This window comes from Schistocerca nitens, chromosome 5 (genome assembly GCF_023898315.1).
Source record: "Schistocerca nitens isolate TAMUIC-IGC-003100 chromosome 5, iqSchNite1.1, whole genome shotgun sequence".
In the NCBI taxonomy this organism is placed as follows: Eukaryota; Metazoa; Arthropoda; class Insecta; order Orthoptera; family Acrididae; genus Schistocerca; species Schistocerca nitens.
Window position 1 is genome coordinate 659,510,038 of NC_064618.1, and position 72,089 is coordinate 659,582,126.

At 42.5% G+C, this 72,089-nt stretch overlaps 1 protein-coding gene and 1 pseudogene across 1 annotated transcript; one reads left to right on the forward strand and one right to left on the reverse strand.

The window, feature by feature from the left end:
* Positions 1 to 21,268: 21,268 nt before the first annotated feature.
* LOC126260645 (G-protein coupled receptor 83-like) lies at positions 21,269 to 27,520 on the reverse strand. The gene is made up of 2 exons (XM_049957982.1): positions 27,052 to 27,520; positions 21,269 to 21,279 (listed from the first exon to the last, which is right to left on the reverse strand). The coding sequence occupies exons 1-2, from the start codon at positions 27,518 to 27,520 to the stop codon at positions 21,269 to 21,271; spliced, it is 480 nt and encodes a 159-aa protein (XP_049813939.1).
* On the forward strand, positions 26,754 to 26,871 carry LOC126261013 (5S ribosomal RNA; annotated as a pseudogene).
* Positions 27,521 to 72,089: the final 44,569 nt, after the last annotated feature.

Sequence of the window (72,089 nt, forward strand, 5' to 3'; positions counted from 1 at the left end):
GCGCGGACTGCTGTGATTGTCATACATAAAAGCAGCCGATTGACCAGTTCAACAGTCTTCGGACGGAAAGTACTAATTTGAGTATGGTTTAGACAATTGTCTATGCTTATTTGTGGCCAAGTTAGTTTAAGGAATAATGATATGAGGTCTATTGAAAAGCTATTGAACAAGTCGTAAGAACTAGTGTTATACAGGAAGAGAAGAGGGCAGTAGATATAAAAACGTTGGAGGTTCGACCACCAGCTACCAACATTACAGTAGAGACAGGCACATCAAAAGAAGAAAACACATTGGGAGAAATGAGTGCTAATCCCATGTTCAGTCAGCTGTATAATATAATGGATGAACTTCTCAGTCAGAGTCTTGGCACGTTAGAAACTAAAATACGGGTTGGGACCGGAAAAATGAAATAAAAGCAGTGTATATTAAGCCAGAAGAAGATGTTGCTCTTATAGAAACAAAGTTAACAGCAGAATTCAGATTAGTCGGATCAGAAGTCGATGAAAAGATCAAGGGCTTAAGGGATCATACGGGGAAGATAATCGAGGAGATGATTACAAATGTGTCTGAACGGATAGAGATCGAGATTACCGAAAGAATGCAAGCTAAGATTCTTGAACAAGGCTAACCCGTGAGCCAATATGCGTGAGATTGCCGTGAAATATGGAGAGACCAAAGATACAGAAGTAGCGGTACAGGTACTGGCTAATGCCATGGCACAGGAAGTAACACAGTTTTGAGTGTTCAAATAAGTGAGTAATCTTACGGGACTTAACTGCTAAGGTCATCAGTCCCTAAGCTTACACACTACTTAACCTAAATTATCCTAAGGACGAACACACATACCCACTCCCGAGGGAGGACTCGAACCTCCATCGGGACCAGCCGCACAGTCCATGAATGCAGTGCCTGAGACCGCTCGGCTAATCCCGCGCGGGAAATAACATAGATAGTTCAGCAATTGCTACAAGGTTCGAGAAATGTTGGCGTGTATGGTGTACTAGGAAAATGCTTTGAGCGCGAGATAGAGAAGGCGGAAGGCGAAGTTCAACAACTTAGAATTTAAAAGAGGAAGAGAATACATTCACAACAATCAGGGGCGATTCTAGAAGTCGGTCAAGGGGGGCGGGGGGTGCTAATGGGGGTAGAGAGGGTTTGTGGGATAGGAATATAGAGTTGGTGTCCTCCACTGACAAACTGGTAAAATTTGGTGTTGCTTAAAATAGTTTTTGGTAACTGTTTTGCAGTTCAGGGTAAAAAATGTGTATTAATAAATAATAAGACGTCCATCTTAAGCTGAATGATATTTATTGGTTTAGACAGTAAGCTATGTACCGCTCTTATTCTTTTGTTAAAATGTGTTTGAAATAAATTGTAGCCTATATTGCTACATAATCATATAAAAAAATGTTTGAATTTGCTGGAGTAATACATTCGCTGATTTATGAAGTCATTTTATGCAGTTTAATATGATACTCCATGGGGGGGGGGGGACTATAGCCCCCATAGCTTCCCCCCTCCCCCTTGCCACTGCCCCTGAAACAATCTGTAGATGGACTAATGTAGCCTAATAAAGGCTGATGCTTTGGGCTGCGCTTATGACGCCGGGAACCTGTGTCAAAGCTTGGAAGAATTTCTGCAGAAGATTACGAGAAGATTTTAGTCGACAGAATATCAGAGCAAGGCAGTGATGGAATTTCTATGTAGCCCAGGATATAGTGGAGAAATCGTGTACTCGTACTACGAAAAGACACTCCCACATCAGGTACCAGACAGGGTCTCTCTGTGCTGAGTACCACCACACTAGCTCGCATTACCTATTTCGATTGCAGTGAGAGGTAAATTATTGTTTGGAATGATTGACTTACCTTCACCTAGACCAGCTGATGAATTTTCTGCTGTTTGTTTATCATATAAGCATGTCTCGGGAGGAATTGCACGGAGAACCAACATTGTTGATTTATTTTTCTTCTATCTCGCCTCAATATACGATTATATCCTTTCACCATAATCTAACCATGGTTATCACTGTGACATATGGAACTGGGATAACTGAGAGTGCATGTGAGATCGTGGAATCTGTATAGCTTTCTTGGTTCTTGTTGTAGAAACTTAGAAAAGTCCATTGAATTTTAACTTTCCCGGCTCGTGGTGTGACCAGAACGGAGACAGTTCGACTCAGTCTTTCTAAAAGTACTTCCAAGATAAGGACTGTGGAATTTTCCACCAAAATCTCTTTCGAAATTTTGTTCCTTAAACTGCTGGGAGGATGTGGAACGGGGGTTGGCATTTTCTGGTTCCACTCCACTGGACAAATCGTTTGGCCATGCGGGGTCGCTTCCCACTCTGAGAGTTTCCGCCAGAGCGCAGCGTCTGGAGTGTTTTAGAAAGATTTTGGTAACAGTAAGTCCAGCTTTATCACTGTGGCCAGTAACACACTGGTTCCGATCACTTAGGATAAAACATGTTGACTGGGATTCCGACTAGACGTTTCGTTTCTAAGTGTAGATAATCCGTGCAGTCTATCAAGGTAGTTACGTAGATAAATTTCGTATGTAAATTTTTAGCCGTATTCAGTTTGGTTTTTGGCAAGACTACTTGCTTTTTTGTTAGCCACACCCATTAGGATTTAGTCGTTCTGTTCTACAGATTTTCTTGAGGAGAATGAATGGTCACAAGCGCGGTTTGGCTGCAGCCCCAAGCAGTTTGTAGGAATTATTTGTGTACTCGCTTCTAGGGTTATCCTCCTGCTGTAGAGAGAGCTTGAATTTTTAAAGTGTCCACAAAGAACACCGTATCCAATCTATTCGATGGCACTATCCTTTGCTAAAATTGTAATATGCACAGAAAGTTTTAAAAAATCAGTCCGCGTAAGGAGCCATAATGTCAATGTCAATCTCACTTCTTAAGTAAGTGCTAAACTTTGAAGAGAGAATTCCTCGTTTTAAGAACTGTCCTTTTTATGGAGCACGATTCGCTAGTCTTTTTCGTATACTTGCATCCCCTCCTTTTCATTGCCTTGCTTGAGCAATGTTGTTTCAAATCAACCTCGAAATTCATTCACTGATCAATCGTTTAGTCATTTCGTCAGATTCCGTTGCTTATCTTCGGACAAATGATAGGGTAACTTATAATTATGCTTTCTTGCAGATTTCAGAGGCCATTGCACTCTGTGGAAACTACCAACAGAGTGGCACTGGCTGCTCCTGATAGGAAGCACAAAGGCTCCACCAAGTCCATCTCGAGCGGTTCTACGAGCTACAGTGTGGAACTGCGCGACCGCTACGGTCGCAGGTTCGAATCCTGCCTCGGCGGGCATAAATGTGTGTGATGTCTTTAGGTTAGTTAGGTTTGAGTAGTTCTAAGTTCTAGGGGACTGATGACCTCAGAAGTTAAGTCCCATAGTGCTCAGAGCCATTTGAACCATTTTTGAAGTCCATTTGACACGGCGGAACGTGCATCCGACATTTATAATACCGCTGAAGTTTAGAGTTAACGTTAAATCCAATCAATTAATTAATTAAAAAACGCGAGTGGGCATCTTCTAGTACCATACATGTATATGCAAAGAATGCCTATCACACTATAAACAGATGAAACCGGGACAATGAATGAGGCAATGTTAATCAATATAACAACTAATGGTGCGAAAGTACAACATAAAGAGTTTCCTATCAGAGGACAGAATTTAGCCCAAACAAGCGCGTCAGGGAGGTCGTGAAAGGAGAGCGGCGTAGGCATAGAAGGCGTATTTCAACATTGCACTGCTAGAAGTGAAACTTAGAAAACAGAAAATTTTCTAAAGGGAAAGTTAAAAATTGTATTATGAATCATGCAGTGACATGAAGTGTGTACTGGAGAAATAAAAATCGTCGTTGATGGTTTCCTAGCAAAGTCTTTGTTATACAGCAGACTAAATGATTGTATAACAGAATCAGCGATATGGAGGAGTATGTACTGATATGTTTAATTTTCAATCGAGACGACTTTCTGATTGTTAAAAGAGAAATAAGAACTTCCGATCCTTTGACGGAAGGACAGTATGACAAAAAAATGGCAGAACGCACAATATTTTTCTTCCGGAATGGAACATAACAAGCGATGCTTCTATTTACCTCTGATCGTGCGTGCATTCCAACGCATGTTCCGAGAGACAATATACCGCCAAAGGTAATAGGGATCGTACGATATGAAAACGAGATGATTCCCCATCTCCTGTGTTCCTCATCCTACACTACTCCTTCTGCAGGTCGCCTTTTACAACAAGCGACGTTTCGGAACTTTTAGATACGTGACGTTTCGGATGTCACTCTTCAAGGAAATCCATTTTTGGTGTTGTCAGAACGTGATATGAAAGGGGCGGAAATTTCTAGAGACAATTTATTTACTTTCTGTCTAGCCTCTTCTAACTTTTCTAGGCAGTGAATGATAAAATTAACATCATCAGCATGCGTGTGGCATACAGATTCGACTCCATAAGTTTGCAAATATTTTAAACGCTGGTGCAGTTCCTTAATTACGGATCCTTAGTAATTGATGACGACGACAAGGGGCTTACCTGATCAGCGAGCTTTTACATGTAAATACTTTGTTAAGTAGTCTACTTACTATCTTCGACGTAATAAGGAAGAAGGGGTAGGGGTTAATAGCCCAGCAACGGCAAGGTCATTATAAACGGAGGGTATACTCTGGTTGAGGAAGAATAAGAAAGAAAAACGGTCGTATCTTACGGGTATTCACCTTAAGCGACTTAGGGAAACCATGGAAAACACAAATGTGGATGGCTGGAAGGGGATTTCCACTGTTCGTATCGCGAAAACGAGTGTAGTTTTTTACCACTGCGCCACTTTGCTCGGTTTTGGAAAAATCAACGTTAACTGTACTGAAAATAATGGTGGTGAGTTGTTTCTTACATCAAATTTTTACAAAATTTGTTTAAAAATGCGTGACTAATTCTATCGAACATTTTTATCGGAATCGATTAACAGCAGAACCTTACTCCTCTTGCAGGTCCAAGTTAGATGAAATCTATATCAATATTCCCAAAATCTATCGATTATCTTCCTTCCCGTCTGGCAACATAACTCGTATGGAACAATTATTTTTATCTCGTTAAAGTTTTGGTCAGAGTTATAAAATCAGTATTTATGTGAGTGATTGTGCTCATATGTATGGACTTTCGTTAAGCATTTGAGCGTCAATCAAATTTCATAGACAATCCATTTAGTCCAGTGGCCACCAAGGCACATTGTGGACGCCAGAAAACTTCTGCCATTAACCCATTAACCTTAACTGTGCTCCGGACCACGACTTGTACTCAGGACCTTCGCCTTTTCGGGGAAGTGCTTTACCGACTGAGCTATCCAAGCAAGACTCGCTAACCTTCCACACAATTTTACTTCTACCTTCACACCTGCTCTCCTGACAACTTGGAAGACTAGTACTCCTGGTAGAAAGGATACTGCGGAGACATGGCTCAGTCACAGCCTGGGGAATGTTTCTAGAACGAAACTTTCACTTTTGCAGTGGAGTGTGCGATGCAAGTGTGAGATATAAACTTTCTGGCTGACTAAAGCTGTGTGCTGGTTCGAGACTCTAACTTGGGATATCTGCCTCTTGCGGGCAAGTTATCTACCGACAGGCAAGCTTCTGTTAAATTTGGGATGTAGTAGACGAGTTATTGGTGGAAGTAAAGCTGTGAGGAGGGGTCGTGAGACGTCCTTGGGTAGTTCAGTCGGTAGAGCTCTTTCTCGCGAAAGGTAAAGATCTCATGTTAGAGTCTCGGTCCAGTACACAGTTTAAATCTGCCAGGAAATTTAATATGAGCGCACACTCCACTGCAGAGTAAAAAATTTATTGTGGGAACTTTTGTCGTACTGGTTAACTGCTGGACTACAAGTCCAGATGCCTGGAGTGTTGTTCTACAGTCGGTCCTAGGATTTCTTTCTCACTTATCGCTTACTTCACTTTCGTCAGTGTTTTGGTAGCGTGACAGATTCCAAATGCCATCGTGATTCGGATGCTATTTCAAATTGTAAGATTTCTATTACTTACGTTCATTTAATGTATTTCAGGTATTTCTACTGCAGAAAAATATTGTATTTATCTTACTCATATTTTTGTGACTGCTTTTGTTCATGTGAATTGCTCTGCACCAGACAAACTGATCCATAAAACTAAAAAATAACGAATAATGTTCAGTTATAATTATATTAACATATCGTCCATTGCCGTAGAGAACTTTATCCACCAATGAATGGAGTTGAAGCATAAGATCTCCATGATTTTGATTACGTGAATCACAACACACTTTTGCTACACTCAGAAACTGTGACATAGGTTTCTGCTCTTGCAACATCAGGATCATGAATAAATTTGCTGTTAACTAAAGGGAAACGCAGTCCGGAATTATTATTTTATCTGAATATCTAGCGATAAAGTTTATGAAAAAAAGACTGTCTAGTGAATTTTTTCGGTGTCAAACGTGGTATTAAACCAAACTTAGGCCCTCCATCTCATTATTCTTTATTTTTTGGCTTAATCGATCTTTTGAAAAAGTACATATGATGGCTATTATTTTATCCTGGTTTTAGCAGTTTGATTTTAGTGGATTGATGTTCTCCCTATAACCACAGTGTAGCCTTAGCATACTACTCCTGGAATTTATGTGGGTCATATGGCTGTGAGTTGTGTAATGTAGGTCTGCGTATATTCGTAATGTGTTTATGAACTAGAGATTGCTGAACTTTCCTACACTCGTGTGATAACACGCTTCATACCGATCCCTAGCTGGGCGCTGCACCAGACCCCCTATCATTAATTCACCGCGTGAATTTGTTCGGTATTTGGCTCACTCTCCTGTCTCTCAAACCACCGGTACACTAAAGGGTATTTCCGATTTACCTGTTATGTGAATAAACGAAAGAGCTCTTTTTTGCAAAGCAGTCACAATAGGTGTTCCGCATGATAGTGCACAGAATCGCTGAAAAGTTGCGTTGTATATGTAGCTGATTCGAAACATAGTTTGTTTTGACACGTATGTTTCTTGCGTCTGGGCTTATGTACTCTCCATCTTTACGACTTCAAAAATAAACTACGCTTTGCGTTTCTTTCGAATGCCTACAAGTAGCCACTGGCCACTGGCTGCCTTTCAGTAAACAGCAATGGTAAATGTGACCAACGTCTGCTTCTGTTGCTCTAAATGTCACTGGAACGAGACATTTACAAGCTGTTTGCGCTCGTACAGTCTTAGTTGTTAACTACTGACTAGTCGGACAACCGGCTACCGAAACAAATCGATGATAATTATCAGTTTTGTGTTCCTTTAAGATAATATCTGAAGCACGTTGCATGTCTTTGTGTCTACTCTGAGTGATCTACGTTTTCCTTCGTGATCGTTACGGAAACAGTATTTAGGCGAATCAATCTTTTTTCCAGATTCTTCGATGAAAATCGTTTCTTTAAATTTAGTATACAATTTTCCATAAGGTAACGGTTGGCATTTTCGGTAAATACGTTAAACCGATTTTTCGTCAATGATGCCACGTTTTTTTGTGATAACATTGATGCTCAGTGTTGTCCTTCTTCGCCCTCTTCAAATGTCTTTTCTCACGCTGAACAGATGCAACGCTGTTGTATATGTCACACACCTGTTATTCTAAAAGTAATATTTTCTGAAACGCAGTGGTTTTCACACTTTGTAGCTCTGTACACATTCCATACAGCTAGTGAATGTTACATTTCATGATAATTTGCTTAACAAGATTAAACTCCTTTGCAGTATCATTACCCACGATAGCGGTATTATATTTTACATTTACTGAGTGAAATGAAGGACGAAGCTTCCACGGATCACTATATGCGCACCGTTATGTGACAAAAAATGGTTCAAATGGCTCTGAGCACTATGGGACTCAACTGCTGAGGTTATTAGTCCCCTAGAACTCAGAACTAGTTAAACCTAACTAACCTAAGGACATCACAAACATCCATGCCCGAGGCAGGATTCGAACCTGCGACCGTAGCGGTCTTGCGGTTCCAGACTGCAGCGCCTTTAACCGCACGGCCACTTCGGCCGGCGTTATGTGACATTTACATGGTGGTGGTGCAACTGAACTCAGCACATAACCTTGGCGCTTGGTTACAGTGCGTTTCCTGATTACTTTCGCGAAACTTGTGTATTAATGTAATACAGGATGTTCAAAAATGATCCTTCAAACTTTGATTACGTTATGTTTCAGATATGGGGAGAATTAGAAACGTGGGGTTTGCTGCATAATACACTACTGGCCATTAAAATTGCCACACCACGAAGATGACGTGCTACAGACGCGCAATTTAACCGACAGGAAGAAGATGCTGTGTTATGCAAATGATTAGCTTTTCAGAGCATTCACACAAGGTTGGTGACGGTGACGACACCTACAACGTGCTGACATGAGGAAAGTTTCCAACCGATTTCCCATACACAAACAGCAGTTGACCGGCGTTCCCTGGTGAAAAGTTTTTGTGATGCCTCGTGTAAGGAGGAGAAATGTGTACCATCACGTTTCCGACTTTGATAAAAGTCGGATCGTAGCGTATCGCGATTGCGCATTATCGTATCGCGACACTGCTGCTCGCGTTGGCCGAGATCCAATGACTGTTAGCAGAATAAGGAATCGGAGGGTTCAGGAGGGTAATACGGAACGCCGTGCTGTTGAAGCTGCATGGGCAGCTGTGCCTTTACATTCTATCCAAGCTCTGTTTGACTCAATGCCCAGGCGTATTAGGGCCGTTATTACGGCCACAGGTGGTTTTTCTGGGTACTGATTTCTCAGGACCTATGCACCCAAACTGCGTGAAAATGTAATCACATATCAGATCTAGTATAATATATTTGTCCAATGAATACCCGTTTATCACCTGCATTTCTTCTTGGTGTAGCAATTTTATGTGCCAGTAGTGTAATACAATCCGACAGACACAAATCTCTCTCTCCGTCTGAACAGGCCTTGAAGGCCCAACTCTACCGTCCGACCGCCGTGTCATCCTCAACCGACAGGCGTCAATGATGCGGATATGGAGTGGCGTGTGGTCAGCATACCGCTCTCCCGGTAATCGTCAGTTTTCGTGACCGGAGCCGATACTTCTCAGTCAAGTAGCTCGACAAATTGCCTCAGAAGGGCTGAGTGCTCCCCACTTGCCATTAGCGCTCCGCAGACCGGACAGTCAGCCATCCAAGTGCCAGCCAAGCCCCACAGCACATAACTTCGGTGAACTGACGGAAACCGGTACTAATACCGCAGCAAGGTCGTTGGCGCCAGAGGCTAACAGACGCAAAAATTTGTAGTTTTTAAAGCATACTCGACGGCAAAAAAGAAAGAGAAGAACATAGGTCGTCGAATTAACTGTCGTCCTTTCGTACAACCCTGACTGAAGTGAAGTACAGTAATTTCAGCCTGCGGAGTTAGACTAGCAAAGTCCCAGCAAATCGTGGGCTTCCCGTGGACTTGAAATGAGTCACGGCGGGCTCATGAATTACATTTAGAGCTGCTGCTAATGAAATCAGCGAAAGATGGAAGGGCGCCTAACGAGCGGGGAGCGGCGGTAATCTCTCTGGTGCGCAGCTGTGCTGTGCGGCCGCGAGGCCTGGACCCGGGCCAGGATTAAAGGCGCGGCGGCCCCAGGGGACTGGCCTGCCCACTTCCTCTCCCTCTCCCCCCCCCCCTCCCCTTAGACGCATCCAACACGTCCCACCACAATTCACACTGACGTCATCCTCACAGTGCAGCACAGGGCAGTTTACATCGGTGGGTCAGATGTCATGGGATACCTCCTAATATCGTGTCGGAGCTCCTTTGGCCCGGCATAGTGCAGCAACACGACATGGCATTGACGCAACAAGTCGCTGTATCTTCCTTGCAGAAATATTGAGCAATGCTGTCTCTCTACCCACCCATGGTTATTTTGTAGTCATTCGGTCGATCTACTTACGTTAGCTCTGAATATAATTGCTCGATTTGTAATCTTTCTTTCTCATATCATTATACTAAATATAATGATTCCAACGATTGAAATTATTTACCCAGTGCTTGATACTAAATTTCATGATGTTAACTCCTAAATCTCATACAGGGAGCGAAAGGCTATTTACAGTTTGTACAGAAACCAGATGACAGTTATAAGAGTCTAGGGACATGAAAGGGAAGCAGTGGTTGGGAAAGGAGTGAGACAGGGTTGTAGCCTCTCCCCGATGTTATTCAATCTGTATATTGAGCAAGAAGTAAAGGAAACAAAAGAAAAATTCGGAGTAGGTATTAAAATCCATGGAGAAGAAATAAAAACGTAGAGGTTCGCCGATGACATTGTAATTCTGTCGGAGACAGCAAAGGACTTGGAAGAGCAGTTGAACGGAATGGGCAGTGTCTTGGAAGGAGGATATAAGATGAACATCAACTAAAGCAAAACGAGGATAATGGAACGTAGTCGAATTAAGTCGGTTGATGCTGAGGGAATTAGATTGGGAAATGAGACACTTAAAGCAGTAAAGGAGTTTTGCTATTTGGGGAGCAAAATAACTGATGATGGTCGAAGTAGAGAGGATATAATATGTAGACTGGCAATGGCAAGGAAAGCGTTTCTGAAGAAGAGAAATTTGTTAACATCGAGTATAGAGTTAAGTATCAGGAAGTCGGTTCTGAAAGTATTTGTATGGAGTGTAGCCATGTATGGAAGTGAAACATGGACGATAAATTGTTTGGACAAGAAGAGAATAGAAGCTATTGAAATGTGGTGCTACGGAAGACTGCTGAAGATTAGATGGGTAGATCACATAACTAATGGGGAGGTATGGAATAGAATTGGGGAGAAGAGAAATATGTGGCACAACTTGACTAAAAGAAGGGATCGGTTGGTAGGGCATGTTCTGGAGGGCAGCGTTGAGGGTAAAAATCGTAGAGGGAGACCAAGAGATGAATATAATAAGCAGATTCAGAAGGATATAGGTTGCAGTAGGTACTGGGAGATGAAGATCCTTCCGCGCGGTTCTGGCGCTGCAGTCTGGAACCGCGAGACCGCTACGGTCGCAGGTTCGAATCCTGCCTCGGGCATGGATGTGTGTGATGTCCTTAGGTTAGTTAGGTTTAACTAGTTCTAAGTTCTAGGGGACTAATGACCTCAGTAGTTGAGTCCCATAGTGCTCAGAGCCATTTGATGAAGATCCTTGCACGGGGTACAGCAGCATGGAGAGCTGCATCAAACCAGTCTCAGGACTGAAGACCACAACAACAACAACTCCTAAAGTGTCACAGATGCAGGATTTTGTATACTAACTGACCTCTCGACCATGTCTCATAAATGTTCGATATGATTCATGTCGGGCGATCTGGGTGGCCAAATCATTCTATCGAACTGTTCACAATGTTCTTCAAACCAATTGCGAACAATTGTGGGCCGTGTCAGGGCACATTGTAATCCATAAAAGTTCCATCTTTCTTTGGGAATACTAAATCTCGAACTAGCCGAACATAAACATTTTCAGTTAATGATTGGTTCAGTTGGAGCAGAAGATCCAATCCATTGCATGTAAACACATCCCACACCATTTTGAAGCCACCACTAACTTGAACAGTACGTAGTTGAAAACCTGTGTCCATGGCTTCATGGGGTCTGCGCCACGCTCGAATCCTACCACCAGCTCTTACCAACGGAAAGTGGGACTCATCCGACCACGCCATGGTTCTCCAGTCGTCTAGCATACAGCCGATATGGTGACGAACCAAGGAGAGGCATTGCAGGTGATGTCGTCCTGTTGCCATAGCCATTTAACGCCAGATTTCTCCACTCTCTCCTTATGGGTACGTTCGTCCTAACGGCCCACACTGATTTCTGCGTTTATTTCCCGCGGTGTTGCTTGTCTGTTATCACTGACAACTATATGCAAAATCCACTGCTCTCTGTTGCTATGTAAAGGCCGTAGGCCACTGAGTTGTCCATGGTGAGAGGTAATGCCTCAAATTTAGTATTCTTGGCTCACTCTTGAGACAATGGTCCTCGCAGTATTGAATTCCCTAACAATTTCCTAATTGGATTGTCCATGCATTTAACTCCAGATACCATTCCGTGTTCAGAATCTGTTAATTCCCGTCGTGTGGCCATAAGTACGCTTGCAACCTTTTCGCATAAATCACCTGAGTTCAAATGATAGCTCCGACAGTGCATTGCCCTATTATGCCTCATATACGCGATACTACTGTCATCAGTACATCTGCATATCGCGCGTAGTGGTTAGCACATCGGACTCTCATTCGGGAGGACTATGGTTCAAATCTGCGTCCGACCATCAAGATTTAGTTTTTCCTTGATTTCCGTAAATCGCTACAGGCAAATTCCGGGATGGTTCCTTTAAAAGGGCACTGCCGGTTTCCTTCCCCATCCTTGATACAATCCGAGCTTGTGCTCCGTCTCTAACGACCTCGAAGTCGATGGGAGTTAAACCCAGTCTTCCTTCCTTCTTTTTTGACCATATCGCTATCCCATGTCTTTTGTCTGATTTCTCTTATTTTGTTAGGATAATCATTTTTCCCTGTGTAGGTGGGCACCCACAAACTGTTTTCTTAATCTGAGAAGAAATTTGGTGATTGGAATTTCATAAGAAGTTCCTGCCACAGCGAAAAACGCCTTTGTTGTAATGACTGACAACCCAACTCACGTATCATATCTGTGACGCTCACTCCCCCATTTCGTGACAGAAAAAAACAAGCTGCCATCCTTTATACTTTTCCGACGTTCTCCGGCAACCCTATCTGATACGGATATCACACGGTGCATCAGTATTCCAGAAAAAGACGAACGGAAGTAGCTAGTATCCTTTGTAGACCTGTTGAATTTTCTAAGTGATCTTCCAATAAACCAAAGTATTTAGTTAGCTTTCCGCACAACATTATCTATGCGATCGTTCCGTTTTAGGTTACTCATAACGGTAATCACATAGATTTCGTTGAATTCACAGCCTTTAAATTTGTGTTATTTGTCATGAAGTTGGAATTTAGCGTTTTTCTTTTAGTGCTAATTTGAATGACTTCACACTTTTCATTGTTAGGGTCAACTGCCACTTTTCGCGTCACATAGATATCATGTCTAAATCATTTTGCAATTTGTTCTGATCACCTCGAGATGGCAAATCACAGTATCCTCTGCAAAGAATCTGAGCAGACCTCTTAGATTCTTTGCAGAGGATACTGTGATTTGCCATCTCGAGGTATATATATATATATATATATATATATATATATATATATATATATATATATATATATAAAGTGTCTAAAACCCTTCCTTGGGGAACGCCAGATATCACTTTTGATTTAATCGATGACTTTCAGTCACTTACTGCGATCAGTGACCTTTCAGACAGGAAATCATGAATCCAGTCGCACAGCTGAGACGGTACTCTGTAGGTTCACAGTTTTATTAGAAATCGCTTGTGAGGAAAAGTGTCAAAAGCTTTCTCGAAATCCAGAAATATGGAATCAGTTTGAGATCACTTACTGGTATTTCCTTTCTTGGATATTGCCGTGACCAGTGCAGCATTCCAGTCTTCTGCTACGGACCTTTCGTCGAGCGAGTGGTTGTGTATGATTGTTAAGTATGGAGCTATTGTATGAGGATACTCTGAAAGGAACCTAATTGGTACATAGTCTGGACCAGAGAACTGGCCTTTATTAACTGATTCAGGCTGATTTTCTACACCGAGGACATCTGTTTGTGAGTGACTCATGTTGACAGCAGTTCTTCATTCGAAATCTGGAACATTTACTTCGTCTTCTTTGGTGAAGAGATTTCGGAAATCTTAATCTTCATAAACCATTTAAGAGACAATGTCAGGAGTCCTATTCGATTGTTTGCTGATAGTGTCGTTTACCGCCTAGTTAATTCATCAGAAATCAAAACGAATGAGAAAATGATTTACTTAACGCATCTGCAATGTGCGAATAGTAGCAATAGCGAGTAAACAATAACAACTGTGTGATCCTGCACACCAGCATAGAAAAAGCTCTGTTAAATTTCGGTTACATGGTAAATCGCACAAGTTTAAACATTGTCGAGTCATCTTAATAGCTTCGGATTACAGTGACGAACAGCTTAAATCTGAACCACCACAGAGAGAATGTTGTGGGGAAGGCGAGCCAAAGACTGCTTTTTATTGGCAAAATACTTATATGAAGTAACAGAGCTATTAGAGTACCTGCCTACACTAAACTCATTGGCCCTATACTGGAGTATTTATGCGCGATATGGAATGCTTACCGGATAGGACTGACAGAGGACACCGAAAAAGTTCAAAGAAGAGCATTTTGTTTTGCAATATCGCAAAATAGGGGGAGAGTGTCACGGATATGATACGCGGGTTGGGATGGCAATCATTAAGACGAAGACGTTTTTTGTTCCAGAGAGATATTTTCGTAAAATTTCAATCTCCAACTTTCTCCTCCGACTGCGAAAATATTTTGTTGACTGCCACGTACAAAGGGAGAAATGAGTCTCGTAATAAAATGAAAGAAATCAGATTTAGCCGTTCACTTTTCCAATTTGCTATACAAGAGTGGAAGATCGAAAAACAGTCTGAAAGTGTTCCTATGAGCCCTCTACGAAGCACATAAATGTGAATTTCATGGAAACTATATAGCCGTAAATGTAGATATGACGAGAGAAATCCTTCGCTTCGTAACAATAGCGCTGCAAAACATATAGTTACGAAAACCATGTCTAATACCATAACATTTGAGCTTCTGTAACACAATACTGTGAACTACATAATCGACTGTTTTCACTGAGCCATAGAAAAAAGACAGCTGAGAAATTTTATCTTTTAAATTTTCTGTAATCTGACAAGTAAACTAAAAATTGACTTGTTCTGCGGAGTACTTCTTTCGAAACTCCAAGTACCTTATTTTAAGATAGGTATGTTATTGAATGAGTTGCTCTTCAAAGTGTACAACAGCGACGGTGTAGCAGTGTAGTAGTTCCAGTCTGATATTCTGCGTTGTCGAGTGGCTTAGCGGACAATTGGAAAGTACCTATGTATGTTCTCAAGTGCAACATACAATCTCGGCATTTACTTATTAAAGCCACTTTGAACGTCAATCAAAACATCAACGAGTTTAACGTCCGATGTACCGTCCTCCTTTCAGGCAGTTCAACACGTCGAACACCAACATGATGCCGATTTTTCTGTTACCTGGAGACGCTGATGTCGACGCCCCTCTTAGAGCTTATCGAGACGAGCAGTCGACATCGGCTTCCGGTTCCGATCATCTGACACTTATTCATGTACACAAGCAAATATGTGTTCTTTAAAAGTTGATCATTATACAATAACAGTACGAATCGGACGAGGAAGCAATATGGGGGTCATAGACGGTGGCTCAAGAGAGGAATTAACTGATCCGTCAGTTGCGTCGCCAACATAACGCGACCGGTGGTCGGGTTTAAAGGGCGGCCCGGCACTTCTCTTTTCAGATGGAAGCCACACTTCAGAACAGATCGAGCAAGTCATTGACTCTACAACTGACGTACACAACCAGCCATATGCACACATATGAAGCCACTATGCTTTTTACTACGCCACTGTCGGCCCAATAACTAAATAATATAGCTTCAGTCCTATTGTTCCGACCGAAGTTACCCTTGGTTGTGACGCAAATACCGGAACTCGAAATCCTACCCCAGTTATTTCCATTTGGGTAATCCTGTGTCACAATCCTAACTCCCTGCGATTTGGCTTAAAACACCATAGTTCAACAATGGGCCAGGTTCCCGAAGAGTCTGCTCTCACCACACCTTAAGCGGAAAGGAAAATACAGCTTCGTCGTACCTTGTGTATATTTCCATACTCTTGATGTCGTCTATTCGTGAGTTACAGTATTTTTCTGTTAGAACTGTGGTTTATGCTCAGGAAGCTATTGGGTTTATTTATAACTTGGTTATTGACTGACTTCGGCATTTTTGATAGTATCGAGTAGTTTGAGAGCGATTAGGAGTAATAAACAATAGATGATTTGACGGACTGTGTTTATTGCATTTAAAATTTCCGCGCAGGGAGGCCGTCGGCAATATATAAAACAAGTCCTTGACGATTCATTCCCATCTGTGGGAAACATCCTTAGACATAAATCGGCAACTGCCTCGAGAGCTTAAGCAAACCCCAATTTTTTGTCTTTTGGAGATGGGTACGAAATGTCAGCGAAGAGTTACATGCAACGACCATTGCTCCTCAGCCGCGAAGTTTGATCTGAAGCGATTGGAATTGTTCGGCAACTCACGAAAACATTCCCCCTTCGGAGTTCTCTAGTTGTTTTCTATTAAAACCCAGTGCGAGAGTGTTAGTAGATCTAATAAAATTAGTGTTATCAACGGTACTTAAGTCGAAAAGCTACAGTAATCAGCATTTTACTAGCTCATGGTGATGTTGGTTTGTGGGCGCTTAACATCGTTGTCAGCAGCGTCCGTCCAAGTTCCAGATCTTTCCATTTCCAGTCCCGCCACTTCTCGAATGATGATGAGACGATGGGGACAACACAAACACTCGGCGGTGAATCGAACCTGGGACCCTGTGATCCAGAGGAAGCAAAGATAGCCAGTAGACCACGAGCTGCGGACATTTACTAGTTGTTGGCTGTGATTTTAGACACCAAAAAAATTTTGTAAGGAGAAGCGTCATTAGCTGTTGTAATCTTTACCAGAGGAATTCGTGTTCCTGAGCACATGGATAGAGCAGTTTTCTTTACGCTACCAGAGTTAATGTGAAGCGGGTAGATGACTCCATTTACTTCTTGCTTCTGGTTGGTTATTCGTTTCTGACGACGTCTTGTACTATTTGCTCTGATAGTGTGAAGACTTTTTTTCAGGATGCCGTTTCCTCCTCAATGGGTATGCTGAATGAGGAAACCCATTTTCTGTTGCTTACATTGCAAATATTTGACTGACGTGGTTCGAGAAGAGTTTTCATTCGCTTGTCGTAATATAGAAATTCAATTAATTGTTAACAGAACATTGCTTGGGTTGCTGTTTCACGATTACCATGCACAGACTCAAGAAATCCGTACATCAATCTTCACTCTGTTTGGTATATGCAATGCCGAATAATGTTTCTCTTAAAACGATTTAAAATATTAACATACCTTTCTGTTTCATTCTGATGTCCATGTGATTGTTACCGACGATGCCTAAAAGAGGATCATCAACCTTCACTCAAAAACTAACAGAAATACTTTAACTATTTCTTCTGTGATATAGTATAACTTTAGACTGAAATATGATTTGATACTCTTTAACTTGTAATTCCACGTTCCCGTTTGACGACTGAAAACCTAAGGTGTACGATCTTTCTTGCTCACATTGCACAGTGGCGTGCTCTGAAGCATGCTCACACGCATTGCCGAATTGAGTGACTGTAATCGCGCTCGCACGTATTGCACCTTGCACCTTGGAACTCGCTTACCAGCGCTTCTGGTAAAAGCAGCGTGATCCATTTCAATTGAATTTACATTAAAGATGTTGTGGCAGAGCGTATCTCCGTTATCCTAGCTATGTATGTAAGGAGTAATATCTGGGCCACAACGGAAAAAAGGCCACAGGAATAGACAACATTCCATTATAGCTACTGATAGGCTTGGGAGGACCAGCCATGACAAAACTCTACCATCTGGTAAGCAGGATGTATAAAACAGGCGAAATAACCTCAGACTTCAAAGGGCACATAATAATTCCAATACAAAAGAAAGCAGGTGCTGACAGGTGTGAAAATTACCGAACTATCAGTCACGGCTGCAAAATACTAACAATAACTCTTTACTGACGAATGGAAAAACTGGTAGAAGCCGAACTTGGGGAAGATCAGTTTGGATTCCCTAGAAATGTTGGGACACGTGTCGCAATACTGACCCTAAGAATTATCTTAGAAGATAAATTAAGTAAAGACAAACCTACGTTTGCAGCATTTGTAGACTTGGAGAAAGCTTTTGATTGTGTTGACTGGAATACTCTCTTTAAAATTCTGAAGGTGGCAGAGGTAAAATACAGGGAGCGAAAGGCTATTTATAAGTTATACAGAGACCAGTTGGCAGTTGTAAGAGTAGAGGGGCACGAAAGGGAAGCAGTGGTTGGGAAGGGAGTGAGACAGGGTTGTAGTCTATCCCCGAAGTTATTCAATATGTATATTGAGCAAGCACCAAAGGAAACCAAAGAAACATTTGGTAACGGAATTAAAATTAATGGAGAAGAATTAGAAACGTTGGGGTTTGCCAATGACATTGTAATTATGTCAGAGACAGTAAAGAACCTGGAAGAGCAGTTGAACGGAATGGACAGTGTCTTGTAAGGAGGATATAAGATGAACAGCAATAAATGCAAAGAGGGGATAATGGTATGTGGTCGAATGAAGTCAGGTGATGCTGTGGGAATTAGATTAGGAAATGACGCACTTAAAGTAATAGATGAGTTCTGCTATTTCAGGAGAAAAATAACTGATGATGGTCGAAGTAGAGAGAATATAAAATGTAGACTGGCTATGGCAAGAAAAGCATTTCTGAAGAAGAGAAATTTGTTAATATCGAGTATAGATTTAAGTGTCAGGAAGCCATTTCTGAAAGTATTTGTTTGGAGTGTAGTCATGTATGGAAGTGAAACCTGGACGATAAATAGTTTACACAAGAAGAGAATAGAAGCTTTCGAAATGTGGTGATACGGAAGAATGCTGAAGATTAGATGGGTAGATCACGTAACTAATGAGAAGGTAATGAAGAGAATTGGGGATAAGAGGAAATTGTGGCACAAGCTGACTAAAAGAAGGGACATGTTGGTAGGACACGTTATGAGTCACCAAGGGACCACCAATTTCTTATTTGAGAAAATAGTGGAGGGTAAAAATCGTAGAGGTAGACGAAGAGATGAATACACTAAGCAAATTCAGAAGGATGCAGGTTGCGGTAGTTACTCGGAGATGAATAAGCTTGCACAGGATAGAGTAGCATGGAGAGCTGTATCAAACCAGTCTCTGGACTGAAGGCCACAACAACAACAACGAAAAAAGAACGTAGTGTGGTGATTTTAGGGGACAGTGAACATTTATCCATTTCTAGAGAGACTCAGAGTAGTATTACTAACTGATGTTGTTGTTCTACATCTAAATCAGTATCAAAGTCTTGATTTTGGAAAGGTTATCATCACCTCAGTGACCAGGTGTTCTGCGGTTTACCGAACTGTTCGGTATTTCTACCCCGTTTCCGATACCGAAGCATAAGTGGTTTGGTACTTTTAGAATTTCATTCATATAACAAATTTATTTATTTATTCACAAAATTCAGTAAAATTCAATAATTTTATGGTCACTTTAAAAGTGGATATTGAATCACGTAAGAATGGTTGTTTCTTTGGGGCTCAAGTCAACCAAGAAATGTTAAAACTAAATGAGGTTCAGCGAAATAAGTTCAAAAATAAAGCTCTCGTAGACTACCAGAGAGTCGAATATTATCTTAAGAATTGGTTTGACTACGAAAAATCTCCTTTGAAAATTGTCAGTTACATGGCTGCAGCAAAAATATCTCCTACATATAAAAATATGTACAGGCATCAAAGATGGTGGATACTGAAAAGTGCATACACTTTCGAACAATAAAAAAGTCAAGCTGCTATGTACACAAACTCACTTTCGTGGAAAACGTTTTTAAACGGAGAAGAAACGCCTAAGATAAGGAAACTCATAAAACATTTTATAGCGGTTCAGGGCAGCAATGCCTTTGTGGGAAGAGTCTTCAGTCACATGAATCATTCATGGTCCGATGTTAGAAACAAACGAAGTGTCGGTATGGTAAAAAAAAAGACCCTATGCCTTCGGTTTAAGCTGAAGTCGGCAAGCAACGTGCAACGTGTTTTACCAAAAACTGAAAGGAGACAAAAATTTTTGGAAGCTGTACTAGCAATTACAAATACAATATTTTACGTTTACTGTTCCATTGAGCTCAGAAAATCTTTCGCCAGTCAATGTTCGGTAATTTTGTGAATTAACCTGGCAACCGTATCAGTCATAAAGGCTAGGTCAGACTTCCTATTACGTTTAGAATATTGTATTGAGAATATTCTGTACCATTCTACATCCATAGTGCTGCATAGGCACATTCAATATTCACAAAATAGTACAGGCATTTCGCAAGAACATTAATACAGTTACGCACAGAAGTTATACGCCGAGAAAAACACACACACACAGACGTTGTACGTTAGAAGTTCAAAAACGAACTTAACACAATTATAAGTACAAACATAAAGGTTACAATTTATGAAGATTTATTTACTATCTGGGAAGCTGTAGCGTGACTGAGGCGTCGAAGCCTCCTAGTAAATGGTCACTCCAGACTCGTGAAAAGTCATAAAAGCTTGAAACAGGTTCCGCACACACCAAATCGACTTCTGGCTTTAAGAAAAATGGGATCAGCCTCTTTCTCACCCCTTCGTGTCTGCGAGTGCTCACTCCCGGGTAAGACACAGCATTTCCATTTACTTCCTTAATGGAAAACTGAACCTCTCAGCTACTCTCTGGAGCCGAGACCAAAGGGAGATGGCAGTCGACGACGTAATGAGTGGCATTTGTCGGTGTTTCACGTTTATTCACCTCAGATTTCCCTAAATGCGATAGGATGTATATAACTGAACAGTTCACGCTTCATCTTTTCCATTCTTATATCAGGCCAGCTTCTCGATTTGACAAAGAGAACTTAAAATTGAATTTGGTGAAACGTGTATGTTAACATTACATGTTGCACCTGGAAATCGACTGATTCTTAGATAATAAGGAAATCGGTCTTAGATCACATTCAAGAGGCCTCAGCATCTACGAAGAAACGACACATAGTGCCAGATGGTAATCATTTGTGTCGTCATGAAAATCAGTACCTTGCTTTTCTCAGTGGGCTGGAATCTCTAATAGTCCGTATGAAAGAGCTGCAAAGGATGGAATAATACGTGCGTCACTGAGTATTCAAGAATACAAACAAAACACACATGGGACAACACAACCGAGTAACTCAGAAATATTTTACTTATTAATGAAAGATCATTAAGGCGAGAGCACCCACACAACGCATTTGGGGCATAAATGAAGGTAAAGTTGTAGTGAATTTCCAAGTCATCCTGTACTAATATACGGCCTTGCCTGTATGTACACGGGGAACAATTTCGACATAAGGATTCGTTAATTGTTTTAATGCAAAAAAAGGCTCTTTCAATATGTTCAACCAACTTCTGCAACATTACATAACCGTTTAGAGCATTAAAAGAAAGAATACTCCTGTATAGTGCTTCCATTCTTTTGTCGGATAAATAAACGTGTGTTTTAGCCCACGTAGTTGGCCGTAAGTATCTTCTAACAGAGCCAAAAGCAAGAAACTGCTACGTGGAAGCAAGTAAAAATAATGTTCCTATAAATTCGTCAAAATTAGATTATGAAGCTCTCTTCTACTAAGGACTTTCTGAAGATTTAACAAGTTAAAGTTAAACTTAGTATGCAGCGGCATTGCAGTGGATGTGTCATTCTCCATCTTTTGAAAGCACGGCACCGTTAGTAGAAAACAAAAGATTTTCTACATGGTACCTGATGTTTTATGTGTAACAAGCTCCAGCATTGACAACGTACTAATTTCGGCCGTTTCACGGAGAGTCAAGGTAAAACTGCTGTTAATAACTGTATGGTCGAAACTATATCATTAGTCAAAACTATATGGAAGATGAACTACACAACACTCAAGAAATATACATGGAGCATATAATTTTGTTGCTTTTAATTTTAGTATTTGATGGAAAAATGATTACTACTTTTACGTAGGTTTAGTTCAAAAATGGTTCAAATGGCTCTGAGCACTATGGGACTCAACTGCTGTGGTCATAAGTCCCCTAGAACTTAGAACTAATTAAACCTAACTAACCTAACGACATCACACACATCCATGCCCGAGGCAGGATTCGAACCTGCGACCGTAGCAGTCGCACGGTTCCAGACTGCGCGCCTAGAACCGCGAGACCACCGCGGCCGGCCGTAGGTTTAGTATGGAGTAACTATATTCAATCTATTCTTGATCCAAAATGGATGTATTTTGCGGAAATGAGAGCAACTGCAATAAACTTAATTTACATTTCTGCAGTTACCACAAATGATTCGTATGATACTAAGTGAAAATGCCACACTGAAGTAAAACTTTATAGTTAATGATTATAATTAATATACACTGTGAATCACCTACAACTTTCTCGCCAGATACTGTGGAAATTTAAAGTTCTATTGATGTGCAGTTTTCACAATATGGACTGGCAGGAAGGGGCTCGTATTGTTAGCCAATAAACATAGTACTTAGAAAGAGCATTTTTGTGCAAATATATATTTTTAAAACAGTACTGTGCCTGATGACATTAACAAACTAAAAGTAGGGTAAATTAGAAAGTCATATGTTGCAGGATTCTAGTCCGGGTCTTTTACAAAATTTCTTATTTTGAAAAGTTTTCTCACCGACGCTCGTTTGTACCATTCAACCTGCGTAGTTGCTAGGTACTATGTAGTTACGTTTGCTTACAGTGTGCTTGTGTGTTCGCTGAGTGCATTGCGGCTTGCTAGTTAGTGTGTGGCAGTCCAAGCATTGGGTCGTGAGTGGACGATGTGATTTATCAATGCAGAAAAAGCCGTCATGCTCATGGCGTGTGAAGAGTGTAGGAGGAATGCTGTTCGTTCTTTTACGGTGTATGCGGCAAGATATCCCAATAGACATCAACCATCTCGTCAGTTATTTATGAGCCTCTTCAACAAGTTACGTGAAAGTGGTGGTGTAATACCTAGACGAAGTAACAAGAGGAAAAATGGCTCTGAGCACTATGGGACTTAACATCTGAGGTCATCAGTCCCCTAGAACTTAGAACTACTTAAACATAACTAACCTAAGGACATCACACACATCCATGCCGAAGCAGGATTCGAACCCGCGACCGTGGCGGTCGCGCAGTTCCAGACTGTAGCGCCTAGAACCTCTCGGCCATCCAGGCCGGCAACAGAAGGAAACAAGTGAGGACAGAAGAGGGGGAAATTAATGTTCCTGGTGCTGAAGCAGTTGATCCGCACATTGGCTCGCGCGCAATCTCACTAGGGAGTAGCGTGAGTCAGGCAAGTGTCCTGCGCATTCTCCATCGACATAGGTTACATCCCTATCAAATGCTTCTCTTTCAGGAGCTGCATGAGAACGATTATGAAAATTGTTTTAATTTCTGTATATGGGCACTAAAAACAGGATACTCCAGACATATCATGTATCTTGTTTAGTGATGAAACCACACTTGGCAATTATGGCCAGGTAAACCGCCGAAACATGCACTCTTGGACTGATGATAATCCCAGTTGGCTCCGTCACGTGTAACGTCAGCGTGTGAACGTCTGGTGTGGGATAGTGAACCGTCAGTTCATGGGCCCGTTATTCATAGACGGAACACTGAATGCCCACAACTATCGCAGTCTCCTAACAGACCATCTTCCACGAGTGCTAGAAGTCGTTCTGCTTCAGATTAGGAGCAACATGTGGTACCAACATGATGGCCGTCCAGCCCATAGTGCACGAAGTACTACAGCATGTCTTCACAAATTGTTTACAAATCGCTGGACTGGACGCAGAGCACCTCTACCTTGGCCGGCCCGTCCCCTAGAATTTGACGCCTGTAGACTTTTTTTCTGTGGGGAAAGCTGAAAGACGCTGTCTGAAAGGACATACCAACTACACTCGATGATATGCAATGACGTATTACTGCAACGTCCCCGGATATCTCCGCTGAAATGCTAGCACGTGTGCAGCAGTCGTTCCATGCCAGATTGCAAGCGGGTGTTGCCGCTGCAAATGGTAATTTGAACAAAACTAGTGATGGTCAATCGTCTCGTTACTGGTCAGAATCCACATAACTATTGTACGTAGTTGTGTTGTTCTTTAGTGTTTGCTACCATAGGTATTATGCAAGTGTCGGTGAGAGAACTTTTCGAAATACAATGTCTCGTAAACGACTCGCACTAAAATCAAACAACAAACATCACTTACATTCTGAATTACCTTAATTTTAGTTTGTTAATGCAATACCCAATCTTCCATTGAAAAGAAGTGTATGTTTGCACAAAAAGTACAGTTTCAAAGTTTTATTACAATATGTTGATTGGTTAACAAGACGGCTCGCACATCAACAGCGCTTTCAATTTCCGCAATATTTGTGGTACAGGTTTTAGGTGATTCACTGTGTAAATTAACATGGATAATAACAGACATAATAAATTCACACCCGCATAAATTAACTTCCAAACTGGGAGTAACGAAATACCCACTACCTAAAATAGCTGCCAATCGTAGGACATAACAAATCATGCTTAAAATAAAACAACTTCTATATGGAGCTATCAACTAAGAGTACTATAGGTTTATGAAGACAGTGCACAGGATCAGATTAATATAATAGCACAGAAGCTCAACTGCGCTGAAGGCAGAACCATGGTGGTCGTAGTGGGATTCGTGGAAAACATGAATCAGTATGGGTGAATTTAGAAATGAATTCTGCTACCCCGTATAACAGTTCATTTCCTCACCTACTGTGCCTCGCACTATCTCGCCGGAGTATGAAGCCAAGCGTTAGAGGAAAGTGCCCGACTAGTAGGCTGGTCACGGTCATTCATCCATCCGGAATGACTAGTACGAGGAACGTCACAGCCGGATAGTTGGGTTTACCAATCTCAGCTCAGTGTCCTTCACCACCAGCCGTTCCTCCCCGACAGATTCGTTCATGGAAGTGACAGTCTATCGGACGATGGCAAATTTTGACACTGCATGTTCCCAGCAGGCTTCCTTGGGTGCTACGTCTGCTTGTTCATTTCCCCATATTCCCAAGTGCGCAGCAAGAATGCTCCCCACTTACCCTCATGCTGAAGACAGAACAGGTGGTATTGTATTAAATTGGATAATTTTCTCCACTAGGTACTTTTACTACAATGGCCGGAGGACACTGAGGGAATAGGAGCAGATAATTCACTATTTGTCGTGAAGTCGCTTCGTCTACTACAGGGTGAAAAGTATTTAAACCGACAAGCTCTAGGAGGTTGCAGGGAACATCAAAACAAATATTTCTCCCTAATGTCATTTTTTCCTATGAGGACTATTTAACCGATGGAGGTCGTATTACGCTCGTCAGTTGTTAGACGCCGTATTACGATCCTCAGTTGTAGGCAACTCCTGTCCACCAGTGTAGTAGTGCATTGTCTCTGTTTACTAATGGAGAGATACACCTGGAGTGAGTACATTGATATGGTTGGTGCATACTACGTAGCGTACCACAACGGACGAGCCGCACAGCGGGTTTATCAACAACAATATCCTAATCGCCGTATCCTGCATCATACGACCTTTGTTGCTGTGTACCAACGTCTGCGTGAGACCGGGTAATTTAGCAGATTACCTGGACAGGAACGCCGTCGCACGGTAAGAACGCTGCAATTTGAGGAAGCTGTCTTGCAGCATGTGGAGCGGGAACCTTCAATCAGCATTCGTAAAATTGCACGTAACATGGGGACGAATCAGACGAATGTAAGAACAGTCCTTCGAGAGCAATTGTTACGTCCATTTCACTTACAGCGTGCCCACAACCTGGAAACAGTTGATCATCCACCCAGAACAGAGTTTTCGCTGTGGCACCTGGAACAGTGTGATATGCATCCTACATTTCCTTCCTCTGTGTTGTTTAGCGATGAAGCAACATTCGGGCGTGATGGAGTCTTCAACATTCACAATTCGCATGTTTGGACTGGGGATAACCCATATGCCACAGTTACTAGCGCTCATCAAGTGCGGTTCTTCGTTAATGTGTGGGTCGGTGTTTGTTGGGGACTGCTTAATTGGGCCGCATCTGCTACCTAGGCCACTAAATGGCAGGCACTATTACAATTTTCTCGCCAGAGCATTGCCAGAATTGCTGGAAGACGTCCCGCTCCATTCAAGACAACGGATGTGGTTCCAACATGACGGGGCGCCGGCACTTTTCGGTCGTCGTGTGCGTCGACTCCTGGACCGACGGTTCCCAGAAACGTGGATTGGCAGAGGTGGTCCTGTACCATGGCCTGCTCGATCCCCAGATATGTCGCCTCTGGACTTTTTTGTGTGGGGCTAGATGCGCAACCTTGTTTACGCAACTCCTGTTGCATCAGAAGAGGAACTAAAATTGGGTTGTGTTAATGTGTTGTCTCTTGGTCATAAAAAAAAAGTTCCGGCCGGTGTGGCCATGCGGTTCTAGGCGCTTCAGTCTGGAACCGTGTGGGTGACCGCTACGGTCGCAGGTCCGAATCCTGCCTCGAGAAATCTTCCTCTACCGGTTTAAATACTCCTCATAGGAAAAAAAATGGCTCTGAGCACTATGGGACTCAACATCTGTGGTCATCAGTCCCCTAGAACTTAGAACTACTTAAACCTAACTAACCTAAGGACATCACACACATCCATGCCCGAGGCAGGATTCGAACCTGCGACCGTAGCGGTCTCGCGGTTCGAGACTGCAGCGCCAGAACCGCGCGGCCACTTCGGCCGGCTCATAGGAAAAAAAAAAAAAAAAAAAAAAAAAAAAAAAAAAAAAAAGACATTAGGGAAAAACATTTGTTTTGATGTCCCCTACAAACTCCCAGAGTTTGTCGGTTTAAATACTTTTCACCCCGTATAGCTGTAGGCAACGGCCTTGCCGCAGTGGATACACCGGTTCCCGTCAGATCACCGAAGTTAGGCGCTGTCGGGCGTGGCCGGCACTTGGATGGGTGACCATTCGGGCCGCCATGTGCTGTTGCCATTTTTCGTGGTGCACTCAGCCTCGTGATGCCAATTGAGGAGCTACTCGACCGACTAGTAGCGGCTCCGGTCAAAGAAAAGCATCATAACGACCGGGAGAGCGGTGTGCTGACCACACGCCCCTCCTATCCGCATCCTCATCTGAGGATGACACGGCGGTCGGATGGTCCCGATGGGCCACTTGTGGCCTGAAGACGGAGTGCTGTATAGCTGTAGCTGTGCAAAAGTGCTTTGCGGTCGTACTCACACATGGTCTCTCCGAGCAGCCAGACTTCCGGGCGCGAGTGGACCTCGACGAGGACGGTGGGCGTGCAGACGAGGAGCACGAGGAGGTCGGCGACGCTGAGGTTGACCAGGAAGATGTTGGTGGAGTTGCGCATGTCGCGGCTGCGCAGGATCACGGCCGGCACCATGGCGTTGCCCGCCACGCCGATGCTCATGATGATGACGCAGGCGACGGTGGAGGCGGTGCGGATGTAGGCGGGCACCTGCGGCACGTCGCCCACGTCGGGGGCGGCGGCGACGCTGCCGTTGGCGCCCGCCCCCGCAGACCAGGAGGTGGCGTTGAAGAAGCTGGCCGGCAGGAAGGGCGAGCCCACGGCCGCGCCCTCGGAGGCGTTGTGCAGCGCCGCGGACAGCGCGAGATTCATCAAAGGAGCCGCGCCGGGCCGGCCGCTGGCAGCTGGCCGCTGTTCTCAGCCCGTGGTCGCCGCCGGCAGGTTGTCACTGGCAGGCGGCGAAGCGGGCGTCCGCATCGCCGATACGGCTGACAGCAGTGCGTCACTGCGCTCTATCTCGCCGCTTGTCTCCTGCGACGCTGACACGCCACTTTGTCTCTCCGCCTCACTATTCAACAGACGATAATCACCTAAATCGTTAGCATTCACTCTTTGGCACAATTCTGAGGTAAGGAAACTTCACGGGTGACTTCTAATTACACCATTCGGAACTCAGTTTATCACCAAAGCTGCCTGCCACTACGCAGTCTCTTACGAATTGCGTAGCCACTCCCTAAGTTCGCACCTGCATTATGTAGCATTCACAGTGACTAGATTTTTCGGTAAGCGTAAGCCCTTCTTACACCTCTCCAATGTGAGATTGCAAACAGTGTGTTTGATAATCACTAAGTAGGAGTTTCCGAGTGCTGAACCGAGGATACGCAGGAGTTACCCTATAGGAGGAAAATTGATGAAGAAAACGACTAGAATCAATAAATGCCTACAGAGTCGTGGAGCAGCTACACGTATGTCCGCTAGCAACTTAAGTCATGAGTGCGGTTCACATCATAGCTGCGGCAAAAGACACCATTAAGTGAGCAGAGCGCAGAGGAAAGTCGTAACAGTCACTCGCCACATGTCTATCGACAGTCACTCCGGCAGCGGGTTCATCACGGCGAGCACTCCGTAGCCGTGGAACAGACGGCAGCAACGTACCACCACTGATGCCGTGGCAGTCCTGTGCTTCGGCACACGACAAGAACTGCTGCAGTCATTACCTCGCAGATAATCCATGGCTGCCACCCACAATCTGAAAGAAAGACCATGTATTAGATTCCTGCAGCAATTAAGAATTAAGCACACTGAAAAAACTATAGTGACCCACAGGAGACAGCATCCAAATATTCAGAGTATAGTGTAGAAACTTCGCTCCATTCGGCGCCGCGCGTGGTTGGCCGGGCGGTCAAATGCGTTGCAGTCATGGACTGTGCGGCTGGTCCCGGTGGAGGTTCGAGTCCACCCTTGGGCATGGGTGTGTGTGTGTGTGTGTGTGTGTGTGTGTGTGTGTGTGTGTGTGTGTGTTTGTCCTTAGGATAATTTAGGTTAAGTAGTGAGTAAGCTTAGGGACCGATAAGTCCCATAAGATTTCACACACTTTTTTTTTTTTTTTGTTCCATTGGGCGAGTGGCAGAATCAACCCGTTCGTTCAGATATGAGCTGTCCAGCTCGCTGATGATAAACTGCAGAACAGATGCTGACACCGAAATATCAGGGGAATGAGTCATGGTTCCAAAATACTAACACGAATTATTTACAGAAGAATATAAAAGTTGGCAGAAGCTGACCTCAGGGAAGATCAATTTGGATTCCGGGGAAATGTAGGAACACGCGAGTCAATAATGATACTACAACTTGTCTTGCAAGATAGTCTAGGGAAAGGCAAACCTGCGATTATAGCTTCTGTACATTGGAGAAAGCTTTTGACAATGGCGACTGTAATACATCTACATCTACGTGAGTACTGTGCTATTCACAGCAAAGTGCCTGGCAGAGGGTTCAATGAACCACTTTCATGCTGTCTCTCTACCGTTCCACTCTCTAAAGGCACGCGGGAAAAACGAGCACTTAAATTTTTCTGTGCGAGCCCTGGTTTCTCTTATTTTATCGTCATGATCATTTCTCCCTGTGTAGGTGGGTGCCAACAGAATGTTTTCGCAATCTGAGGTGAATGGTTAAAATGGCTCTGAGCACAATGGGACTTAACATCTGAGGTCATCAGTCCCCTAGAACTCAGAACTACTTAAACCTAACTAACCTAAGGACATCGCACACATCCATGCCCGAGGCACGATTCGAACCTGCGACCGTAGCAGTCGCGCGGTTCCGGACTGAAGCGCCTAGAACCGCTCGGCCACGGCGGCAGGCTCGGAGGAGAAAACTGGTAAATGAAATTTCATGAGAAGATCCCGTCGCAACGAAAAACGCCTTTGTTTTAATAATTGCCACTCCAATTCACGTATCATATCTGTGACACTATTTCCCCTATTTCGCGATAATACAAAACGAGCTGCTCTTCTTTGTACTTTTTCGATGTCATCCGTCAGTCCCACCTGATTCGGATTCCACACCGCACAGCAATACTCCAGAATAGGGCGGACAAGCGTAGTGTAAGCAGTCTCTTTGGTAGACCTGCTGCATCTTCTAAGTGTTCTGCCACTCGCTGAAATTTTATAAGTAGCAGGGGTAACATACAGGGAGCGTAATGCTATTTAGAAATTTTACAGAAACCAGATGGCAGTTATGAGAGTCAAGGGGCATTAAAGTGAATCGTCCGTTGTAGGGTGAGTGAGGCAGGGCTGTAGCCCATCCTCGATGTTATTTGATCTGTACATTCAGAAAACGGTAAAGCAAAAGAAAGAAATTGTAGGAAAAGGGATTAAAGTTCAGGTAGAAGAATAAAAACTATGAAGTTTGCCTATGACACTTTAATTCTGTCAGTGACGGCAAAGGACTTGGAAGAGCAGTTGAACGGAATGGAGAATGTGTTGAAAGGGGGTTGTACGATGAAAATCAACAAAAGCAAATCAAGGATAATGGAATGTAGTGGAATTAAATCAGACGATGAGGGAATTAGATGAGAAAGCAAAACGCTGAAAGTAGAAGATGAGATTTACTATTTGGGCATTAAAATAATTAATGATGGTCGAAATAGGATATATAATGTAGACTGGCAATGACAAGGAAAACTTTTCTGAAGCAGAAAAATTTGTTAACATCGAAGTTGCAGGGTGTTCAGCAAATACAGTTACAAATTTCTAGGACTTTTAGAGGGGAGTGAGTACACCATATTTTCATTTGAAATCCATGTCCGCAAACATACCGTTTTCGTTCTAAGACAATTTCAGTTTAGATGTGTAACGCGTCCACGTCTCAGAGTTGCTTGTTCTGGCATGAAAGGATGACGTGAACGGCATCAGACGGCCACCAGATTTCACTTAACGTCTCCACTGCTGCGAGACCTGTTCACCTATTAAATGACTGTGCTTCTCCGATGCAGTAAACATGATTCGGTACACATTTTCTGCTTACACAGACATGCTCCTTGTGTATGGCGAAGATCAAGGTAACAGGAGAGATGCTAATCGGTGGTATCGCAAACGTTTACCGCAACGTAACACACCATCGTACTAACTTCCTGCACAACTTACGCGGCGGCTCCGAGAAACATGCACCTTTACCATGAAGAAGCAGAACTCTGGTCCTCACGCAACACCGCACGCCCGACTTTGAAGAAGATGTACTGCATCCTGTAGAAGGTAATCCGTCAACGGGTAGTCGAACAATAGCGCTTGCAATGAGAGTTAGTCACAGTATCGTCTGGGACGATCTGCCTGAGGAGAAATTACATCCGTACTACTTATAAAGGACACACCCTATGGGGCAGGTCGATCTTCCACAACGCATTGTCTACAGCACGTTTTTCCTTCACCGCTGCATCGACACACCGCTGTTTCCATGTCGAGTTCTGTACGTAGATGAATGTAAGTTCACTAGGGACTGTGATCTGAATTCGCGAAGCAGCCATGTTTGACCAGATGAAAACTGTCGAGCAACGTTTGTTCAGGGATTTCAGCACTGGTTTGGTATTAACCTGGACGGTCATGTTGTTGGGCCATACCTCCTTCCACTCCAGCTAAATGGCTCTGCATACTTTGATCTTCATACAAAACGTTCTGGACTTGTTCTTAGAAGCTGTATCACTGAATGTCTGTCAGGAAATGTGGTTTCAGCACGATGGTGAACTATCTCACCTATCACGTGCGGTTCGGAACACTTCAATAGACGATGTCGTGGAAGATGGATAGGCCGAGGTGGTCAACCACGTGGCCGCCACCATCGCAGAATTTAACTCCTATGCAGTACTTGCAGTAATTCTTGTGGTCTCGTATGCCAAGTTTAATTTACAAGACCCCTCTAGAGACAGAGGAAGATTTGCTGACACGAATTCTGGCTGCTGCATTATAAACTGAAGAGACACCAGGTGAGGTGGAGAATTTGTACCAGAACATACTTCGTAAGTGCAATGCCTGTAACAACGTTGGCGGTTGCCACATTGAGTCGCTGTTGTTACGCATCAGTACTATTCTTCAGGAACAATGTGTTGGGTGCTTTTTTCTTCTGAAACAATGTAAACACGTAATGTTTAAGTGTTTATACAAATAAATGTGCTTAAGTGATAAATGGATGTTTCGTTGTGTTTCCTTTCGAACTGTACATAATAATTTCACTGCGTCATGCCCAATTCAGTTGTTCGAGCAGAAGTCGGTGAGTTAAACATTTGAATCGACAGCGTCGCCGCTCAAGGGTCCCTATTCAAAATATTATGTACTCACCCCCTCCTACAGGTTCTATAAGTTTGTAACAGGAATTTCAGAAAAGTCTGTAGATTTGAGTGCTAGGAAGCGTTTTCCGAAGGCGTCTGTCTGGAATGTGCCCTAGTCTGGAAGTGACACATGGACGATAAATAGTTCTGATAAAATGACATACGTTGCTACGGAAGAATTGTGAAGGTTAGACCATGGGGAAGTACTGAACAGAATTGGAGAGAAAACAAATTTGTGGCATAACTTGACTAAAAGAAGGGATCAGTTCATAGTATAGATTTTGAGACATCAAGAGATCACCATTTTAGTATTGGAGGGAAGTGTGGGAGGAGTGGTAGAAATTATAGATGGAGACGAAGACATGAATACAGTAAGCATGTTGAAAAGGATTTAAGCTGCAATAGTTATTCGGATATGGAGAGGCTTGCACAAGATAGAGTATCGTGGAGAACTGCATCAAACCAGTCTTCGAACATAAGACCACCACAACAGAGCTACCAGAAAGCTGAAATGGTGATAACTACGTTTCATCGTCTTTCCACAAGAGTCCTAGGCAATTTATATGCTATTACGACAGAGTGATTTAGAGGAAAAGACGAAGTGCGGTAGGATGTGCTTTCGTCAAATCAGGATCACACACTGATCAACCAGAACATAATGATCACCGACCTACTATAGACGAACCTGTCCAGGTGATGGCAGCGTCACCTGGCGAAGAATGACTGCTAGTCAGACACACGCACGGTGCATGTGTTATCAGTGAGTGTGATGTTCGTGTGTGCAATGGCGAAGGCACACGACCTATCTGAGTTTGACCGAGGGCAGATTGTGATGGCCAGGAGGCTCAGTACAAACATTTCGAAAACAACACGTCTTGCCGGGCGTTCGAGAAGTGCTGTGGTGAGTGTCTTCAACATGTGGCGAAACCAAGGTGAAACCTCGTCTAGATTTCGTGGGGTTTGGCCGGTCACGCCTCATTACAAATTTCAGACAAAAGGGGTGAAACAGGACAGGCGGCACACTGTAGCGGAATTAACATCAGACTTTAATGCTGGGCAGAGTACAAGTGTGTCTGAATACACGGTGCACAGACACTCTTCAGGATGGGCCTCTGCAGCCGACGACCCACGCATGTGCCAATTTTAACAACACGACATCGGCAACTACGACTGAAATTGGCACTTGATCATCGGCACTGGACGTTGTCGCAGTGGCAGAGCGTAGTACGGTCTGATTAATCCCGCCGATGGGAGGGAGCAAATCCGTTGTCTTCCAGTAGAACAACTCCTTAACACCTGTACTGCTAGACTGGGACAAATTGGCGACGGCTCCATTATGCTCTGGGAACATTCACGCGGGCCTCCATGGGTAGTGGAGCTCGTACAAAGCACCATGATAGCCAAGGAGTATCGTACACTGGCTGCAGTGCAGAGACCACGTACACCCCTCCATGGCGATCATGTTTCCTGATGGCAGTGGCATTTTTCGACAAGATAATGCGCCATGTCACAAGACCATAAGTGTGACTCAGTGATTCTAAGAACACAGTGGCGGCTTCAAATTAATGTTCTGACCTCCCAACTCGCCAGATCTGATCCCAATCGAACACATTTGGGATGTGATTGAAGGTGGTGTCACAGCTCATCGCCCCCTCCCCGGGATTTACGAGAATTAGATGACTTGTGTGTGCAGATATAGTGCCAACTCCACCCAACGACCTACCAAGGCCTAATTGGAAATGAGCGTTTCGCGTCATTGACCGGGAGGCCCCTTACGGGGCAGTTATGGCCGCCTTGGTACAGGCGTCATTACATTCGACGCCCCATTGGCCGACCTGCGCGCCGGATGGCGATGAAATGATGATGAAGACAACTCAACACCAAATCCCTGAGCGGAGAAAATCCCAAACCCAGCCGGGAATCTAACCCCGGCCCCTTAGTACGGCAGTCCTTCACGCTGACCATTCAGCTATCGGGGCGGAAACCAAGGCCTCATTGCTTCTGTGCCACGACGTGTCGTCGACGTTATCCGTGCAAAAGGTGCACACACCGGCTATTGGGTAGACTGTCGTAATATTCTGATTGATAAGTGTATGCGTACAGCTCTGTGAACATGGATATTGTCCTCTTGGATGGTGGGAGTGCCCACGGCATTCCCATGATAAAGAGTAGAACAAACGGCAATAATTGCTCACTGATGATTTTTACACAAATGTCTTGATTGATATTCACGGTAAGTTTCGAAATGCGCCCAAAAAACATCACAGGACAACCCACAGCGTGAAGTGCACCCTCCTCAGACAACGGGTGGAACGCCTCACTGGGCCGTCGGTACACACTGCGCCTTGCCTCGAAACGAGCCAAAATCTAAATTCGTTGGACGGCACTACACAGCTGCAGTCGGGTACTTTCCAGTTTCCATGTTGTTTGGCCCATTGAAGGCGTGCTGCTTAATGTCCCGCTGTTAGCAACGATATGTTATGAAGGACCTGATTCCAGTTGTCCAGACCGAGCGACGTGGCGCAGTGGTTAGCACACTGGACTGGCATTCGAGAGGACGACGGTTCAATCCCGTCTCCGGCCATCCTGATTTAGGTTTTCCGTGATTTCCCTAAATCGCTTCAGGCAAATGCCGGGATGGTTCCTTTGAAAGGGCACGGCCGATTTCCTTCCCCATCCTTCCCTCACCCGAGCTTGCGCTCCGTCTCTAATGACCTTGTTGTCGACGGGACGTTAAACACTACTCTCCTCCTCCTCCTCCAGTTGTCCATTTTACGTAGTTTCCTCCGCAGTGTGCGATCGTAATCTGGTTGTGATGGATCAACATTCACTGACAGTTTAAATTCCGGCAGGGCTTCTTCCTCTCGTCTGGTTCCTATCGGTTAAGATCTTTTACTGCCAGTGTTATGACGTCGTGTTACATCGATGCAAGTATTTTTGATTTGGTGCATAAGTTAGCGTTTTCCGATATGTTTAATAAAAGCAACAGATATACACAATAGAGGCTTTAGTTATCAGTAACATATTCTCCTCCATTCTTTACAACAGTCTACGAAGGCGGAGGTAATATTTCCATTCACATGGTTTTCAAGCGAAGAACTCGTTGACACGTGATCGGAGTATATTTCCATCCGAAAAGGATTCCTTGAAGGTCGTTCCATAAAGCGCGGCAAACGTGAAAATCTGAGAGCGCAAGATCAGGTGAATAAGGTGAGAACGAAATTACTTCCCATCTTAAGTGCTATTTAGTGGATTTTTTAAATTTTTTTTTATTTTTTTTTTTTTAGTCTAGCAGAATGCGGAGGGTTGTTATCTTGGAATAGCATCACTTCACGCAGTCTACCTGATCGCTGTTATTGGACTGCGTCTGCGAGACGTCTCATTTGTTGTCAGCAGTGATGGTTAAAACCCGGGGAAGCAATTAATAGTACACAGCACATCGCTCTAATACCAGATGCATGATATTACGTTTTGTGAGTGCACGCAAGTCTTTGTACGACAGGCACTACTTTGTTTGGTCTCCGCTATTCCTTTATTTTTCTTGTGTTAGCATAAAGACACCATTTATCGTCACCATTAACGATACAGGATAGCAATTTCCAGTGTTGTTCACGAGCCAGTTGATGACGACCAAGCAGAGATGCACATATGACCAACGCTGATTTTTGTGACTTTGGGTTATAGCACGCGGTACTCATATACCCGAGTTTTCAACCTTCCTCACTGCATGCAAACTTTGCATGAAGGTGGACTGATCACAGTTAATAACATTTGCCAGTTCTTGAGTGCACTGACATGGATCATTGTGGATCAATGCGTTAAATAATATTCATCAAACCCGAAGGTCTTCTTGAACGTGAAAAATTACTAATAACAAAACGATCCTCCTGAAGAGAAACTCATTACCTTTGCCGCGATCTATCCAATGGAATGTTCCTCTTACAAGGCGAAAATGTTTCTGACTGCATCTGCTGCTGTCACCCCTTTATCGAGCTCACACAGAAGAATGCGTCGGAAATGTTCCTATTACTCCACTTGGCACTCCATTCTTAGCTCCCAGAGCTCCAGTCACTATCTCCAAATGACAATATGAAAATGCAAATGGCAGTAGTGAACTACAGATAAAAAGTGACAATCGATAAATAAATCTGTAGCAACCGGAGTACCAAAATGCGAAACGAAAACGCTACGAGCTCACCGAAAGCCCAGTTGAACACCATACTTTCAGACAAGGTGGACAATCCACGTTGACATACCATCGTCTTTTCTGGGATTCAGTGACATCTCCATGTCAACCCATGTTACTGAGATAACTCTATGCTACAGACTGGTGTACACACACAATTTCAATGCCGTCTCTTACGTCAACGGTGGATGATCACGTGACCGCCGGGTACCTGTTCTGCTCCAAAGAGACCGATGCAGCCTTTTAAAGGGGTGAAGTAAAATTTTGTCCGGTTCTTATGTGGAGGCTTATCGACAGTCGTTCGTATACGCACTATTAGCTAATGGAAGACGAAAACGGGTTTATTATAGTGGCATCAGATATTACGTCGGCCTCAGTCGGCCTAATTCTTACGGTGGCTTCCGGACTATGGCTATGGACGTAGAACTACCGGGTGATCAAAACGTCAGTATAAATTTTAAAACTTAATAAATCACGGAATAATGTAGATAGAGAGGTACAAATTGACACACATGCTTGGAATAACATGGGGTTTTATTAGAACCAAAAAAAATACAAAATTTCAAAAAAGGTCAGACAGATGGCGCTTCATCTGACCAGAATAGCAATAATTAGCGTAACAAAGTAAGACAAAGCAATGATGATGTTCTTTACAGGAAAGGCTCAATATGTCCCCCATCATTCCTCAACAATACCTCTAGTCGACGAATAATGTTTTGAACAGCACTGTAAAGCATGTCCGGAGCTATGGTAAGGCATTGGCGTCCGTTGTTGTCTTGCAGCATCCCAAGAGATGTCGGTCGATCACGATACACTTGCGACTTCAGGTAACCCCAAAGCCAATAATCGCACGGAGTGAGGTCTGGGGATCTGGGAGGTCAAGCATGACGAAAGTGGCGGCTGAGCACACGATCATCACCAACGACGCGCGCAAGAGATCTTTCACGTGTCTAGCAATATGGGGTCGTTCTAATAAAACCCCATGTCATTCAAAGCATGTGTGTCAATTTATACCTCTCTATCTACATTATTCCGTGCTTTATTAAGTTTTCAAATTTATACTGACTTTTTGATCTCCCGGTATGATGGTTCTGAAGGAACAGTGGAGTCCGTATCCGCAAGTGAAGCTTGATCTTCTCTATATGTCCCTCGGTTAGTTGAAACACAAGATAGTAAAGTGAAGTCTGAAGCAGCTGTTTAACTTTGTTGTTCGAAGTGAATAATGCTCTACATTATTTTTTACTACCAGACGTACCTTTTCGTGTCACTATGAACCACTACGTATATTTCCGATAAATTCCAGAAACAAGTTGCATCATAGAGGCTCGAAGTAAGTTTATAAGTATCTTGCTTTTTGTAGACGATAACTTTTCTTACGACTGTCACATTGTGTGTCTCTGTAACATAGTCACTTCGAGTTTCTTAAAACCAGCATGATGTGCCATCCTGTTTTACCTCTACAGGAAATCAATCGTTTAATCGTAGACAGTGAAATATAATCATAAACTCAGTAGAAAGTTCGATGTTCTTATAGAATTTCTTATGGATTTTTTTTTCTATCAGTGCTTCCCATTTCTTACATTATCGATAATCTCGGCCAGCACATGGGGAACGTCATATATGGTGCAGATGAGGGAATTTTTGGACTCTTTTCGCTGCCAAATAGAGCTCTTTTTCAAGGCCAGAGGCGATGTTACACGGTATGAGCGTGATGTCTCCGGCGGGATGACTAATTGTGAGGTGTGTCCAAAACGTAGTGGCAATTCTGTAAATACGCTCGTTGCATTAGTCCGATTCGCGCCTTTGTTCGTTGCTCTGTTGGTAAACCTGTCTGAAAAGTATATGTTCAACGTTAACCATAACGGTTATGTAGCCTATTGTCAACTTTCAAAGAGATTAATGTGATTTGATAGTACAGGCTCTTCTTTATTTTGTATAAAAATTATCAAATAATTTCCCTGAAGACGTTGGAGATGAAGAGAGTGCTGGTCGCACCAGATCATCATCAGCCGAAGAAATTGTGGAAAAAGTCAGGGAAAAGATTGTAAGCGATCGTCAAATCGCTATCTCAATCGCTGATGATGTTGCTCGGATGTTTTGATTGCGAAATGCGTGACTGAAAAACTTGTTTAGAAGCTTTTAAATTTCGAAACAAAAACAGCAGTGAATGTAAGATGCTCAGCAGTCCCTACTTGAAGTCAACAACAATGCAGATATACTGAAACATATCGAAACAGGTGGTGAACCGTGGTTTACGAATTTGGCATCGAAAGTGAGGCTCGAAGTTGTCTCAGTGGAATCTTTTTGGGTCTACAAGGCGGAAAATCACAAGTGCGCTGATAAGTGAAGGCTATACTCAGTGTGTTCTTCGATTTTATGAGTATAGTTCACTATGAGTTCGTACCACAAGTTCCATCAATAAGGCGTACTGAGTACCATTATAATAGCGTTTGCGTGAAGCATTATGAAAAAAAAGTTCTGATTTATAGCGAAGCAATTCATGGATATTCCATCACGATAATGTAACTGCTAACACTTAGTTGCATCTTGTGAATTGATGGCTAAAAACAATACTGTAGCGATGCCCCAGCCTTCATATTTGTTATACATGTCACTTGTGACTTTCGTTTTGGCTCCCGAAATAAATATAATCTTCATGTTTACGAAAATACATGACATTAAAGCCGCATTACTGAGAAAACTCAAGTACCACAATGTTTCGGGGATTAGAAAAAGTGCTGGCATAATCGTGTAATATATAATGGGAACTGTTTTCAAGAGGATGACATAGATGAATTAAAATTCTTTCCCGAAAAAGGAAAAACAGAAACAAGAACTGTCGTTATTTTGTAAACACAACTTGTATGTGAGAGATAATAATGCATCGATTGACTTTTGTTGGAACACTTTTTGATTTAGCGATAAACAGTAACATCAAAACAGCTCCCAGATAGTCAAAATCTCTACTAATCGATCTGGATCAGACTTAACTATACACATTTCCCACGAGACTTACCTGTTTCCGCACAAAAAACACACATGGTATTTTATGTTAACTTTTGAAAAATCATTTGTATTCATTTTTTTACGATTATGTTTCAAATAAACAGCTGTTATCCGATATCACGTGATTTCTGATTACGAGAAATGGGTAATTTTAATGAAAGTATTGTTGACTCTCACTAGGGATTTATTATCTTGGTGGTCCAGTTTTGAGGTAAGATATTTTATTTTCAAACTGAACAGTAAGGAAAAAGTGAAAGAAACTATTTTTGCCAAGGCAGCTGATTTATGAAGTTCTCTGCGGAGAAAATGGAAATATACGGGGAACTTCGAACTTCCCGACCGTGTGACTGGGTTTTGCTTCACGGCATGGGTGATAAGGATCTGAGACCTTTGTATACAGAAGAAAAATACGGTACAGATAAACGATCACAAACTGTGAATATGGTGGCTCTCCCCGGAAGTCTGATTGTTGCGAGTTACATATTAATAATACTGACAGTAGTGTCCGACAACCGCCTTAATTCTACTATTGTGCTGAATTACAATAGAGGTAAAACAAATTTCGTGAAGAATATGCTAAGCGATCGTGTCGTATACGTTTTTCCACGACGACCAAACAATGTCAACATTCTGATCAACAGTGTCGCACGTTCATTTGCAGATAGTTATATTTTATCGAATGAACTTTACCTAATGCGACTCTTAATGTGTGTAAGTTTAAGAACGAATTATTTATTTAGCATCTCGATGTATAGGGTAAGTCAGAGATACCAATAGAAAATATGCGGCTAGATTGTTCACGTCATGACGAGAAACAAATTTACTAATATGTTCATATACATTATAAAAATGTACGTGTGCGTGCGTGCGTTTGTGTGTGTGTGTGTGTGTGTGTGTGTGTGTGTGTGTGTGTGTGTGCTCTACACCTTCTGCTAAACCATTGGACTGATTTCAACCAAACTTGGTACACATGTCCGTTACTGATCCGCCCTAGACCACGCAATGTTTGAGGCATAACAAGAACATTGCGAAGAGGAATTAAAATTGTTGCTGTTGTGGTCTTCAGTCCTCAGACTGGTTTGATGAAGCTCTCCCAGTACCTATTGCAGCCTACATCCTTCTGAATCTGCTTAGTGAATTCATCTCTTGATCTCCCTCTACGATTTTTACCCTCCACCCTGCCCTCCAATACTAAATTGGTGATCACTTGTTGCCTCAGAAAATGTCCTACCAACCGATCCCTTCTTCTAATCAAGTTGTGCCACAAACTCCTCTTCTCCCCAATTCTATTCAATACCTCCTCATTACTTATCTGATCTACCCATCTAACCTTCAGCATTCTTCTGTAGCACCACATTTCGAAAGTATCTATTCTCTTCTTATTAAACTATTTATCGTCCATGTTTCAGTTCCATACATGGTTACACTCCATACAAATACTTTCAGAAACGATTTCCTGACACTTAAATCAATACTCCATGTTAACAAATTTCTCCTCTTCAGAAACGCTTTCCTTGCCATTGCCAGTCTACATTTTATATCCTCTCTACTTCGGCCATCATTAGTTATTTTACTCCCAAAATAGCAAAACACCTTTACTACTGTAAGTGTCTCATTTCCTAATCTAATTCCCTCAGCATCACCCGACATAATTAGACTACAATCCATTACCCTCGTTTTGCTTTTGTTGATGTTCATTTTATATCCTCCCTTCAAGACACTGTCCATTCCGTTCAGCTGCTCTTCCAAGTCCTTTGCTGTGTCTGACAGAATTGCAATGTCATCGGCGAACATCAAAGTTTTTATTTCTTCCCCATGGATTTTAATATCTACTCCAAATTTTTCTTTTGTTTCCTTTACTGCTTGCTCAATATACAAATTGAATAACATCGGGGAGAGGCTACAACCCTGTCTCACTCCCTTCCCAATCACTGCTTCCCTTTCATGTTCCTCGACTCATAACTGCCATCTGCTTTCTGTACAAATCGTAATTAGCCTTAAGCTCCCTGTATTTTACCCCTGCCACCTTCAGAATTTGAAAGAGAGTATTCCAGTCACCATTGTCAAAAGCGTTCTCTAAGTCTACAAAGGCTTGAAACGTAGGTTTGCCTTTCCTTAATCTTTCTTCTAAGATACGTCGTAGGGTCAGTATTGCCTCACGTGTTCCAACATTTCTACGAAATCCAAACTGATCTTCCCCGAGGTCGGGTTCTACCAGTTTTTCCATTCGTCTGAAAAGAATTCGCGTTAGTATTTTGCAGCTGTGACTTATTAAACTGATAGTTCGGTAATTTTCACATCTGTCAACACATGCTTTCTTTGGGATTGGAATTATTATATTCTTCTTGTAGTCTGATGGAATTTCGCCTGTCTCATACATCTTGCTCACCAGATGGTAGGGTTTTGTCAGGACTGGCTCTCCCAAGGCTATCAGTAGTTCTAATGGAATGTTGTCTACTCCCGGGGCCTTGTTCCGACTTAGGTCTTTCAGTGCTCTGTCGAACTCTTCACGCAGTATCGTATCTCCCATATCATCTTCATCTACATCCTCTTCCAACTCCATAATATTGTCCTCAAGAATATCTCTCTGTACAGACCTTTTATATACTCCTTCCACCTTTCTGCTTTCCCTTCTTTGCTTAGAATTGGGTTTCCATCTGAGCTCTTGACATTCATGCAAGTGGTTCTCTTTTCTCCAAAGGTCTCTTTAATTTTGGTGGAGGCAGTATCTATCTTATGCCTCGTGAGATAAGCCTCTACATCCTCACATTTGTCCTCGAGCCATCCCTGCTTAGCCATTTTGCACTTCCTGTCGATCTCATTTTTGAGACGTTTGTATACCTTTTTGCCTGCTTCATTTACTGCATTTTTGTATTCCTCCTTTCATCAATTAAATTCAGTATCTCTTCTGTTACCCATGGATTTCTACCAGCCCTCATCTTTTTACCTACTTTATCCTCTGCTGCCGTCACTATTTCATCCCTCAAAGCTACCCATTCTTCTTCTACTGTATTTCTTTACCCCATTCCTGTCAATTGTTCCCTTATGCTCTCCCTGAAACTCTCTACAACCTCTGGTTTTTTCCGTTTATCCAGGTCCCATCTCCTTAAAAATTCCCACCTTTTTGCAGTTTCTTCAGGTTTAATCTACAGTTCATAACCAATAGATTGTGGTCAGAGTCCACATCTGCCCCTGGATATGTCTTACAATTTAAAACCGTGTTCCTAAATCTCTGCCTTACCATTATATAATCTATCTGAAACCTTCTAGTATCGCCAGAGTTCTTCCATGTATACAACCTTCTTTCATGATTCTTGAACCAAGTGTTAGCTATGATTAAGTTATGCTCTGTGCAAAATTCTACCAGGCGGCTTCCTCTTTCATTTCTTAGCCCCAATCCATATTCACCTTCTACATTTCTTTCTCTTCCTTTTCCTACTGTCGAATTCCAGTCATCCATGACGATTAAATTTTCGTCGCCCTTCACTATCTGAATAATTTCTTTTATCTCATCATACATTTCATCATCTGCAGAGCTAGTTGGCATATAAACTGTAGCAGGCGTGGGCTTCGTATCTATCTTGGCCGCACTCCCGTTTTCCTATTCGTTATTAAAGCTTCTCCTGATTACCCCTATTTGATTTTGTATTTATAACCCTGTATTCACCTGATCAGAAGTCTTGTTCCTCCTGCCATCGAACTTCACTAATTCCCACTATATCTAACTTTAACCTGTCCATTTCCCTTTTTAAATTTTCTACCCTACCTGTCCGATTAAGGGATCAGGCATTCCACGCTCCAATCCGTAGAACGCCAGTTTTTTTTCTCCTGATAACGACGTCCTCTTGAGTAGTCCCCGCCCGGAGACCCGAATGGGGCACTATTTTACCTCAGGAATATTTTACCCAAGGGGACGCCATCACCATTTAATTATACAGTAAAGCTGCATGTCATCAGGAAAAATGACGGCTGTAGTTTCCTCTTGCTTTCAGCCGTTCGCAGTAGCACAACAGCAAGGCCGTTTTGGTTAGTGTTACAAGGCCAGATCAGTCAGTCATCCAGACTGTTGCCCCTGCAACTACTGGAAAGTCTGCTGCCCCTCTTCAGGAGCCACACGTTTGTCTGGCCTCTCAACTGATACCCCTCCGTTGTGGTTGCACCTACGGTACGGCTATCTGTATCGCTGAGGCACGCAAGCCTCCCCACCAACGGCAAGGCCCATGGTTCATGGGGAGGGGATTAAAAATATAGCAAGAAAAAGTGAGCGATTTCAAATTTTAAGAAGATCGTCATATGGAGCTAAAAACCTTTCTAGCAAATACAATGTCTTCTAGTCGGTATGCCACGGCTGAATTAGCAAATAATAGAACATTTTTTTTAGTTATTGGGCTACATGTATCTCCTCTGTAGTAGAGATATCTGATGCAAAGACCTATAGATGCACAGTATGAATCCCTGTGCTGAAAGAAACTGATGTCACCATTGGGTTGAAAATCGAGGCAATGGCGTACTGTTCCTGGTTGTTCCAACATCAATAAAAAAGAAAGATTGCGCGATGATGTGAGTAGGCTCCCGTACTCCCACTACAGCTTTACACTAAATATATGATTGAAACTGATTTGCACCATCTGCAACGCTCGAAATGCAAATATGAGGTCGAATTACTAGTAATTTCGTTGCTAGCTCAGAAGGCATATTCCAACGAAAATTAAGCATTCGGATCTACAAAAAGAAGCTTAGGTTTTTTTTTATGGGACTTAACATGTGAGTTCATCAGTTCCCTAGACGTAGAACTACTTGAACCTAACTAACCTAAGAACATCACACACATCCATTCCCGAGGCAGGATCCGAACCTGCGACCTTAGCAGCAGCGCGGTTCCGGACGGAAGCGCGTAGAACCACTCGGTCACAGCTGCCGGCGCAGCTAAGTTTAGTTTTACGAAATTACACCTCAGCACAATCATAATGCACGTTAAAATGTCTTACAGTGTTAAAACGGAATAAGAAACAAATAAATTGTGTAAATGTCGGCTCAATTGTCGAATGCTTGTAGAAATGTGGCACAATATCGGTCTGGATGAAGAGGTCTTTGTGTAATGTCGGACGTTCATTTAGTGCAACCTAATCTCCTGCATGGTTAATATTCCATCAACAGTCTCTCAGTTTGTGACAAGTAACCATGGCGACATTACTAACCTTCGAATAAACTGTTTACACTAACTGCTATTTTCCTTCTTCCCGTTGCTATATGACCTCAACATAGCTGGCGATGAACTGCTTACCGACTGTCCGTTTTCTCCACATTATAAAGAAAACAAGCAGGGAAGTAAGAACAAAGTAACCTAAACACTCACCAGAAAGGTCGGCTTCTGAAGTGTTTCGTTTCGCCAATATTCGTCACGCGGCTGAATTGCTAACGCCGCCGACAAAGGATAATTGCCTTGTACATTCATTATCAGCAGCTCTGGTCTGACTTCGGCATCTTTGTACAGTTTTTGGCCTCCCTCTCCCGGAAGAGTTATTAAAATTTTAATAATGCCCGTAATTTAGGGGTGATGGGTGTCGGAGCCATCGAGAAATCCAGGTCGACGCCCGGTAAGCAGCTGCGGCGCGCTCAGCCCCGGGCTGTTTACGGAGCAACAGCAGCACTTCAAAGTGTCTCGCTGCCAAGGCGCTTGCTGCTTGCAGTTTACGACAAGTTTCGTGCTCCTTCCTGTACACAAACTCCCTCCCTCTTCCGTGAACAGCCTTCCTGTGCGACGAGCGATGTGCCACGCACGTGACACCATTTCCTCGAAGGTCCAAACTACCCTCCGTACTTCTGCTGGTGGGAAGTGTTACGAGCTGACAGGCGTTTTGAGGAAACGATTTTACGCCAGTGGTACCTGCTTCTTCTTATTTTACTGTGTAACATGCCTTACCAAAGTCCATACAATGAGGAATTAAACAGACAGGAGTTTGAGTAGCCATGTAGACAGTCTTTAAGTGTGCCAGGTTATTCACTGCATTTAAAGTTTTAATGTAGCAGACTTGACCATCCCGACTGTAAGGCTACTGTTCTCTCTATTGATATATGCATAAGAGCCTATCGACTAATAGCATCCATTAGTCGCGAGAGTAGGTAAAACCGCATCTCTGTGTGGGATGTGCCATGTGTTTAGCGTCGCGGGCTGTAGTACTCGGTCGACAGAGGTGCTGTAGTGAGTGATTGTATTGGTCGGTCGCCGGAATTTGGCTCTGAAATGATTCGCCTGAGGGTTATATGAAAGTCCATTGCCCTAAATGGTTCAAAAAGTCAAGAAGTCGGTAGCCAGGGCAGAGCATACTAAGTTTTTGGGTATTCATAAAAATGAGAATCTTAATTGGAAAAGTCATATTTTGGAACTCCTAAAGCGACTAGGTTCATCAACTTTTGCAATCAGAATAATTGCCAATTTTTAGGCTGTAGAAATATGTAAGCTAACATACTTTCCATACTTCCACTCTCTGATGTCATACGGAGTAATATTTTGCGGCAACTCAACACTTAGGCAAAAGGTATACACTGCTCAAAAGAAAGTAGTTAGAATAATGTGTGGGGTTCATAGTCGCACATCTTGTAGGCATCTGTTGAAAAGGTTAGGAATTCTTACAACTGCTTCACAGTACATTTACTCAGTAATTAAATTTGGACGAGTTTAAAATCAACAACGGCATTCATGATTACAATACCAGAAAAAAGAAAGGCCTACACTATCCTTTACTTAACCTATCTTTGGCACAAAAGGTGTAAAATATGCTGCTGTAAAGCTTTTTGATAAATTACCAGATGAAATAAAATGTCTGACAGACAGCAGTAATAGTTACCGAAAACAAATTGAAATCATACCTCCTTCACAACTCCTTCTATACCACAGATGAATTCTTGAATATGAGTAAATAAATCTGGAGATATAATGTATGCATTTTGTGCCATTTAAGGGAATGGGACAGATACAGAAATATTTAGGTATAACACTATTATGTAAAAAAAAATGTTTCCTGTGCCCATTTCTTGTGCATTTGACACATCCCACTTCATAACGGTTTTTCGGTGCTGTTGATCAATGGAACAGGTAACTAACTAACTAGTTTTATTTAAATTGCTGTTGAAATAGCTCATTTAAAAGCAGTGAAGTACAATATACTGAGTAGTTTGATTACAGCGGATAACGATAACGGTAACAATAAGTGACTAATATCAGTTGGGATCTTCGTGTAGGACTTCAATTTCCTGATCATACCGCACCCTGCCTTAGGAAAAGAGACAAAGAAGGTGGTCAGCAGAGAGAGTATACCGGAAGGGAGATGGTAAGGTGCATGTCAGCGTCTTGCGCAGTTCTTTCAAACTGTAGACGTACCGGGTGACCTAAATGTCTTTGACATTTGACAGTTCAATACTTCACAGAATAATGTAGGCGGAGAGGTAAAAACTGAGGCACATGCTTGAAATGACATGGGCTTTTATTGAGTCTAAAAAAATTTAACAAATCCTCTACAAAATGAATAACGGATGGCCCTTCATATGATACAAAACCAATAATTGGCATCATAAATGATATTTAGCAAAGAAAATGTTCTTTATAACAAACGCTCAGCACGTCGGCCATCGTTCATCAACAGTACCTGTAGTCGAGGGAGAATGTTGTGAACAACATGTAGGGAAGCAGCCTACTCACGCTGTAGTAAATTCATATCAGTCTTTCCACTGTGTGCCAGCCAGTCTGCTGTAACTAGCTCTGACGTCATAAATGTTGCGCAATACTTTAAAAATCAGGCAAATAACCTAAAACTTTTCTAGCATGTCAGGAATAATACTAAATTAATGTGTGTTGAATATCAGTTCGATAACTTAAGCCATTTTCGAAATTTGGACTTTTCTGTAAAAGTCATTGGCGCAACAGAAAAGAGCTAGAGACTTCAAAATTTATATTTAAATTCATCTTTCATAATAATTTAATAAAAACAGTACTTTGGATTTCACAAATTAAAATTTTAGTGGAAATTCATGATTTTCTGGTTTTCGTCTCAAAACTTAAGGAAGCAAGATAGATTAAGTAGGCTAATAAATAAGGCTAGGATGTTTAGATTTAAATAGGTTGGAGATCCGCTATAACTATGAAGATGTGAAAAGTTTCATTTGAATAACTATAAAACAATAGCGATAGCGTATCTCCAAAGGGCCAGTTCAGAGCTCGTCTACTGCGTGCAGTGTAATTAAATTAATTCTCTCGCCCAAAATATTTAACTTCGCCACGTCAAAATTTTATTATCAATACTTACCTGCGTGCTGAATGCACATTTAAATTAAGAGCTTCATCGGCCATCAGCAAGAGAAGCTATGATTTATTAGGTAACTTAAAGTGGTGCATTACTAGCCCAGCGGCTAGTCGGGAGAGCCGATTTGATCAGGCGTTCCCTTAGCCATCCGCACCGCGGCTTTATATATAAGAACGCTGCGCGAGGAAGCAAGGCCCCAGTTCTCTCCAGACGCTGAATAACACGCCATCTATGTCGGGAGTCGCGTCGCGTCGGTATCATTGCTACAAACAGCCACGGATGCCGTATTCAGTTACTCGAGATGCGCGTAACCAGGAAATCATTTTCAAGTGAAGTGTTAATTCTGGGATGATTTTCATTATCTAGCTTCAGTTTGCGTATTGTCGTATTTTCACGTGCCGTCGCGGGACAGACATTCTACCAATTATTTAGCGTGGCGTTTGATGAAATATTATCATCAAATTATGGCGAACATTCATTTAATCATTTAATTTGGACATTTATAGTTGCATCAGCGCATTAGACTCTGAACTGCTCTGTTAGTTAGGTTGTATGGATACTTTTGTTTTTCATCTGTGACTTTCAGAATATACTCAACTATTTTGGAATATCGTTTTTGATTAGAAATCCCGGACAATCTCGTAATTCCTCAGAGCTATAAGCTGCAGCTATAATTGTATTCTCAGATGAAGTGGGCACTAGGAATTCTAATTACAGGCTTCACGTTTTGCTAATCACTTTCTGGTTGCTAAAGTGTAATTAGAGAGCCAGTGTTGAGAACGGCGAAAGACAGCATCAATAACATTCTAAATAATAGGAACTGATTTTACATTCTTCGAACATTGCAACAGCAATCATATTTTCCAAAACGCCGCCCCACAAACACTGTACAGCATTTCCGCAGATATGGTGAGAAACTGTCATCGGATACGGGCTTTTAGCATCCCTAATGATGTCGGACAATCGCGGTAAGGCTTCCGACCTCAGATAACCCCACTCTCTGAGTGATACCAGGGGACCCGGAAGGCGCAGCATGAGGCAAGTGGGGGGCTCAGCACGTGATCCTCATCAAACGATGTTCACGAGATACCTTCCACACGAGTACCTATATGGGACGGAGCATCATCCTGCGTTTCTCGTAAATTCAACAATGCTGGCACATCTAACTCCTTCTCTCACTTCAGCTGACTTTTTTACGCGATTCTCATAAGACGTGACCGACGCGTTGCTGTCCAACGCCATCTGTTAGCCCGCTTTTGCACTCGTTTTTGGTTTTAATAAAACCTCAAGTCATTTCAGGCATGTATGTAAGTTTCACTTCTCTACCTAATTCTTCCGCGAATTAGTGCATTTTCAAATGTTAACAGACTTTTGGATCACCGTGCATATTAATATCACAAATATTTTCTAATTCAAGCTGTAGAAAACGGTTGTGCCTAAATATCTTATTAATCTGTACGTCGCAGCTCTTCTCTTAATTCAACTTTTATTATGTTCAATTTACGAGTAGATTAATTAGAATATGAGCGCTGTTACAGTGTTAAATCGATACTGTCGTGAAGAGAATAATTTTAATGGGCAAATTGAAAACTTTCAGTCGTTTATTTATTGATTAGTTTTCATTATCCCACTTGACACATAAGGCCCAGGGAACGAAGGGTCAACATGGCGAGGTTAGCGGCCTGCAGCCTCTCTGAAGGCCACAGTGAGGGCGCTGCAGGCTGCAAAAAAATGGTTCAAATGGCTCTGAGCACTATGGGACTTAACATCTGAGGTCATCAGTCCCCTAGAACTTAGAACTACTTAAACCTAACTAACCTAAGGACATCACACAAGCTAAGGGCATCACACACATCCATGCCCGTGGCAGGATTCGAACCTGCGACCGTAGCGGTCGCGCAGTTCTAGACCGAAGCGCCTAGAACCGCTCGGTCACAACGGCCACCCACAGGCTGCAGAGAAAGAGACTTTACAGCTTTTCTGTCAGGGAAAACCCTTGGAAAGACGATGCCACAACATGTCTCGAAAAAGTGTCGTCTATTTTACTTCATTGCGGTACGATCGTCATGAGAAACGACGTATTTCTTGAGCTTCTCGAACTGCCCCAACTGGCAGCAAATTTTTGTCGCAGTATTCAGTGTTCAAAAATACATAACACGAAAGGATTTGAGCGTAACGTAGAGCCAGGGATGTTAGGGTAGGCCACCACCGAGACAGTATGAGAAGGAGAAATAACCAGACGGTTGGCGAAAGAAGTCATCCGTTATCACTTCTCCGCTAATCGCCGTGCGAAACTTCCCACTTACAAATGAGTCAGCAACCACGAACAAAAAAAAAAAAAATGGCTCTGAGCACTATGGAACTTAACATCTGTGGTAATCAGACCCTAGAACTTGGGGCTGCTTAAACCTAACTAACCTAACAATTAGCACGCCTGGAGGACTCGGCGGTCCTCACCACACCCCTGAGGCATGTGGTGCGTGTCGGTCACGTGTACGGCAGAGACGTCACCTTCTCGGTGATGGAGGCTGTCGACAGAATACAGTTGAAGACAATGAATCTCCCCACTGACTTCGGAGCCCTGCGTGACCTGGTCAAAAAAGTCTTTGAAAGGCGAAATGAGAAATTCGACCTTGACGAACTATACAGTCAATCTGTCATTACGAATGGAAGAATAGCTCATGATTGGAGCAAGAACTGGCCTGAATCGCATATTAGAACATACTATGCACGAGACCCATTTAAACGTAGGACAGATTAACTCACATAATAGCAAATTAGTCATGCAGGAACTCCGCAGAGTCGTGGAGGAGAGGAGTCTGGATGTGCTCTGTCTGCAGGAACCATACTCCCTGGCTGGGCGAATCCCATTTGCGGCAGCAGGCTGGCAAGTCATTCACAGCGGAGCAGAACCCAGAGCAGCTATAATGATCATTAACAAAACACTAAGAGCCACAGTTCTCTCCCAGTTCTCCGACGATCATTGCAACGTCGTGGAACTACAAACACCAGCCGGAGTACTGTACATCATCAATATGTACTTCCAGTACGGCCAGGCAATAGATGAATTCTTAGTTAAGCTCATACAAGTAACCACGGCGTTGCGGGGACGTCGATGTGTTATCACAGCAGACATAAATGCTAAGCCCCCCTGTGGTTCAGCGGCACACGAGACGACCGAGGAGAGAGGGCCGAGGAAACCATCATGGCGCTACAGTTAATGGTCGCCAATAAGCAAGGAAATCCGCCCACCTACGCAGGAGGTGGGGGCGAGGGCACGAACATTGATGTCACGCTGGTCACGCCCAATCTCGCCGCCAGAGTAACAAACTGGATGGTCTGGGATCAGGTAACAACGAGTGATCACAATCTCATCACATTCTCATTGGGAGACGAGGAGTGCCGCTGGGACATGGGGTGGGAGACACAGTTAAATTACAATAGAGCTGACTGGGACCGTCTAGCGAGGGAGTGTGAAATACCGACATTGCCCGATGGTGACGAAAATGTCGAAGGATACGCCGAGGAGCTGGTGAAAGCAGTTGTTAGGGCGGTAAAAGCTGCTGTACCAACCAGGAGGAGAGCCGTAGCGGCCTCTCCGTCACCATGGTCAGCTGAACTGGAACAGATGCGCCAGTCGGTCAGGAGGGCGAGGAGGTACTACCAGCGGAGTGTCGTCTGGGAAGAAAAGCAACGCTGGTTGCTAAGATACAGAGAGGCAAAGGAGCACTTTCAACAAGAGCTTAAAGCAGTAAGGCTACAGAGCTGGGAAAAATATGTACAGACGCAACTAGCTACAGACCCATGGGGTGTACCATACAAGTTAGTACGGGAAAAGATCAGGTCACCCATGGTGCTGCCCACCGTCAGGGATCAGGGCAGGATGACGGAAACCTGGCAGGAAACTGCTGAGGTCCTCCTCCGTGTCCTGCTGCCTGACGATGACGAGAATGATGACTCCGAGGCACAACAGCAGATCCGGAGACAAGATGAAGAGGAATATCGGAACAACTACATGGTATATCCCTTCTGCGAGGAAGAAGTAGCCACACAGATAAATGCCCTTAAAAAAGGCAAGGCTCCTGGCCCAGACGGCATCACTGCGGAGGTGGTGCAATTCCTGGCCCCCCAGTTGGTAGCACCTCTCACAAAGTTATACAACGAGTGTTTGCGGCTCGGGAAAAAAAAAAATGGTTCAAATGGCTCTGAGCACTATGCGACTTAACATCTGTGGTCATCAGTCCGCTAGAACTTAGAAATACTTAAACCTAACTAGCCTAAGGACATCACACACAACCATGCCCGAGGCAGGATTCGAACCTGCGACCGTAGCAGTCGCGCGGTTCCGGACTGAGCGCCTAGAACCGCTAGACCACCGCGGCCGGCGGCTCGGGAAATTCCCCCAAATATGGAAAATGGCAAACGTAGTAATAATCAAGAAAAGCCCAGATAAAGATTCACGAGAACCTAAGTCCTACAGGCCCATCTGTCTACTAGACACACTGGGGAAAGTTTTTGAGAGGTTGCTGGCAGACAGACTGGCAGCACACCGAGTTTTGTGCGGGATGAGTGACAGACAATTCGGCTTCAGGTCTGGGAGATCGGCGTCTGACGCTATTGCCCTGGCTGCGGATATCTGTGCCTCTACCCCGCACAAATACGTGGTCGGCATCATGGTGGATATCAGTGGCGCCTTTGACAACCTGTGGTGGCCCTCGCTCTTCTCCCGATTGCGAGAGAAGGAGTGCCCGAGGTCGCTATATGGCTGTCTCAGGAGCTATTGTGAGAATAGGGAGGTCTGGCTATCGTTCCCTAGCGGGAAAATAAGTAAAAAGATCAATAAGGGGTGTCCACAGGGGTCTGTCCTGGGGCCACTCTTTTGGGATATTAATATGGAACCCCTTTTGGATAACCTTCAGAACAGCGAAGATGTGCTAGAGGGCATAGCCTACGCGGACGACCTCCTCCTGCTGGTTGGTGGCCGTAGCCGCGAAGACTTAGAGCCAAAAATTGAAAGGGCCGTATCAATTCCAAGTGCATGGTGCCACATGTCCAAAATGAAGATTTCTCCAACCAAATCTACATATTTACTTCTAAAAGGACAATTAGCTAGAAACCCAACTGTAAGGATAGATGGCTCACCAGTTCTTCGACGCCACGAGGCGCGATACCTGGGCGTAGTCATCGATGAGAGGTGGACTTATGCATCACACATTGACACCGTTACGCAAAAATCACTAGAAACATTAAATAATCTAATTGCCATTGGACACAAGCGATTCCACTTACCACCAGAATTAATCAAATTATATCATAACAGCATATTGACATCAATTGTAGGGTATGGATCAGGAATCTGGGCCTACAGACTCACGAGGGTTATGCCTGCCATGGCTGTGAGAAGAGTGCAGCGGAACATGTTACTCAGATCAGTAGGGGCATACTGAACAACACCAGGAGGAGCCCTAACAGTACTGATGGAGCTCTGTCCGCTTGACGTAAAAATCAGGGAACAGGCAACATGGTACTGGGTAAAAAAGGGTAACAGGGATAAAATAGTTGATCTAATGGGGATTTACGTGGGGAACAAAATAGAAATCAAACGAAGGGGGGAAGAACTTTGGCAAGAACAATGGGATAATGAAGAAACTGGTCGTAGAACACATGAATTGCTGCCCAATATCAGGGAAAGGTTGCAATTAAAACACTTCTCACCGTCACGAGGACTGCTGCACTTCCTCACCTTACCCGGCATACCTATGCCGGTTCGGGAAACGGGCTACACCAGCGTGTGACTGTGGGGCCACACCAGGCACCCCGGAACACGTGGTGTATGAGTGCCGCCTCTTCGACGACGTAGCGGCGCAATTTCGCCAGCAACTACCACACCATGACACGTACCACCTGCTCAGGCATGAGGACCATTTCACAATCTTGACCAAGTTGGCCAATGAGATCTCACTCAAAGTGATAAGGGAATATCTCAGGAACAATGACTAAGATTTCACTACACCCAAATTGACTCCGCGCACTTGACCTGTTCCCCCCTCACCGATTTTGACACTAGGTTAGATAGGTTAGACGTAGGATAAGTTATTATAAAACATTAGTAATAGTGCTGCAGCGATCTACAACTCCGGCCAGCCCGGTGCCAGGGGCACGTTCACCGGGATTAGCTCGGTGAACAGGGCCAACAACGTAGGTTTATACTTTGCTGGCACATTTGTAACGCTGCAGGTAGAAGTAGCTTAGTATAAGTAGAATAAAATAACATAGGAAGACAAATAGTAGTGCCCATAGTGAGAGCAATAGGAAACCAATAGAGTAAGCTGTAGTACTAACACCCAACTGTATCAACTAGGACCCACTAATTGTATAAGGTGGTGGGTTGTAATGTATCATAATGTATTGAGCAATAAAGATTTTTTTTTTAACCTAAGGACATCAGACAACACCCAGTCATCACGAGGCAGAGAAAATCCCTCACCCCGCCGGAAATCGAACCCAGGAACCCGGGCGTGGGAAGCGAGAAAGCTACCGCACGACCACGAGCTGCGGACCAACCGCGAACAGCTGGGTCCTGTCGCAGTTACGGACTTCACTGCTAAACGACTTTAAGGGGCTCCGGAACGCCCTATACTTGCAATGTTAAAATAACGCTTATAAATTACATCTTTCCTCACAAAGTATTTGAGGTAGGAAGTTGAACTTTTTACAGATTATTTATTGGAATATGGGCTACAACTTAACACAGGGATTTTCCAAAATTTTAGTTCAGTTATTAAAGATGATTTTTTTAATTGTAATGAAAATTCACAACATTTTTTTGCAATTTTTTATTTATATATTCAAAAATATACAGTTTTTTGGATAAAGGCTGTGTTAAATTATGCAGAAGGTACTGTGTAAGATTTACTGAAAGTTTGAAACAAATATGTTTGGAAGATCCTTAGAAAACATGTAATTAGTATGAGAAAATAAAAGTTTTGGGAATCGAGCGACAAAGATTGGATTAACTTTTTAGTGCATTCCAGGTCCATAGGATGGATTATCTTCATCCTCTGCAAACTCCTCCTCCAGCTTCCTCTTGTTCCTCCTCCTCTTTACTCTTGCTTGTATTTCTAGACTCTTTACAGCCCTGTCTGCAGCCCGAAGGCGTTCCTTGTCTAAAGCAAGCATCGCTCGTACTATGTTAGAACCTATCTTCATTCCCATATTTCTAAATACCTTTGGCTTTCCAACATTTCTCCTTTTCTTAAAAGCCTTCAGAGGATTTCTAATAACTTTACTTTTACTCATTATTATACTTCAACAAAACAGAGACTCAAGAAACAGAATTAATTACGAATATTTTCGAGATAACGACAGAGTAAATAAACATGAAACAATCGACAATCACACCAGCGATATATATTGAACCATCACAGGTTAGCCACAACACATACTTTATCTCACATCACTAAAATGTACCTGATGAACACGGACGTTAATAATAACACCATTTGACAGCAGTTTAACAGCGCCACAGTGGGTCACGCCCATGTAGAACACATTTCAAAAAAAATTTAAAAATAGTTATAGTCTTCGGAATTGAATAAATTATATATCTATTAAAAGGTAATAGTCTGCAGATTCAGAAAACGCAAAAAAGTAAAAATTGAACTTTTCACGATTTTGAGCCTTTCCGGAGCCCCTTAAACAGCTTTTGCGCTCGTTTTCCATACCAACGATGCTTTCCGCAACAGTATAATTTGCCGAGTGGCCAGGATCAAAAGCACAGAACTGCGTGTGTAGCCGGGTGCCCTCCAACCTGTCACTGAGCGGGAAAACTGAGTGCAGTAGTTAGCGATTCATTCAATGAGACTCCTCACTCACTACCACAACGGCGGCGCCACATACACGCATCACGCAGCCAGCACACCACAATGGAGCAGTGACACGCCCTCCGCAGACACCCTAAGTCGTGTGGCATGGTCCCGTGGTCTACGGAGCGGGATAAGACTGCTCGCACAGCTTCAAGAAGTACAGTCGTATTCAGTCAAGATGCTTACAACACAAGTGCCGTCTATCCTCTTGCTGAGCTACTTTACGAACTAGGACTCTCCATGGTGTATGACTCTGGTCAGACTTCTCCTAGAAGTAGGACAGGCATTAGCTTTATTCACAGACTTGCGATACCTCAAAGTTTTTATTCTTTGCGTAACTGCAGCCCGGCAGAAGTCTTTATTGTGTGTCAGACTCTCTATCTGTGACAGTGTAACGTTTTTAAAAATAAAGTGAAAGGAAGCACCTTCCCAACACTAACCTCATCCTCTTAGGACTGATTTTAATGCTAGGAATCGAAGGTAAATATCAGATTACTCTTATCAGTGAATGCAGGAGTATGTGATGGCTCTATCTTCTACCATAATCGAGTCCATCAACATGAGGAGCAAACATGAGTTAGCCAAGGAGGTGGAAACGTGGATTCCGCTATGCCAAGACTGCTTGGTAGCTACAACAGGAAAACACAATTAATTAGCAGGAGTACAAAATAAGAATGTACTTATTACTTAACTTTGCTGTAGTCCATGATTTGTTGCTTGACAATTATAGAAGACGCGACTAGTCTAAGCGTCTGTAGAATGACATAATTTACAAGTCACAAATCTTGCAGTAACGAATTAATTTCTCGTAATCTTGAATGTCGAATCCGGTGAATTTGAAGACTTACTTGGAATGGAGCTACAAAGACTTGATGTCCTCAATGACTGAGCTGCAGACGATGACTATCATCGGCGCTGGCTGACCACTGAGCGCGGCTACGAACTGTAGACTGGCACAACTGCATTACACCCCTGCTAAACATGAAGTGGCCTTGCGGCGCCTCGCGGCGAGCATAAGTACTGTGACTGGCTGTGTACTCATTGGCTAACACAGCAGTTCTTATTTTCCGTTTATCGAGAGAATCGATCCGGCGGATCGATCTCTCAGGCGGCGGTGTGATCGCGTGACTGACGACAACACAGTATGAACAAGGGAAGTCCAGACAACGTATCTGATTTAGCAGTGGACCAGGCTGCTGGGCCTCAAAAATTGTTTGATTCAGCAAAACAAGAATAAGTATGAATACAAGAACAAAAGTATGATAGGAATGGGGGAGGGAGAGAGGGGTACCAAACATCGGCAGTCTGTTGAAGAGATCTACCTGTTTGATGATTTCAGTACAGTTACATTTACTACAGCCTCGGTTACAAAGCTCAGAAATCACAGGTCGGCTACCACCTCCAGTTTAGGCGCCACAGAGTTCAGGAGTATCGAACAATCATGCATATTATAGAATACATCATCACTGAATTGGGGGTTGGTTTAGAGGAATATGTACGTATACTGAGCAATTGTGACAATTAGCAGTAAAAGCAAACCGATATCCACAAAAGGAAGGGAATTAACGCTGCCTAAAAATCGTGGAGACAGCATTTATAGGGAAGGGGAAACTGGCTTTCCCCAGCTACAGTACCGCACGAAGAATCAGCCGGCAGGGCTTCGGATTAGCCGGTCAAAGCCTGGCGTGTATTCTCAGGAGCAACACCCGGGAGAGGAAGGTGCACTTTAAATCTGATACCATAGCGATTAATACTGACCAGCGCTTCTAGCAATTCCTGCTATTTCGTAACACTGTAGGCTGGTGTCTAAAACTGTGGTAACTTCTTACTTAAGGAATGCTTCTCTCTTTAGCTTTGTGGTGTCACTGCCAGACACCACACTTGCTAGGTGGTAGCTTAAATCGGCCGCGGTCCATTAGTACATGTCGGACCCGCGTGTCGCCACTGTGTGATCGCAGACCGAGCGCCACCACACGGCAGGTCTCGAGAGACGTACGAGAACTCGCCCCAGTTGCACGACGACGTTGCTAGCGCCTATACGGACGAAGCCTTTGCTCTCATTTGCCGAGAGACAGAATAGCCTTCAGCTAAGTTAATGGCTACGACTTAGCAAGGCGCCATTAGCCTTACATAGTTTGATAGTTATCGTATGAAATGTCTCATCAAGAATGCTGTATTCACAACAAGGATAAATAAAAGTTAAGTATTAGAGGAGCTGCATACTTTTCTTATTAGAATTCACTACTTATCCTGTTCCAGAATTCACGCCCGTCTGCGTTAGATAGCGTGCATTTCGGCCTCCTGTATCTACAAGGTGTTGGCACATTCACCAACACATCAAGCTTAATCTTTATTGATGATGAAATTACTTCTGCAGCATGTGCGTGACGTGCGCAAAGTGATCTGAGACGCAAGACACCGAGAGGCATATTAGATATTCCGTTTCATTGCTACGGTCTCAGAGGTCCGGTCCAACTTCAGAGCCATAATTGGTGGCACCCTTCTTTCTTTCTGTAGAGACTGTGCGGTGGTTTCCGACATTAACTGAAACGATAATAAAAGACTGGACAGAGGCGGAGGTACGTTTACTACGAGGCTTCAAGTCACTATTTAATGGAAGCCTCCAGGAGATCCCTGGGCAGAACAGTTGCCTCGGGTGTGCCGTGGCGAATCAACAACAAGGCAAGGCTTTAGAAATCAGTTGCTCTCTATCTTAGTAATCTGTCTAACAACAGAATGTTGTAAGTCCGTCTAGAAACAGAACTGACAGCTCATCGGTGCCTCATGAACATAAAGATATGACTAGCCAAATTCTAATTCTTTCATTTAACTGCGAACCCAGCTTATGAACGTAACTAACCCCCAGTAATTAAAATTTTAATGTGACTGATCTGTTTCACCTTCATTTCTCAATCACTCCTTGATACCGTTGTTTCCATTCACTTGCCGGCAGGAAACGTACTGTGATGCCTTATCTGTTGGAGATCCACAGTTGTAATTAAATTCTCTGCAACAGACAGACTTTCGTTTGGTAAATATTGTAAGGTGGACATGTCATTCTGATTTTTCTGAGTTATCGATGTGCACGTCAGAGAGAGAAAGAGAGAGCAACTTATGTTACTGCTAAACAATCTTTGGTTTTGCCATGGCACAGTCTTTGCCACTGCGCAATCTGATCCATTCTTATTTGAAGTGTGGTAGGTGATGGACGTATTCAGTAGTGCAGTGTCTGTTAGTGAAGAGAGATTTATTGTACTGGAATATCTTTTCATAGGAGTAGTTACTCTGTCCATCCCGGTTTATCATTGCGCATTACCAATTGGATCATGTGGATATGCGACAGTTCGAATATTTATTTAGAAATAGAAATCCAGTTTAGCCGCTGCTGCTTACTGTTTGCTGTTGTGCTTTCGAGAAATCTGAAATAGTGTTGTTAAGACGCTTGGTAAGTGGAAATTTAGATTAGTGCCAGATAGTTGTTTTACTTCAGTGGCGCATTTAATATAAAGAGGGGCAGTATTCAGATCAGTTACAGTTCAGTACTAATTAGGTTCTGTCTAGACAAAGATTAGCATGCATGGATAACAGTTTTTGGGTACACAGTTTTTATAATACGTAGAGGCAAAGTTGGGGTAAATTTTATACAGAAAGAAATATGGTGAGAAGCTTACAATTCATTGTATCAGAGAGTCCCGCATATCCCCAAACTTTAAAACTAGGCTATCGAATAGCCATCACTCAAGAGTAACGTACAACTGTTGGCCAGTAACAGGATTCGAAAGTAATTGATTATATGCGAATTTCCACCAGAGAATTTGGAACAGCTTACTGGAACTAATCATGATGTAGACTATAACATATTTACAGTACGCGTATCGATTTCTTCACTTTACGTCAAAGCGCGGAATCGACAAGTACGACTCACCATATTCGTACGTAAGATTCTGACAGATCATTTTAGATTTTCATTTGAAATAAATATTGTGTAGGTAAACATCACACGCCTGATTCTGTCGCACCTAACAATAGAGATTACTAAAGGTTTTAGTTATTTTCCAACTCACAAAGCAAAATTTAAGTGTTTGAAGTAAATATTTAATTTTATTTAATTAATTTTCATAGTTGTGGATTGTTGTAACAAGAACATTGAGCCCTTGAAAGCAGAAAACATTATTTTATATTAGCTCAGAGAAATCTTTGTATCACACTATCTGTGTGTATAAGCTACATCTTTGAATTGATTGTGTCGAGAGGTTTGGTGGGATTTCTGTCATGGCAAACAATAACTGCACAGGTGTGCAAGCAGAGGCAATGTGAGGACAAGCTGTGATATGTGATTTTCTGCGTGCGATGTTTTGAGCTGAAATCTAAGGAACTGCAAATAAACTGACAAGGGCCCACCGATTAAAACTGGAAATTAAAGTTACTTCATGAAACCACCTGTTCCACGTGTAGTACACTAATAGCAAAAATCCAGGCTCTGATGTAATGACTTCTGATTCAAAACGATGAGCAAAATACTATGTTTCGCTTCCTAATATCGAGTAATTTAAAAAAAGTTTCAACAAACTCAATAATTTGGAAGACGCTGACATTACAGTTGAAATCAGTGTACATTCAGAAGTCAGAAACGGCGACAGCAGGCGTATTACACGGTATAGTAAATCCAGATATGTTACGGTAATGACTCCGCTTTCTTTCCCCTCATGTAGTATAAGATTTACGACTTTCCAGTCAGTGGAGTGAGTGCCTTCTGATAACGGAGAGACGACCTGGAGACAGACTGCTATCCTAAGCTGACGAATGATTTTTAAAGCAAAATCTTCTCCACAGATGTATGAGGAAAGTTTAGTTAAGACCCTAAGCGCTTGTAATTTAAGAAACGCTCAGTTAAGACCCTTAACACTAGTAATTAACCCTCCTGTTCTCCTTAAAATAGTATACACTCTTGGTACTTCGGGCCATAATGACCCAAGATTGCACTAAGGAAATATTATTACATGAAATTTAACACAATTTAATTCTTGTCTGAGCCAGGCAAAGTCTTATTATGTACTGTAATATTGGTATTGATGAAATCAAGCGAAGAAACGTAGATATCTCTCTTTTAAACACAAAGACTTTTTCATAAAATTATAACAAGGTTCAAAATTCAATATAATAATAATGGATAGATTTATTTTCAACAAAGAATATAAAAAATCAATTAATAGCAATATATTTATTTCTTTTGATCATAGCCCGCTATTTCAATGCAGTTGGAGAGCCTCTGCAATGATGTTCGAGTTTAGGGAGAATACCAAGTTGGCTGTGGCACAAATAGGAATTTTGACTGTGGAGGGAGGGGTGCTAGAATAGTCCGTGCAGTTGTGCAAAGCCCCTACGCCAGGGTGGAGTAGTGGTCAGCGCATCTGCCTAGTGAGGCGGAGACGCAGTTTCGAATCTCAGCCCGGCTACAGATTTTCATTAGTTGCTACAATCTGCATATATACATAAAAAACTGGTAAACTGTGAAAACAATGTAACACCGTAAAGGTGGAATGAGTCGAACTGGACAAGATATGGGGTATGTCTTTGTCACTTGTAGCATGTCTTCTAAATTTTCTAATATGGGAATGTATAAAGCTCAGATATAGCGCTCTCGAGGAAGGAATACAACTAACAATATATTTTCGGTTGTGGAGGAGAAAGTTGTTCATCGAAATTTCATGAAGATGATTCACTGCAACAAAAAACGCTTTTGTTGTAGTGATTGCGTCCGCAGCTCGTGTATCACATCTCTGACAGTCGGTGTCCTATTTCGCATTACAAAACGAAATGCTCTTTTTGAACTTTTTCGATCACCTCCATACCATGCAGCAGTACTCCCACAAGATGAGTGACGAATGTGGTGTAGGACGTCCTTACTAGATCTGTTGTATCGTCTAAACGTTGGGCCAATAAGACGCAGTCTTTGGTTATCCTTCCCAAAATAATTTATCTGTGACTGTTCAAATTTAAACTGTCGATAACTGTAAACCCTAAGTATTTAGTTAAGATTTGAGTGATTTATCATTGTAACAAAACCTGTCTGGTTCCGTTTAATACTCTTGTGTATGGCCTAAAGCTTCTCATTATTTTCTCCACGAATCCATTCGCATAACCGAGGCGATAATTCACATGTTTTAAATTTGACGAGACACTACTTCCGAGGAACGGTGTAAAAGCTTCTGGAAATCTAGAAATATGAAATCAGTTTTATTTATGTCTCCTGTCGATGCCGTTCATTAATTCGTGTGAAAAAGGACCTAGTAATATTCCACAAATTGGAAATGATTTTTACAAGATATCAGTATGTTGCGAAAAGTGCTAATTGACTCTAATCAATAAAAATATGAGGTGCTCCACGGGAGTGCTACAAATAATCCGTTAAATCTTGGTTACATGTTAAATCATACAATGAACAAGGTTGTTGATTGAGTGAAATATCTTGAAATTAGAATTATGAACAACTTAAATTGGAACCGTCACATAGAGAATGTTGCTGGGAAGGCGATCCAAAGGCTGGGATTTGTTGGCAGGACACTTAGAAGTTACTACAGATACCCTAAAGGGACTGCCTACACTAGTCTTTTCCGTTCTCTTCTGGCGTATTGCTGAGCAATAGGTGATCCTTCCCTTATACGTAACGTTAACGGAGGACATCGACAAACTTCAAAGAATATCAGCTCGTTTTGCATTGTCGCGGAACAGTAGAGAGAGTGTCGCTGATATGCTATGCGATTTTGGGTGGTAATCATGGGAACAAAGGAGTTTATCCTGCGTTGAAACCTTTTCACGAAATTTCAATCGAAACCTTTTGCATCCGAATGCGAAAATATCTATGTAACTAGAAATGTTCATTTTAAAAAAATACCAGAAGGTTTAGTTGTTCAATTTTCCCTCGTGCTATACGCGGGTGGGAAGATAGTCTGAACATTTTTCGATATACCCTTTGCCAAGTATTTGGGTGTGAACTGTAGGCAGGTCTTGTAGATGTAGACGTAGGTGTCATTGTGTGTGAGAGAAGAAAGAGTTTCCAGTTATTTCGCGGACGACAACATACTCCGCCGGCACTTTTATTTGATTTATTTGTTTTCTTCACAACAGCGATTTCGACACTCGGGCTCAAGTGATAACTCGCCATGAAGTGCGACAATGTATGAATACCCACATAACCACGGTAACAGTAAGATGATGCCGTTTCTGAAAAACATTAAGGCCATGGAGGAAAGTAAACAAGAATTAACTTTTTCTATCAGGCTTCTGAATGGCTCCCAGGGGTGCACCAGCAAAAAAATTCTTAATGAATTCATTTCACGTCGATGGAAAAGTCATTAACAAGTGAGCTTCATCGCGGCGGAATGATGGGTCACCATTTTGTAATCCATTAAATTTCGTGTCCCACAAGTCAGGCTGCCACCACAGTGACCATAGGGGATGAAAAAAAACACTGTATGCAACCACAAACGGCTACTGAACAACGTAGCGTGACCACAGTATGTGTTTGGAGCAAGGTGGAGGTTCCCTGATGTTTGGGGTGGCATTATGTGGGACCTACGTACGCCACTGGTGGTCATGGAAGATGCCGTAAAGGCTGTACGTGAATGCCATCCCCCGATCGATAGTGCAATCATACCGGCAGTATATTGGGGAGGCATTCGTCTTCATGGACGACAATTGAGCCGCCATCGTGCACATCTTGTGAATGACTTCCTTCAGCATAACGACATCTCTCGACTAGAGTGGCCAGCATGTTCTCCAGACATGAACTCTATCGAACATGACTGGGATAGATTGGAAAGGGCTCTATACGAACGACATGATCCACCAACCTCTCTGAGAGATCTACGGCGTATCGCCGTCGAGGACTGGGACAATCTGGACCAACAGAGCCTTGATGAAATTGTGGATAGTATGCCACGACGAATACAATCATGCAACAATGCAAGAGGACGTGTTACTGGGTATTAGAGGTAACGGTGTGTACAGCAATCTGGACCACTATCTTTGAAGGTCTAGCTGTATGGTGGTACAACATGCAATGTGTGGTTTTCATGAGCAATAAAAAGGGCGGAAATGATGCTTATGTTGATCTCTATTACAATTTTCTGTACAGGTTCCAGAACTCTCGGAACCGAGGTGATGCAAAACTTTTTTGATGTGTGTACATGTACGAAGAGTATTTAGCAATGGTGCCAACAATGAGCTGGTGTTCTGTGTATGACCTAACTCCATTTTTCATCCTTCATTTATTCTCCCAGTCTGCTTACGCTGGAGAGGACTGCATCTTTCTTATGTAACTGTGATCTCAAGAAAACTTCTTTATTATTCAGCCATTGATAACTGGTAAAGAAATCTTTTAGAGGTGACATCACCAACTTCATGTTGTACAAAGCCTGTTTTCCATTTGAATCTGTTCTTTCGAGAATGTTCAGAACACAGCCAGACTTTGTCCATTGATTACGAATTGATATGTTGTGTACCTTCAGAATCAAACGCCAAATTTTCCAACATTTCCACCTAAGGTTTTCAAATACTTTGAATGATGCAAGAGTTCTTGTTACACATTTTAAAAAACACATTTTGGTAGTGGAGGAAAAGTATCATGAACCACAGTGTTTCAGCTTTTAGGAATATGATCAGAACATGCACTGCTGCCTACGAAAGAAATTGACAATTTTATTTCGTCATTAAGGCATCACTTCCAGATCTCTAATTCGGCCCTACAGTATAATTCATGTGTGCACACATCGAGACGTTTCCTTTTCTTTGGCACTTCGACAGTCAGGTAAGTTGACTCATCTGGAAAGGCAGCAGACACTAATTGTCGGGCCGGCCGGTGTGTCCGAGCGGTTCTAGGCGCTTCAGTCTGGAGCCGCGCGACCGCTACGGTCGCAGGTTCGAATCCTGCCTCGGGCATGGATGTGTGTGATGTCCTTAGGTTAGTTAGGTTTAAGTAGTTCTAAGTTCTAGGGGACTGATGACCTCAGATGTTAAGTCCCATAGTGCTCAGAGCCGTCTTTTGAACTAATTGTCGGTTTTCGAGGTAACACAAGATCACTGCCGTCGCCCAGCTTCATTGCGTATTCTCGAACATTATCTTCGGTGAAACGCTTTATGAAAAGCTCTGGTTTGAAATCATTTCTGTTAATGATAGAAATTCATTTAGCAAGTATAGAGTCCTACTTAAGGGAAAGGAAGGAAGTGCCACAGTCTTTCTTCGATTTATTGTTTGATGTCCAGCGAGGCAGACTGCATAACCATCTGTAAAATTTCGTATCAAAACAGTTGATGTAGTCAGCAAACAAAATGTAGATGTAGGAAATGTGTGCTGTTGCTTGCAGTATCAGCTGCACAGATTCTAAATAAAGAATGGAATATCTCTTTAACTTCTTTACGTTGATCATGAATGACTTGACAACCTGTCACGTCCATTCCCAGCTCAAGCAGCCAGGCTAGTATCTTCACCGAAGGGCTCACTTATACCGGAAGAAACGGTAGCATAAAAACTTAAATTTATACTGTTTTTGCTTTAAAAGGTGTAGATGTGGAAGTCCGGAGGTAAACGGTAATAAAACATAATACGAAGCGAATCGTACAGAAAGTCAGACTGCTTAATCTGCCAATCAGCGAATAGAGTTTAGGTATTCATATCCAAGCCATGCATTAGGTGATGGACATAAAGTATTACGGGAACAAAGCAGATGGGCATGAAACCTGTTTCAGAAAATAGCAAATTTATTACAAGAACATTCAGTGATGAACAGGAAATAGTGTTGTACGATTACGTAAAAAGTTAGAGAAGCAGCATACGTCTTTGAGTAAAGTATGCAGAGCAACTGAAAGTAAAGCATCGGTCCAATAAGACAAAAAACAAGTGAGTAAAAAAGCTACTACGATTTTATGAAAGGACTTGGAAAATCAAGACTGTGGACAGCTGAGGCCACTAGTTTGCAGCGAGCAGCACGTTTCAGTATCTCTATATGGAACATGTTGATAAGACTCCTTGACAAGCTATGTGAGCTGATTGACGATTTCGTTTGCAACTATTCGCGATTCACTTAAAACGTTTTAACGTTTTTGCAAAAAAAAGAAAAAGGAATTGTCTTACACATTAGTATTGAATGCTCAAAAAATTTACAGAAACAAAAAGCAAAGGTGGAAAAATTTTAAAAAGCTACAAACGTGTTATTACTACATCGATTCTTATAATTCAGAGCGGGGGCGATATGCAGTTTTTACCCTTATTCTGCCAATGATATTCTGCCAACGCTATGATTAGGTACACCTTTCAAAAGAACTATAAGTGGTAGAACAGTGAAATTTTTACTGAACGTATACAACACACATGCCAACATTTACAAGTATAATGAACAAAATACCCCTTATGGATTTGAAAGAATTTTTTTTACAATCTTTCACTAGTAAAATTTCACTTTTTTGAAACATTAATGATCATAAGAGAGTTTCTGCTGGGTTGGTGTTTCTCAGTTTACTTGTGATAACGTATTAGTGTCCTGAGTACAGATATACCCAATTTTATATTTCTAAACCGTTTACTCGTAGTTTAGAAAATAATGGTACGTGAAAATCATAAAATGTAGTTCTGAGAAAACTCAGTTTAAAGTTTAATATCATAATTTTAGTATACAAAATTGTGTTAATTACGTACAATTACTATTTTCCTGCACTATACTGAGCATCATCTGTATCATGCTGTTCTTCTTTTCCACATTTTGTCACTCTTCTTCTCTATCTTGCTTCTTTTGTCCATTTTAAATTAGCAATTTCTGCTTCACAGATTTTCTCTTTATCAGTTTGCACCAAGGATTTTGGAATATTTCCACTAGATTATATGCCCAGTGGTTCTAAAACATCAAGTTTCAATGTTATACCACCAGTGAAGAATACAATTGCATCATAAACACCAAATTTGAGGTTTTAATCTGAAAAAATACAGTTTTTGGTAATTGGGTGCAAATCACAGAATTTACACTTTCAATTAAATTTTGTGTTTTCCAATGGAGACATATCTTCAGCAGAGTATCTTTACAAACATCTCTAAATATAGGTTTAATTTTAGTCGTTTCTGTAGCAGGTAAAGAATGTTTGTGGTGATATGTTGCTTTTGTCCTGTACTTGCATCTAGTGTCAGGTCATTTGGTCAATGAAAATGCTGAGGACGAGCATTCGTGGAAAGCTTATGGAAAAAGATAGCTCGAATTGCTTTCTTCATTTTTTCTAAATTTCCAACATTTCTTGTTATGGCCAGGCCATAATAATTCCGTAATCTATATACTTCAACTAGTGTCAGGCAACCTTCGCCACCTATCTTCTTACCATCTTGCAGTAAAAGTTTCTCTTTCAATCTTTTTCTCTAAATGAACCCCTTTCTGTCCTGCATGTGAGTAACACATTCTAATTTGGAAACTGTTACACTCGGACTATAGGTTTCTTCTGCAAATATCCGGTCATAGGCCTTGCTGTCACTGTCCCATGAATACAATGTGTATCTAACACTTATAGTGCCAAAGAACGATTAAAAATCCTGGTAACTCCTGTTACTTTCATCCCATCACTTGGACCATCATAATTTTTCTTACATTTATGTTCAGCCTCTTTCTCAGATTCACTGACAGGAGTTATACAGTACTTGCTTGGAATCTCTACATCAGTTACCTTGCTGGTATCAAATGATATAGCGGTCACAACATCAATTAGAGAAGTGTGGTCACGGTTCTGTCAGCTAACATCGAAACACTCACAAATATCACCACTTTCACTGTCATCACTGTCCCTGAGTGCTTCATCAGCAGCTTCATTCATTGAGATTTTACAAACTTCAGCGACAGGGGTTCCAATAATTTCAATATAAGGCACAGATTTTGCAGGTGGATTTGGAATGTCAAGCATTGCACAAAAGGGTTGATCTGAGACCACAAACTACCCTTATGTTATTCCCACACAGATTATTATTTGCCATTTGTGACGAAATTGTTGTAGCAACTGCTTCGCACTTTGTGCAATTCAGTGTCAGCTTTTACATAATCCCTTTGCGAGGTCGCTGACTCTCTCCCAAGGATATGTTACCCCCACACATTCTGCACTCTGTATCTTTGGAAATGAAATCACAGAGCATGCTAAAGTACATCCCAATATTTCCTAATAAGTGTTATTCTCCACAGGCTGACTGAGGAAACACCTTGAAGATACTGCATATTCTTTTTGCGGTAGTGATTTTCTTTACACCTGACATTCTAGATTCCTTTGATCCCCCGACCTCATTTACCTTTACATACATATCTCCTCTGAATTTTACTTTAGGCGAGAATTTCTCTTTCGAGGCATTTTTCTAAAAACGTGGGAAACTAGGGAAAATTTTAAGCAATGCTTACTTCACTCGCAACAAACATAACTGAGTAGAAACAATAGAGATCGCAAACAATAAATATACAAGATCGGAATGGAGGATATCGATAGCAGATACAGGGCAGGAAACCTTGATACGATAAAACGATAGAAGCAGAAAATTGAGTACAAGGAGTATTAGAATCGATGCAATTTTCTCTGCATGACCCAAAAAAGAAGACGTGTCATTTAAGTGGCAAATCGCACAGAGCACCAGGAAGATAATCGTAGATCACGAACAAATTGTGGTATTTATATGAAACACAAACTATGTTCAAACACGCAGGAATCTAAAAATCAAGTTTTTGAGCCCGTCTGCTTTCCGTCTCCCCTTACTAACTATCACAGTACTGCTAAGAGTGAAGAATGTTCCAACACAACGTACGGTACTTCCCTTTTGTACCAGTTACTAGGTCTCTTACTCGTACAAATCACGTATGGAGCGGTAAGTGTGATTGCTCAAACGCCTTTCTACATGCTGTAACTGGTCTAAACTTGCCTTCACGATCCATACGCGAACGATATGTAGGGGGTTGTAGTATATTTCTAGACTCATCACTTAACTTGATTCTTGAAACTTAATAACAACGCTTTCAAATCAAAGTGTGCGTCTGACTAAATGTATTTACAAGTTCAGTTATGTAAGCATCTCCGTTACACTCTCCTGTGTCAAACAAATCTGTGACCATTCGTGATGACATTCTTTGTATATACTCGATATCCCCTGTTAGCCAGTTTGGTGCCTGTCTCACACACTTGAGCAATATTCTAAGACACGTCAGATGGGTGCAGAGTAATTGCATTTCCATAATATTCTGCCAAAGAATCGTAGTCTGTCATGTACTTTACCTACGACTGAACCTTATAACCGTTCCATTTCATACTCCTACAAATTGTTACACGTTGATATTTGAATGAGTTGACTGATTCCAATTGTGACTCATTGATATTGCAGTCACAAGAAACTACGAGGGTCGTTCAATAGGTAATGCCCCACATTTTGTTTCTTAGAACATTTTTATTGTTAAGAGTCAGAATTTGGCGAAAATATACAACATGTCTTGCTCATGTCCTATTTTCCTACGTGGTCTCCATCATGTTCCATGGCCGTACGTCAACGTTATGGAAGAGCATGTATTTCCTGCTGGTAAAAGCTCTTGTCCTGTAGGTGTAGCCATGTTTACACTGTATGACTAACACTCTCGTCATCTTCAAAGTGTGTTCCCCGCGAGAACCTTTAAGCTCCAACAATTCAGATGAAATGGCCTTTCTTTGAATCTTGTGGTCCGCTGTGACCATTTGTGGAACCCATCGTGAGCACGTCTTTGAATATCCGAGAGTCTCGATCATTGCATACGCACTTCCAATGCTGACCGACAACTGCAGAGTCAATTGTCGAATTGTGATGCGCCGGTTTGCACGAAGAATGGCAGCCGCAAGATTCAGCATGTTAGGAGCAGTGGCTGTGACAGGACGTCCATAGAGTGGCTCATCATGAAGCTCTGTTTCTGCATTTTATGAGGCTGTAACTTTCTTTACCCATCGCCAAACTGTACGCCTATCAACTGCAACATCGCCATACACTGTACACAAACGTTTACGGATGTTCACCACGGTTTGTTTTTCTGCACACAAGAATTCAATAACAGTACGCTGCTTGTAACGTGAGTCGTATGTAGACGCCATTTTGACGCTGTACTATGGCTGTACCATCTTCCAGAGCGGTTCAAAACTTCACCGGCGCGCAGAAAAAACATCAAATGTGAAGCACCAATAAGGACGTTTATCTATGTATATTACTGGCTTTTCAAAAAAATGTGGGGCGTTACTTATTTAACAACCCTCGTACGTTTTCTTCGTCTTGTGAAGTTCAAAATTTTACATTTCTGAAGATTTAAAGTAAGTTGCAAGGCTTTACACCATTTTTCTGCCGGGCTATTAACTGACAACATGAACGTGAAGCCTCCAAAGACGTTTCTGTGGGGCACACCCGAAGTTATTTCTACATCTGTTGAACATTGCCCATCTACGTTAACACGTTGCGTCCTCCCTACGAAGATATCTTCAGTCCAGGCCCAAATTTCGCTTGCTATCCCGTACGATCATCCTTTTGGTAATAATTATATTTGTAGTATTGAGTCAAATGCTGTTCTAAATTCAAGAAACTCTAAGAAACTTCATAAATATAGTTGCTTATGGCCGTCAGATATTTGAAGCAAAGCATCGTGAGCCTTCAGCTGTACTTTGCATCCTTATTCCTCAACCGGTTTCACTCGTTACAAGCATCATTACTGGAGGAAAATCAGTACAGTGAAAAATCAAAATGATGTTCACATCAAATAAGGCTTGACTATATGTTCCATATAAATAAATGTCAAAAAATGGTTCAAATGGCTCTGAGCACTATGGGACTCAACTGCTGTGGTCATTAGTCCCCTAGAACTTAGAACTACTTAAACCTAACTAACCTAAGGACATCACAAACATCCATGCCCGAGGCAGGATTCGAACCTGCGACCGTAGCAGTCGCACGGTTCCGGACTGCGCGCCTAGAACCGCGAGACCACCGCGGCCGGCAAATAAATGTCATGATGAAGTGCATACGAATAAGAAAACTCACTTCAATCCGATTCGTACAAGTAACGTACACCTTCATATACATACAGGTAGTGTACACACATACAGGTAGTCTACACGTGTACATACATACACTTTTACATGCATGATAGTAATGCTCCCACACATACAGATAGTGTACACCTGTACAATACTTGTATGAATCAGACTGAAGTCAGTGAGAATACAGTTCGTCATGAATATATGATCATGCCCTGTTTGATGATAACGTCATTTTCATCTTTCACAGTACAGCTTTTACTGGAGTGATAAATGAAACCGGTTGAGAAATAAATTTTCACAAATCCAGCTGAAGGCTCAGGACGCTTTACTTCAAAATATAGTGTCCCTACCTTATCGCCTTGATCCATGTGTTTCAGGATGTCATGTGGGAAACACGCGAGTTGAGTCATACATGATCGCTGTTTTCGTAATCCATGCTGGTCGGCATGTAAGAGTTAATTTAGTTCGAGATATCACATTATATTTGATCTCAGAATGTGTTCTACATTTGTACAACAAATGTATGTCAAGGATACTGTTTTGTCTAGCACATATGGTGTCCGTTTTGTAGACGGGTGTGATCAGTGTTCTCTTCCAGCCACTAGGCACAGCATTTGTTCTACTGATTCATCGCAAGTTATAACGGAAAGAGGGACTAACTCAGCCGTAAATTCAATTTAGATTGTGACAGGCATTCCATCCTACCCTGGAGGATGGCTCAGTTTTAACGAATTCAGTGTTTGTGAAATGTGTGTATGGCAAATCTGGCCGAGAGTCCACTTCTGAGGAATGGGCCTCCCGGAGCATGTCTTTTATATGATGCCATTTCGGCAACTTGCTCGTCCTTGATTATGTCGCACTGATTTGATAGTCATTGAACAGCGGTATGCACATATGGAGATGAAGGTGGTAGTATCACGTACACGATGTATAAAAAGGGCCGTGTATTGACGGAGCTCTCATCTGTGCTTAGGTGATTAATGTAAAAAGGTTTACAATTTGATTATCGCTGCACGATGGGAATTAAGGGAAATTGATCGTGGGTTGGTAGTTGGGACATTCCATTTCAGAAATCGTTAGCGAATTCAATATTCCGCGATTCACAGTGTCAAGCGTGTGCGGTGAGTACCAAATCTGACACATTACCTCTCACCAAAGAGAACGCAGTGGCCGACGGCCGTCGCTTGATGACCCAGAGCAGCGTCGTTTGCGTAGAGTTGTCAGTGCTAACAGACAATCAGCACTGCGTGAAATAACTTCAGATATCAATGAGGCTAGGGCAGTGCAGCGACGTCTGGCGTTAATGGGCTCTGGCAGCAAACGACCGACACGAGTACCTTTGCAAACAGCACGACATCGTGTGCAGCGGCTCTGCTGGGCTCATGACCATGCCGACTGGACGCTACACGACTGGAAAACCGTGGCCGAATTTCAGTTGCTAGCGGTTGATGGTGCAGTACAAGTGTGGCGCAAACCCGATGAAGCCATGTACCCAAATTGTCAACAAGACACTGTGCAAGCTCATGTTTGCTCCATAATGATGTGGGACATGTTAACATGGAATGGATTGGGTCCTCTGGCCCAAATGAACCAGTCAATGACTTTCGGTTACTTGGAGATCATTTGCAGTCATTAATGCACTTCCTGTTCCCAAACAACGATGGAATTTTTGTGGATGACAATGTGTCATGTCACTGGGCCATTATTTACTACT

Bases quoted from the DNA above. Each gene is read 5' to 3' on its own strand.
- LOC126260645 (XM_049957982.1), bottom strand. From the start codon at position 27,520: ATGAATCTCGCGCTGTCCGCGGCGCTGCACAACGCCTCCGAGGGCGCG.